Raw genomic sequence first — 72,089 nt, 5'->3', positions numbered from 1 at the left:
CTCGATTCTCTCCTTCTAGAGCCTTATCTACTGAACACCCCACATTGTAGAGTGAATTGGTCCAGGCTCAGTTATTGGTCTCAGTTATTAGGCTACATTATGCATTTTTAAAGGTTCTAAAAGCTACATGGCTACAGCTACAATCTCTGCAAACCCTGACCCCACATTTACAGCTGTATCTGCCCTGTGCTTCACATTAAGCTAGCAGCTACCAAAATCACCCCCAAAAATTCTTGTGTGTGTAAATATCCTGCTTCTGTATATAGCTGGCAACGTAGTTCCCTTTATTCTGCCTGGTAGTAAATTTCTATCAATATGAAAGTTCATAAACTTTTTCCTCACATGCAGTGTGGCAACTAGGGAGAGAGACTTCTTTGTTATGGCACCCCATTGTGGAGCATCCTCCTTACAGAGGTGTAATGGGTGCTGACTCTGCAATGTGTTTAGTGACCAGTCAATTTTTTCTGTTTGCCTGAGCATTTTAAGTCAGTTGGAGCACAATCCAATAGGAGTGACACCCACTTGAAGAACAGCTCTGATCGTGGAGGACTTCATCAATCCTAAATCCTGCCAGCAAGAGCCAGGCAGGGCAAGAGGAGCAGCATGGCTTTTACAGCTTCTCTGTCCTCTGTTTTTGCATATTGAGTTAGATGGGCATCAGAGCCCACCTAGCTCTCTTACTTGGCTGTGGGCAGGGACAGGAACTGAGAGGCTTATGGAGCCAGTGGATCCACAAGCTCTCTCCTCCCTGTTCACAGTCCCGCCTCCAAAATGCCCATTTCTTCCCCTCCCAAGATTGTGACACTGAGCAGGGACCCTCCCCGCCTGTTTACAGACAGCTCTGTCTACAGATGCAGAGGGGTACATCCCCAGTATCCTATTAGCTACTCAGAAAAGGTCTTGGGGTCATAGGATTGCTCTTTTAGTCTACACTACTGTATTTTTATTGCTTTTTATTATTGTATTTTATTGTTTTTATTGTATTTTGTATTTATTGTATCATATTTTGTATTTTATGACCAATTGGAGTTATACTTATTGTCCACTGCTGTAATATTTGATGAAAGTGTGGTTTATGAATATTTTAATTAATTAATAAAGTAAATATAAGCAGCAGAGTATAAACCATCCAATTAAAATCAGTCAACTGGTAGGCCAAAAGCTAGTTGAAAAAGAGAGGGCTTTGCCCCCAGCAGAATGCCATCAAACATACTTCCCAAGGGAGGGAACGCCAAAGTCTGGGTGCAGCTCAGAATGGGCAGATCAATATATTTCCAGTCCATGTCAGTTTCACATAATATGCTCATTCATATGTCTGATTCATCCTGTTTCCACATTAATCTGGAATATTTTTAAGTATTTCAATATGTATTTTTGAAGTATTTTCTCACAAAGTACTAATCTCTAAACACATTTTCTCTCAAAGTACACATTTTTAAATGTATTTTATCCTAAAATATGCATTTTATACACACTTTGGTATGTTTTTTAAGTCAAGAATTGCTTTGGAAAAGTGCAAAATTCAAAGGATAACTGCCTTCCAATCCACACACTCGTTCAGGAAGTGTGCATCAACCCAATGTGCTTTGAAATGCGGACCAAACATCCTCAAGAGTCCTTAGGTGCTACTACAGAAAAGGCCCTCTCACGTTCCCACCAAATGCACTTCTCGCATCGGTAGGGCACAGAGAAGAACCATGCCTACAGATCTTTATTAGAATCTTGAGAATCTCAGGTGAAGTTTTTTTAATGAAATGTTCTAGTCCAGAAAAAAAGACCCTTAGAAACTAGATGATTGTGTGTCCTAGAGATTCAGAACTCAAATACAAAAAAGACACTCACATTTCCACTAAAGGGCTAGTTTTCACTGATCTCAGATTCCCATAAATGTGAGAGTTGGCTCACTCCTTTTGGTCATCCTAATAACACCTTAACAGAGGCCAAGATGTTTTTACATTCAGACCATCCTCTCTGTAATGAAATTTGCAAATGTTCTGAAACCCAAGACTCTACTCAAGTGAGTAACATGTAAGTAGTGAAGGGTGCAACCCTATACATGTTTAGACAGAGAAAAGGCCTACAACTCCTAGTATGCCCCAGCCAGCATGGCTGTCTGGGGCATGCTGGGAGTTGTAGGCCTTTTCTCTGTCTAAACATGCATAGGATTGCGCCCTAAGTTAGGCTGACTGTATTTGGAATTCTGTATGTGATTGTTAGCCTCTCTTGTCTCCACCCTGTTACGCCCCCCCCCCCCGAAAACCCCCTGTTTTGTATTTTGACATTTGGCTACATTTTAAAAGGGAATGTCTCACTAAAGCTCATTCATTCATTCATTCATTTTCTTAATCGCCCATCTGGCTGGTCACCCAGCCACTCTGGGCGATGTACAACAGTACAAATAGTCTAAAACAGCAAAATTAAACATTAAAATATCATATTTCTAAAAATACCCTAACCCACCCCAAATGCCTGCCTGAACAACCACGTTTTTAATGCATGGTGGAAGCTCATTAAAGAGGGAGCATGGTGGAGTTCCCTAGGGCGGGAGTTCCACAGAGTGGGGGCCACCACAGAGAAGGCCCTCTTCCTCGTCCTCACCAGCCTAGTTGTCGTGGCTGATGGGACAGAGAGAAGGCCACCTGAGGCTGATCTTGTTAAGTGGCCCATCTGGTGTTGCTGGAGGCACTCCTTGAGATAAGCTGGACTGGAACTGTATAGGGTTTTAAAGGTCAAAACCAACACCTTGAATTTGGCCTAGAAGACAACTGGTAGCCAGTGCAACTCCTTCAGCACCGGAGTGATGTGATCATGCCAGCAGCTGCCTTTAATCAGGTGAGCCACCGCATTCTGCACCAGCTGCAGCTTCCAAACCATCTTCAAGGGTAACAACATGTAGAGCGCATTACAGTAGTCTTGACGAGAGGAGACCAGGGCATGTACTACTGATGGGAGCAGATGGTCGGGAAGGTAGGGGCACAGCCACCGTATCAGATGGAATTGGTACAGCACTATCCAGCTCACAGCTGACATCTGAGCCTCCATGGACAGCTGGGAGTCTAAAATGACCCCCAGGCTGCGGACCTGGTCTTTCAAGGGTAGCCGTACCCCATTCAACACCAGGTCAACATCTCCCAACTTCCTCTTGTCTCCCACCAAAAGTACCTCGGTCTTGTCAGGGTTCAGCTTCATCTCTTCCCTATCTGAGGAACGGCACTTTTGAAAAGCAACAGCTTCTGTTCTTAGATTTTGTTAAGTTCTGTCTGTCTGAGCTTTGGACAAGAAAATCTAAAGCGCCTTTCTTTTTATTTTTTTCTAGAGCTGAGCAGAGACTCCCCAAGCAGTTGGACAGACTAAGGCAGGCGTGTACAAACTTTTCAATCCCAAGGGCCACATGAGGTGTCTATTGGGGTGGCAGGGGCTGCACATACACACACTCACATACAACTCACACACACCCTTCTCACACTCTGTCTTACACTCATACACTTCTCACACTCACACACACACACACACGCACACACACACAGCTGCAAAAGATCTAGATCAGGAACGTCAGTGTTTGTATTTCCACACTATCACCTTCACTTTTTTTCCAACTTTGTTGCACTGTTTCCCCAAGCGCATTTTCTCTCGTGCGTGTTTCCATGTCCCAAAAGGACCCGGTCTATAATCATTGTACCCTGGCATGCTGCACTGGAGCCTTTTTGGAGTGCATTGGGTCTGCTTACCCCATCTGTTTTCCCGTTTCCTCCTGTTTCCAGTTCCCCCCTCCCTCACCGCCTCTGCCCCGCTGCAGTTTCCGGCTCTGGCCAGTCTCCTCCTTGCCTTCCCAGCCCTTTTGTTTTGCTTTACAGAAGGAGCAAAAAATCAAAGCACTGTGTCTGGAGCATCCCCCCCCCCTTTAAACCTTCCGTGTTGCCCCTGAAATGGGGATTTAACGCAGAATTGTGCATTAATGAAGTGGCGAAAAATCAAAGTGCTGTGTCTGGAGCATCCCACACCCCTTTAAACTTTTTTTCTTGCCCCTAAAACGGGTGCTTATGTGTGCATCTTTTCATCTCTGGCTGACTGCTCCCTCCAGGATCATCTCTCCCTCACGTTCACACAACTTCAGTGTTCCCACCTCCCCGGGCGTGTTTCTAGGACAACAGAAACAGAAGCTAACGGAGGAGTACAGGATTGTTAAAAAGGCTTTTCCTCTCCCCCCCGCTTTTCTCCTTTCCCCTGAAAGTCTAGATGCATCTGCATTTCAGGAGCAAGCCTCATTGAGCACAATGGGAGTTACTTCCGAGTAGACACACATATGCTTGTGCTGGGACAGAGCGGGGAGAGAACATAAAGATGGAAATTACCTACTATTTAACCCAGAGGACCTCACTGACCACACGGGGAGTTACTTCTGACAAGACAGTAATGGGTTTGTTGTGGGAAAGAGAGCGAAACCATCCCCCATTTTAATGCACAGGATCTCTATTTGGAAGCTGTGAAGGAGTTACGTCCTAAGGCAATGGACTGAAGCCTCGAGATCGCGCTTAATCGCATTTAAGGAAATGGGCTTAAAAGTGTGCCATTTCAATTGAGAGGGAAATCTCTGTAAGTTCTGATATAGGCATTCAAAGGCAAGCCTCATTCAGCACAATGGGAGTTACTTCTGAGGAGACACTAATGGGCTAGTTGTGGGGAAAAGACCAAAACCAGCCCCCATGCACAAGATCTCTATTTGGAAGCTGTGAAGGAGTTATGTCCTAAGGCAATGGACTGAAGCCTCGAGATCGCGCTTTATCGCATTTCAAGAACTGAGGGCTTTGATATGTGCTGTGTCAATTGAAGGGCTTCTCTGTCATTTCTGTGGTCATTGAGAGGGCAAACCTCATTCAGCACAATGGGAGAAACCACCCCTTGACTGGGGTCATGGGCTGTGTTGTGCTTATTTTCAATGATGTTTTAAAAGTTAATCCCTTGGCATCCAGTCCAAAATGGCAATGAAACTTCCGGAAAACATGGAGGGAAAGGGTTGGGTCACTGAGGTCAGAGCGACACACCCACAAAGGCCGGGCTACATGCCCCATGGACAGGACTATGATACCGGACCCAGTGCGATTGTGGAAACAGGTCAGTAATGGAGCCGCCATAACTGGGAAAAGTCGGACTATAAGCAGAAGAAGGGGTTTTTCAGTGATAAAATGCAACACTGGAGCTGACTGGCCACGACATCATGGAACCACAGAGACCCCATGGCTCAGGCAGGTTGGAGTAAATTGCTAGTGGAAACACAGGCCTAGAGCATCCCAGAAAGTAGGCAGGAACTTTCAACCACTGCTTCCTGGGAAGCTCTAGGAATGAGGTTCCTGCTGTATGTCAGGAATCATAGAGCCTGTTACTAGAGCATTCCCCCCATTTTTTTGGTATTGACAGATGCTGAGGGCATGGGGACCACCAGACAGGGCTTGGGGGGCTGCCTATGGGCCACATTTTTTTGCATCCTTGGACTAGGGTTCAATCGAGTTTCAACCCTGCTGGTGGCAGCCTATCAATAATTTTTTTTTTAGGAATGCTTGTAAAGAAGGGCTCCACCAGTCATCTCTTCTCCCAGATCCATAACAGGGCGATGACTTACAAACTGGAGGGAAGAAGAGGTAGGGATAAGCAGGGCAAGAATATGCATGATTTCAGTTACACAATGTATGTTTTTGTTAGCTCCCTAGCTTCTGTGGTTCACTGAGGTCTCTTGGGTAGGAGGTAGAGGGAACCCAACCCTTGCAGAGTGGTATAACTCCCCTCAGTTGTGAAAAGGCAAAGGCAGGGAGGAGTTGCTGGCTTAACTGCACCAGTGTAGTGTTCTTGAATGAGTTCTGGGCCTTTGGTGGCCTGTCCTATGAGCTGTTGTGTCCAAGCAACAGGTATTAAGATCGCACCATAAGATATGCACACTTATTAGAACATGCATGTAGAGTAACCCCTCTGTCTGGCAGTCCTTGCATTTGTGAGTGAATGTTTTTGTCGTTAAATTTTAATAAGTGTAAATTAAGCTCTCAACTGAGAACTGCCACTTCTAGTCTCACATCAGAAACTGCATAAATCATAGCATCGCCCAAGAAGTGCAACATTGTCCACCAGCTGTTGTTGCTTGGCATCCGCCATGTTCATGCACTTCCTTCTGCAAATTATATTAATTATGTGTAAATAAAAAAAGATGTCAATTAGCCAGGAAGCACTGAAGCATGACACATTTAGGATGTAGTTCTCAAGCGCTGAGCAAGCTGTCCACCTTTAAATTGTAAGATGAGTGGTCCTCCTCCTTAACGCCAGCTTTTGGTTTAAACCAAAAATAGTCAGGATTTAATGTGGACTTCTTTAGCCTAAGCTAGGCAGAATATCCAACTGGATAGACATAACTCAATTGTATTGTCACTCTTGGATGACATTAAACAAAAAATCTGTGAAACTGTGAACTGTGATTTGCAACTCAGCCATGAAAATTCTCCAGCCCTGAGACATGAGTATGCTATTATTGCTACCCATCAGAGCAGCTACGACTGTGGAACAGTAACTGCATTATCATCCCTTCCTCTGTAGCCATTGTGGAAATTCTGAGGAATTCTGAACTAAATTTTGACATTAGCAGACTAGCTCTCCTTTCAAGTCAGTGCAGCGAATGAGTAGATCTGTTGATATTGCACAGGAGTTTTGCTTCAATCCCTCATTTGTTGTTGTTGTTCAGTCGTTCAGTCGTGTCCGACTCTTTGTGACCCCATGGACCATAGCATGCCAGGCCTTCCTGTCCTGCGCTCTCTCCCAGATTGTGCTCAAGTCCATATTCATTGCATCAGTGATGCTATCTAGCCATCTCATCCTCTGCCGTCCCCTTCTCCTTTTGCCTTCAGTCTTTCCCAGCATCAGGGTGGTATCATCTGCGTATCTGAGGTTGTTGATAATTCTCCCGGCAATCTTAATTCCGACCTGTGATTCATCCAACCTGGCGTTTCTCATGATGTACTCTGCATATGAGGTAAATAAGCAGGGCGACAATATGCAGCCTTGTCTTACTCCTTTCCCAATTTTGAACCAATCGGTTGTTCCATGTCTGGTTCTTACTGTTGCTTCTTGACCCTCGTACAGGTTTCTCAGGAGACAGGTAAGGTGGTCTGGTACCCCCATTTCTTTCAGAATTTGCCACAGTTTGTTGTGATCCACACAATCAAAGGCTTTAGCATAGTCAATGAAGCAGAAATAGATGTTTTTCTGGAATTCTCTTGCTTTCTCCATGATCCAGTGAATGTTGGCGATTTGATCTCTAGTTCCTCTGCCTCTTCGAAACCCAGCTTGTACTTCCGGTAGTTCTCAGTTTGCATACTGCTGAAGCCTAGCTTATAGGATTGTGAGCATAACCTTGCTAGCATGTGAAATGAGTGCAATTGTACGGTAGTTTGAACACTCTTTGGTGTTGCCCTTCTTTGGAATTGGAATGTAAACTGACCTTTTCCAGTCTTGTGGCCACGGTTGAGTGTTCCAAATTTGTTGGCATATTGAGTGCAGCACTTTAACAGCATCATCTTTTAGGATTTTAAATAGCTCAGCTGGAATACTGTCATCTCCGCTAGCTTTGTTGTTACTAATGCTTCCTAAGGCCCACTTGACTTCACTCTCTAGGATGTCCGGCTCAAGTTCAATGACCGCACTATCATGGCTATCAGGGACATTAAGATCTTTCCTGTATAGTTCTTCTGTGTATTCTTGCCACCTCTTCTTAATCTCATCTGCTTCTGTTAGGTCCCTGCCTTCTTTGTCCTTTATCATGCCCATCTTTGCACAAAACGTTCCCTTGAGATCTCCAATTTTCTTGAAGAGATCTCTAGTCTTTCCCATTCTGTTGTTTTCCTCGATTTCTTTGCATTGTTCGTTTAAGAAGGCCTTCTTGTCTCTCCTTGCTATTCTCTGGAACTCTGCATTCAGTTGGATATATCTTCCCCTTTCTCCCTTGCTTTTCACTTCCCTTCTTTCCTCAGCTACTTGTAAAGCCTCATCAGACAGCCACTTTGCTTTCTTGCATTTCTTTTTCTTTGGGATGGATTGAGTTGCTGCCTCCTGAACAATGTTACAGACCTCCGTCCATAGTTCCTCAGGCACTCTGTCTATCAGGTCTAATCCCTTAAATCTATTCGTCACCTCCACTTTATATTCATAAGGGATATGATTTAGGTCATACCTGAATGGTTTAGTGGTTTTCCCAACGTTCTTCAATTTAAGCCAAAATTTTGCAAGAAGCAGCTCATGATATGAGCCACAGTCAGCTCCAGGTCTTGTTTTTACTGACTGTATAGAGCTTCTCCATCTTTGGCTGCAAAGTACATAATCAATCTGATTTCGATATTGACCATCTGGTGATGTCCATGTGTAGACTCGCCTCTTGTGAAAGGCAGTGATCCATGAAGGGGTCAATCCCTCATACTGGGTCTCAAATAATTTGAACCAACCAATTACTACAACCATCATAGAATAGTAGGGTTGGAAGGGGCCTACAAGGCCATCGAGTCCAACCATCATGTTGGAAAAGCAAAAACAATAACAACAAAACTCCAACCAACAATCCCTAAATACAGGAACAGTAAATAATACCTTTATAGGACCATCCATAGAGCAGTGTGCAGGCTTTTGTTACACAGAGCTCTTCCTCAGACTGGAAGCTAATTTGTTTGTTAATAATTCTAACTATTGCTGTACGAAGTGGGATTTCTCCTGAGTACTGACCCCCTGCTTCCCTTGTGACACAATTAGGCTTACTACATTAATGGAAAACTTAACTGTATTTATCCATTATTACAGGTTGCAGCACAACTTCTTTCTGAACAAAAGCCACACCTCGTTGGCTTTTTGTTTTTACCTGGCCTCGCTAAATGCACGTGAAACAAACCATTAAAAATCAACCTTCTTGCTGTCTCAATAATCCAGAAGGAATGAGCATCTAGATGTAGTAATAAGAGTTAATTATTGGAATTATACATAGATTACCCCTTTGCAATTGCCTTCATATTATAACTAGCAATGAGGTTGTAGACCTGCAGTTCAGGGCTAAGCAACAAGCAACTGCCAACACTTTTCACCTGAAATAAAAGGTGGATTATGTAGCATTATTTATTTCCTCCTGCCCTGAGGGGACTGCCTTGAAGTACCACTGAAGTAGGAACTGTAGTCAATGAGTGTTTCATGTTTTCCAGGCAGTGGACACACTACCTCTGCTGCTTGTGTTGACTGATGGTGCCAGTGAAGCAAAGCACCTATGTATCTACTTCAACTTGCCTTTCTTAAGAACATAAGGTCCACCTTGCTGGATTAGGCCAAAGGCCCAACTAGTCAAGAACTTTGTATCCAAGAGTGGCAAGCTGGATGCCCTGGAAATTCACAAGCAGGCCACAATGGAAATAGTCATCATTGTTGTTAATCCCCAGAATCTTGTAATCAAAGCTATTCGGCTTCTGAATGTGGAAATTTCAGAGTAACTTGCCACATGATTTGTGTTTCTTGTAGGAGCTATGCTTAAACAAGTATTTGTCAGTAAGGTTTTTTCCTTCTTCATGGAAGTAACTTTTAGCTGAAACCAGTTTCTACAGAACATAGACAAGTTTTTCTGGTTTTCTGTCATAAATTGAGCAATAGAACAATGGCCTTGAAAGCTCTTCAGATGACACTGGAGAAACATCTGGCTAAACTGGTTAGACTTTAGCTTTAGTTTTTCATGCAGTTAATCCTTAAGGACTGCAGGGGGTAGACCAGGGGTCCCCAACATGATGCCCACGCATGCCATATCAACCATGGGGACCTCCAATGGTGCCCACAAAGCTCTCCACTACCTGCCCCCTTCAAAAAAGGGTTGTTTTAAATAAAAAACTTGGAAAATGTTAGAATAGTCTTTTTTCTCTCCCTTTCTAGCCTTGCTCTTCCTCCCCCCTCTAAACCTTTGCCTTGCTGTTTCTCCCTCCCTCCAGCCTCTAGCGCCACTATTTCTCTCCCCACCTCTTTATCTTGCTGTTCCCCTCCCTCGGCCTCTAGCCTTGCTCTTTCTCTCCCCCCTTCCTTTTTGCCTTGCTGTTTCTCCCTCCCTCCAGCCTCTAGCGCCACTATTTCTCTCCCCACCTCTTTATCTTGCTGTTCCCCTCCCTCAGCCTCTAGCCTTGCTCTTTCTCTCCCCTCTTCCTTTTTGCCTTGCTGTTTCTCCTTCCCTCCAAGCCTCTAGCTTCACTATTTCTCTCTTCTTTACTTTGCTTCTTTCCCCTCCCAGCCTCTAACCTTGCTCTTCCGCCTCTACCCCTTTGCTTTGCTATTTCCCCCTTCCTCCCAGCCTCTAGCCTCACTATTTCCCTCACTCGCACACACCTCTTTAGCTAACTTTGGACTAGCCAGGCCCCCACAATAGCCATTATGTGACTTGCCACATCCTCTATGGGATCCATTTTGTGGTGGTGCCCACGGCAGTTTCTCAAATTGCCAAATGTACCCACAGGTCCAAAAAGGTTGGAGACCTCTAGATAGACAATAGGACCCATTATGTCCCTAACCAGAGCCATGATTTCATGAAATGTTTCATGTCAAACAGATAGGGTTTCCATCCTGTAGCTGTCCCTTTAAGAGCAGCGTGATTTGTTGCAATTAGCAACTGATAATGTTTACCTCCATGCCATGAAAAGCTTCACCTGCCAATTTCTGCAGATCAAACCACAGTTAAAGGCATAGGAACAGACCAGCACAGTTTTTCTTTATTTCTGGCCAGTTGGTAACCCTACGAGACAAAAGATAAGTTAGATTCTGTCTGTAGCATGAACATGCACCTCCACTGCAAAATACTTTGGTAATATCAGGTGATTTTTCTTTTAAACTCTTTTTATGTTTAACCTATGATGTCTGTTTACACATGCAAAATGTTACGACAGGAGGTCCAAAGTAGATGTGATGCAGAAGATCTGTAATCAGGATCTTCTGTGGATTATTATTTTTTTACTTATGAATAACAGCTGCTGGGGATGGGGCAATTTGGATCAGGGTTGAGGCACTGAGGGAGGGTGGTTAACTCTTTCCACCCTGTTGTTTTCCTGATCCAAATTGCTCCTGACCTGGTGTTGCTATTTGCCTCATGGGGCCAAACTTACCAGTATCGTAAGGTATCGTATTGATACCTCTGTCAGCCTTCCCCAACCTTATACCCTCCAGATGTGTTGCACTGCATTCCCAGTAGCCATGCTGGTTGGGAATGATGGGAGTTGCAGTCCAACACATCTGGAAGGCACCAGGTTGGAGAATGCTGCCATAAGTTTTCCTCAGTGGAGCAAACAGCTGCTCTGGGAGTATAATTTAGATCAGGAACACAACACAGGAGGAAAGGTACTGATCCAAATCAGGGCACCACCCCACAGCTGCTGCTCCTGCTGCTGCTCTTCTCCTCCTCCTCCTCCTCCTCCTCCTCCTCCTCCTCCTCTGTGGTAGATCTTGGTGAATCTCAATAAATAATGAGCATGCATAAACTCATCCTTAGTTAAGTAAATACCATTAAATTTCATTGCCTCCTAGGCCTGCTGCATATCCAGAAAGTGTAGCTAAATGTTTGTGAACAGATTCAGATAAATTGCTATGACTTCTGATTAAAAAGTGCTTAAATGCCAGTGAAAGTTAATGGCCCTTCGAGGTTTAAAATGCCTAACAGTTGCTCTCCTCAAAATTACTTTTCCCAGTGTAGTCACAATGAAGCCAATAGGACTTCTCCAGCATAATTGCTTTGTGAGCTGAGTTAAAACATATCGGGAGGTTAATCTCTAAGGAACTGTGGCACAGGCAGCTATTTTAAGCTGCCTAGTTTATTTAGCCCAGTTCCATATCCACAGACCCACACATGTGCCTTTTGAGTTCATCAAAGTAGTACCTGCTCTGGGTCAAGTGGGTTCCCCATGTGGTACAGCTTTGAGGGCAGAGAACAGGGCCTTTTTGGTCGTAGCACCCCCTTCCGAGGAAAGACTGCCAGAACCCAACCATGCAGTTATTCAGAAGGTAGGCAAAAAAAAAAATCTTGTTTAGAGAGGCACTTCTGGCTTAATAATCTCAATTTTGATCTTGTATGGTATTTGCACAGTTTTTGTTATTTCATTTATATGATTGAGTCATTTTTTATGAATTGTTTTGAGAACCAGTTTAGGCTTCTGTTTTGTTTTGCAAAGCAAAAGAGAATACAGATATTTTTTTTTAAAAAAAAGAAAAGAAAATTAGTCATAGTAGACACATTCCCCTTCTTTGGCATGTTATCATACGTGCCTTGTTTTTGCTTTTCACTTCTATAAACAAGTGTTTTAGGCTGCAGTCCTAGGCACTTTTACTTCGAGTAAGCCCCACTGAACTCTCAGTGGGGCTTACTTCTGAGCATACAGACAGACATGGGATCTGGCTGTTAATGTTTTCAGAACATGAATGCTAACTTCTTTGGAGCCGCTTTGGAAAGCCGCAACCAGCAGTTGAGAAGGTCAGACAAGTGCACACAAACACTGTTTCCCCCCTTCACTTGCAGAGTTGGCCCTTCTGGTCTCCCTCTTCCTCAGAGCTTTTGGGTAATCCTTGTCTCTCACACAGAAAGCCGGGGGGGGGGGGGGCTGGCAATCCTGCTTGGCCAGTTCCAACCGGAGAAGACAAGGGATCCCCACTGCCTATGGCCACAAAGGCTTCCTCAGTATCTAAAGACCTGGCCGGCATGTGCACTGCGCCATCCCTGCCGGGTCGCTTCCACCTTTGCCTTGAAACACACTGAGAAGAGAGGTTCATTTTTTCCCTTCTTTCCCCCGAAGCCGGTGATGGATTTATTTCCTTAACAAAAAAGACAGAGAGTTTACAGTTCGGCTTTCACAAATGCATCTGATAGTTGTATAATCCCAGCAGGACAGGAAGATCCCACCCGCCGGGCCATTCTTCCCCCCCCCCCCGCTTCCATCCCCCCACTACCCCCTTTTCTGAGGCCTCAGACAGTCCTCAAACAACAACTGTCTGCAAGGCCCAGCTAATCCCTCACAGGTGACCTCAAGGCAGCCGACGCCTCTCTCTAAACTCTTGCATTCCAGAGCCTGGCTTAACCCCTCATGCGCTGCGGAAGCACCCTTAGCTTTGTGGCTTGAAAGAACCAAAAGGAGGCGAGGGTGAAGGGAGGTAGTTCCCCCAGGTCAGGCCAGGCTGCGAGCCAAGCGACATGGTGTTTTCTGAATCCTCCCTTCCACCTCTTTTGGTCAGAGGTTAAAAGCCTAATGTATTATTATAAAGCAAAAAAAGGAAAAAAAGACTAGCATTCTTCCCTATAAATCATTCTAATGATCTCGGCACATGTGGGAGCCAGACCGTGCTGAAACCTCCTCCACTCCTGCTTCTGTATCCTCCACGCTTTATTTACTCGCTGTAACTAGGGACTTCATGTTCAACTATCTGATAATGAGGCACACATTTTTCCAAGAAGTGACACCTATTTGCTTTCCCCTGAGAGGTTGTTGTTCTGTTCTGGCCAGGGAGAAAGCCCCAGTAATGTGGCAGGAGTGGAGTTCAATGAATGCGCCTTCTGGCAGGAGGCGCACTCAGTTTTTCTGAAGCTTCGGGCTTCTGCTTGGTGAAGTTTCTTTCTAGGTGGCTTTAGGCAAGCCAATCGCTGGGTTCACGCAGCACGGTACGCTAGCCCATGGTGGATGGCAAGCAAGACTGTGTAAGTGGTTATGCAAACAACCTACTGTGCTCCGTCAGACAATCGGGCAAACAAGCTGGACAGAGTAGTTTATTTCACACACAACCCTCACCACTTCTCCTCCTGTAGTCCTCCCACCCAGCCAGGCAGGTATCCCAGTGTCCTTTGCAGTGGAAATAGAGATCGCTAGAGAGGAGCAGAGCAGCGATGGCGTTTTTGGCTGCTCTTGCTGAGCAGCTCTGTAGGCAATCTCTGTAAACCACGCTGACATGACAGAATATGCTAACCCACCATAGGTAAAATAACCCTTACTGCAGACCAGTAGGTTCTCAGTGTGGCTTACTCGGGGGAAATAACCCACCATGAGTGGGGGGGGGTGGCACATCCCACAGACAACATGTTAACCCATCATGGCTTGTTCCGGAACATAAATCAGCATGGGTTAGCGTGTGGTGTGAACCCAGCCATTATCTCTCAGCCTCAGTTGCCCATGTGCAATATGGGGAGAATAATACTGACCTGTCTTGCAGGGCTAGATATCACCAAAGGTGAAAGCTCAGAGAGATCTCATTCCAAGCAAGCAAGCTACTTGATCTAATTTGCTTCCTGCCCTAGGGAAGGGAATTTGCATCATAGTTTGTCACTATCCATGAACTTGCCTATTATTAGGGATGGCAGAGAATTCCACCACGGATTCCAGTTAGGCCGGATTCTGTGGCGGAACGGCCTCCTGCCCACCCGCCCCCCCCTCACGGAATCCCCCCGGGACAGCACTTACCTGGGGCGGATGTGGCGGATGCAGCGGCGGCTGGTCTCCTGGCCGACCGCAGCCAGGCTGCCGCCGCCACCATTGCCATCCTTGCAGCCATGATAGGCTACGTAAGAATTTACGTAGCCTATCACGGCTAACCCCTCCCCCCCACAAAAAAACCCCAGTGTACGCAAATGGCGGCAGCTACGGCGGCCGCCATTTGCGTTCCCTATTTTTTGCCGATTTATCTTACGTAAATATTTATGTAAATATTTATGGGGCCGCAGTGGCTTAGTGGTTAAGACGCTGAACTGCAGACCGGAAGGTCGGCAGGACAGCAGTTCGAGACCCAAGTGCTGCGTGACAGAGTGAGCTCCCGTCTTCAGTCCCAGCTTCTGCCAACCTAGCAGTTCGAAAGCAAGAAATTGCAAGTAGATAAATAGGTACCGCTTCGGCGGGAAAGGTAACAGCGTTCCGTGCACCTCGGTGTTCAGTCATGCCGGCCACATGACCACGGAAGCGTCTTCGGACAGCGCTGGCTCTTCGGCTTACAAATGGAGATGAGCACCACACCCTAGAGTCGGACACGACTGGCTGCGGACATCTTTACCTTTTTACCTTTAAATATTTACGTAAGATAAAACAGTGAAAAATAGGGGAACGCAAATAGCGTAGTGGGCTCCACAATCCCCTCCCCCCCCCAAAACCCAGCATACGCAAATGGTGGTGGCTACGGTGGCTGCCATTTGCATTCCTTTATTTTTCACCGTTCTAGCCTACGTAAATATTTACGTAGGCTAGAACGGCGAAAAATAAAGGAACGTAAATAGCGCCCACTATGCTATTTGCGTTCACCTATTTTTTGCTGTTTTATCTTACGTAAATATTTACATAAATCGGCGAAAAATAGGGAACGCAAATGGTGGCCGCCGTAGCCACCGCCATTTGTGTACGCTGGGGGGTTGTTGTTTTTTGGGGAGGGGTTAGCCCTGATAGGCTATGTAAATTCTTACGTAGCCTATCACGGCTGCCTGGCTGGACGCAAATGGCGGCCGCTACGGCAGCCGCCATTTGCATCCGCAGCAGCCCGTCCACAGCTGGAAATCCGGCTGCGGACGGCCCGGAACCGGCCATCGAGGATTCCAGCGGGGAGGACCGGATCGCCTCCCCCCCCGTCGAGGATTCCGGGGGGAGGGACGGAGCGCCTCCCCCCCACCGCGAAATATTCCGCGAAAAGGTAAGTGAGTTTCGTACATCCCTACCTATTATCAACCAAAAGAATCTTAGGATTGTGGCAGATAACTCAATGAAAATGTTGACCCAGTGTGCAGCTACTGTGAAAATGGCAAAATCCTTATTGGGAATCATTAGGAATGGAATTGAAAATAAAATGGCCAAAATCATAACGCCTTTATACAAATCTATGGTGCAACACAGTTGGAATCTCGTGTCCTGTCCTGGTCACTGCACCTCAAGAGCTGGAAAAGGTGCAGAAAAAGTGTGACCAAAATGATCAAAGGACTAAAGCAACTCCCCTATGAGGAAAAATTTTAACATTTCAATTGAGAAAAAAAGTTGAGTAAGGGGGGACTTGATAGAAGTGAATAAAATTGTTTATGGTCTGGAGAAAATGAATAGAGAGTTTTTCTCCCTCCCTCTTAGAACCCAAGGTCATCCAATGAAGCTGAATGATGGGAGATGCAGGACAGATAAAAAGACATACTTCGTATATCTGTTAAGGAGGGAAAGATGGATTAGCTGCAGAATGCCTTTGGATTGGTCGTGCTAGGAGCCCTCTGTCTGGAAGCACTTTAACAGAACAACGAGTAGGGGAATGACTGACAGGAGAGTGGAATGGAATGGTGGGCAGAGTCAGAGAGTGTGATAGGTGGATAATGTTATTTGGGGAAGACAGGTAAGCCCTCTTCAGGTGTTCCGAAGAATGTCTGAGGGCTAAAAACGGGAGAAGGGGGACGGCCATCTATGCTGGCCCCACCCCCAACATTCCGATGTGCTCCGAGCCCCACCCCCTCATTCCCTGACCTCACCACATGGAGCAGCAGCGTTCGACTTATGTTGAGTTGCAGTCGGGACCTCAATGCAAAGAGGTTGGGAATTGACGGGGTAGAGCCTGGCGCACACAAGTCGTCCCTGTCCTTACGTTTAGGTCTCACATGTTCTTCAGAACGTCTGAAGAGAGCTGTAGTTAGGGAGAAGACTGTAGCCCTCTTCAGGTGTTTTACTTACTGTGTTGAAAGAACATGTGAAGAGTGGAGCACTCCAACCCCTCCCCTCTCCGTCATCGCATCGGGCGCCTTGTACGCGTGCAAAGTGCTGATTTGAAGAGGAGCACCTGCTGTATCCTTGAAGGATTAAGAACCCTGGAAAGTCAGGAAGCGGTGCCCTGAGGTTCGTGCTGGCTTCCTAGGGTGCTCTAGGAATGGAGCTTCTATGGCAGGAACCATAGAGCCTGGTTCTAGAGCATTTGGGGTTTCAATTTGGTTGGTTGTTTTAATTGATTGGTTAAGTAGTTAAATTTTTTATTAGTAGTTTATTTACTATTGACTTTGTTTATATTATTGTATGTTTGGGGGTTAATTGGAATGCACTCTGGTACAATATAAATTATTATTATTATTATTATTATTATTATTATTATTATTATTCCCCCCCTTTTTTTCTGAAACAGGTTCCAGGTAACAAAGGTTGGGATGTCAGGATCCTTCAGCAGGAGAATGGATCAGAGGAGGGAGAAGGGCTAGAAGCCATAATTCCCAGGTGGCTGAATCATGGTTTGAGAACTGAAGATTCTGGGAGGAGTGTTGGTTTTATCTGGTCAAAGCAGGGTTGTTGTCGTTGTTCAGTCATTCAGTCATTCAGTCATGTCCGACTCTTCGTGACCCCATGGACCAGGCCTCTGAAAAGCTCTTGGGATGAGTTGGATTTTAGTGAATGGAAGAGTAGTGTGTTGTGAATAAGGTGTGTGTGTTTGTGTGTTTGAGAGAGAGAGAGAGAGAGAGAGAGAGAATTGTATGTGCATGCGCTTGCATGTGCAAACACATGAGCATGTGTTTACGCATGTCTGTGCTCACCCACATGTGTGCACCACCCCAGCAGACACCCAGTGCAGCCCTTGGGTGCTGATAAGGTTGTGCACACCTGTTGTAAGGGACCACAATGGGGTTATAGCAGGGGATTGTTAGAGCAGAGGTGATAATGGTGAAAGTAGAAGAAGGTCATCAAGCCATCTTGTTATATGTGGGCTTCCTCTTTCCCAGAAGGAACTGCATTTTGGTTACTAGCAAATTCTCCTGTTCTGTACTTTGGGGAAAAGATGCAGCAAAGAGCCATTAGCAATACAACTAGCAGTAGAATGTGGTTTGTTCAACGGGAGAGGGTTAGGTTTTGTAGAGTTCTGCACAGTAGTGTAAAAGGCTTGGTCTTTTTGCCTGTTAGGGTGTCCCACGGTGATCTTCAGCACTGTCGTACATACCTGTCAGTGTCATACTAAAGTAGAGACTACGCCAGAAAGGGGGCATATAATAATAGCTGCTTGCCTGTGAGATCTAGAATTGGCATTATGTAGACATATAGTAGAAAACAAGCGCAACACTGTTTCTGAAGAGTGCGTGAATGGGGGGGGGGGTTACCCAGTACAGTATATCTGCAGCTTGTCAAAGGACTGGATGTGGACGTGAGCTGGGATGTTGTAGCACTGTATTAAAAACTTGGTTCCGAGGAACGTGTCTCTCTCTGTGCATAGGTACATACCATGGGGCTGGTAGCATTTTATTATCCAAAAAGCATAGAGATAAAGTGCACAACATTTTTTAAAGAAGGACTTGGCCACAAAAGTGCAGTGAAGCCTTGTCCAGTGATGTTGCAAGTAATGGCATCATTGCTTGCCTGGAGAGGGTGACAACCTTGTACGGACTTTGCTTTACATTAAAATATGGCTATTCGGAGTGTGGTATTATTGATGCAGCCTGTCGTATTGCATTAACAGTCTGTCACTGGAAGTGCGGTGTTGTTTTATTGGATGGGAGCCTCCTGTTGCAGGTCCCTTGACATTTTTCCATCAGTGTTCCAGCCCTCCCTGCGCTTTTAACTTTAGCAAGACCTCAGGAACTAAATTATTTGTAGTGCAAATAACCCCACTCCAACAGGTATGAGAAGATAAAACTGGACCACCGGCTGACCGATCAATAATGAGTGTTTAATACCTGTGCTGAGATTTTTCTACAGAATGACGACAGCTGTGGAGAACAAAGACCTCTTCTCTCTCTCCCAATCTCTCTCTTTCTTTGTAGGAATGATGCCAAACTTTGGAGAGATCAAAGTACAAGCAGTGTCCAGAGATGATCCCATACAATAAAAAAGAAAAATAACAAAAATAGAAGGATTGTGTTATGCTTGTTAATTTACAGTTAGGCTGCCACATGCTATGTAAGCTGTAATATGCCCCCTAGTGGTAATAGTGATAACCCATCCGGCCTAGGAATGTTTAGAGAAATATAAAAGGTATGGGTGTATAGACATGGGATTCAAGAAGCCTACAAATGTTACGTGGAGAGGATATGACATGCAACCTCAGCCTGGCTGTTGGAGTTTACCAAATGTGCATTTGTGGGAAACAGATGTGTGCATTATTCTCTCTAGTTCCAACGTTCAGGTGTGAGTGCTAATGCTTATTAAGCCAAAATGGCACTATCCACACACAAGAAAGTGGTAGCCTGGGGGAGGCCCAAGGTTTGCAGAAGTACATTTTTAAAGTTAAAAAAAAAAAAACCCTCTAAGTTGGGGGAACCTCCCACAACAGTCCAGTAGCTTTTGAAGGCTCCTTGAATCCCGAATGCTTGATGGCCACAGAATGCTACCTAACCCATCAGGGAGGGGAGACAAAAACATCGGGTGGGAGGGGGAATGGAGAGGCATATCATGGACGAGGGCATGGCTGCCTGGCTGGCTGGAACAGTGAACAGGCGCAGTCCACACTGCAACATTTTGTTGCAGAGATCCCACTTGTCCTTCCTTCATTTGTACATAAGTTAAGATGCAGGTATACACTAGAAGCAGTGGAAAAGGGCAAACATTTTCATGAAGCTTTATTAAGCCCTAAAATACTGTCCTGGGTAGCATGGGAATGATACACAGCTCTACGAATGCTCTGGAACATTGTCTCTGGGAGTGTAGTAAGCCTGTGGGCAGGCACAGTGCAGTGATACGGGCAGGGAGGTGCTGACCCCTTGCATCAACAACCTGCCTCTCCTCTCTCTTTCCCCTGCTCCACTGTGTCAAGCATGGCATGTTCACTGCCATGCTTACCTAAGGTGTTCCGGCTCTGGAAGCTCTGTGGCCTCCTGAGCTCATACTGAACACATATGCCAGGCACACATGCTCAGCACAGTTCCCCATTCAGCAGGCAGTGAGGCAGGGTGCCTGGGAGGAACATTCTGCCTCACTGCTAAAATCCTGGACTGATCCAGTCCACCTGTGCTTGCTCAGGAACCAGATTTTTACTCAGAGACAGGGTGTTCATGCTGGGCACCCATAGCAAATCAGATTGGGTTGAGTAAAAGGAAGTGTACATAGTGTGCTGCCTGGAGAAGAACAAGACTCTCTCTCTTTTTCTTGGGGTCACAAGATGGTGGCTGTACTGGCTGGAGCTTAATGAAAGAAAAAAATGCTGCTGGATGCCTCATAAGGGCACTGGTGGGGAGTTGGGCAGCAGCAGGAGGCTGGAGCTGGCTGGCTGGTGCAATGGTGTGGGCTGGTGTGTGTTTGTCTGCTGTGTGTGTGTGTGTGTGTTACTGGGGTGAGAGTGGGGTGAGTAAATTTTTCCTGAGTGAATGTGTGGGGGTGCAAGAATTTTTTGCCAAGGATGAGTAGATTTCCCCCTCACCATGACTGATGGTGTTAGAACAAAAAAGTGGTTCCAAAGAAGAACGTTTGTTGGGCTTTGTGGATTACTGTGAGAGCTGGACTATAAGGAAGGCTGAGCGCCGAAGAATTGATGCTTTCGAACTGTGGTGCTGGAGAAGACTCTTACGAGTCCCCTGGACTGCAAGGAGGTCAAATCAGTCAATCCTAAAGGAAATCAACCCTGAGTGCTCATTGGAAGGACAGATACTGAAGCTGAAGCTCAAATATTTTAGCCACCTAATGCGAAGAGAAAACTCTCTGGAAAAGACCCTGATGCTAGGGATGTCAGAGAATTTCGCTACGAATCTCGGCGAGGCCGAATGCCAGCGCATTCGGCCCCCCGAAATCGGTGGCGGAACAGTCTGCCACCCCCCCCGCCACCCCCCCGGGATGGGACTTACCTTGGGCGAATTTTCCTGGCGGCAGCGGCTCCGGCAGCGGTTCGGCGGCGGCAGTGGTTCGGCAGCGGCAGCGGCCGGTTTTCTGACCGGCCGCCGCCGCCGCCATTTCCAGTAAAATAAAAACAAAAAAAGTGATAGGCTACGTAAAGATTTACGTAGCCTATCACGGCTAGATTTAAAAAAAAACACCATGATAGGCTACGTAAATGTTTGCGTAGCCTATCACGGCTGATTTAAAAGAAAAAAAAAACCGCGCGTATGCAAATGGCGGCGCCCATGGGCGCCACCATTTGCGTTCCTTATTTTGGCACGTCTTAGTCTACGTAAACATTTACGTAGACTAAGACAGCGAAAATAAGGGGAACGCAAATAGCGTAGACGCTACTCTACATGTGTTCCCCTTATTTTCGCCATCTTAGTCTATGTAAATGTTTACGAAGACTTAAGACGTGCCAAAATAAGGAACACAAATGGCGGCGCCCATGGGCGCCGCCATTTGCGTACGCGCGGGGTTTGTTTTTTTTTTAAATCAGCCGTGATAGGCTACGTAAACATTTACATAGCCTATTACGGCTGACTGCAGGGACGCAAACGGCGGCGGCTACGGCCGCCGCCATTTGCGGAGCCGGCCGGCCAGGATTCGGGGGGGGAGGGACGGAGCGCCTCCCCTCCCAGCCAGAATTTCAGGGGGGAGGGACAGAGCACCTCCCCCCACCACCAGAATTTCGGGGGGACGGACGGAGCGCCTCCCCCCCACCGCGAATGTCACCCTTCAAAAAGGTAAGTGACTTTCGTACATCCCTACCTGATGCTGGGAAAGATTGAAGGCAAAAGGAGAAGGGGACAGCAGAGGATGAAATGGCTAGATAGCATCACTGATGCAATGAATGTGGACTTGAGCACACTCTGGGAGAGAGCGCAAGAAGGACAGGAAGGCCCAGCGTGCTATGGTCCATGGAGTCACAAAGAGTCAGACATGACTGAACAACTGAACAACAACAACTACTACTACTGTTACTACTACTACTACTACATGCAAAGGGGTGGGTTTGGGATGCTCTCAGAACTTGCTGTTGTGTTCCAAATATGACTTTTCTATGTGACTCTGCAGTGATGATGTTGATAATGATGATTTTGTTTGGCTGTGTGATTCCCTGCCCCCTCCCTATTTTGCACTCATGATCTTAAAGTCACTAGATTCCCTGTGCAATGGGATTTGTTGGTAGAACAGGAGAACGTGGTTCCCATGGAGTGCTTTTGTCTGGCTGTGTGAGTGTGTGTGTGTGTGTGTGTGTGTGTGTGTGAGAGAGAGAGAGAGAGAGAGAGAATGGGGTTTAAGTATATGTGAATGGGTGAGGTCAGCTTTGCAGGCCTGCTCTCTCACTGTCCCTTTTTGCAATGGGTTTTTGTTATTATATGCAAAGGGGTGAATTTTGCTGCTCTCAGGATTTGCTGCTCATGCTTGTGAAGTTCAGTCCTTCTTATTTCTGAGTGACATGCATAAACTGGAATTTTTTATTGTGTTGGTTCTAAATTTGTTGCTGTTATTTTGTGTGCCTGTGTCAATCCCCACCCCCACCCCCTACTCTTTTGCACTCGTCATCTTAAAGGCACTTAATTCTCTGTGGAACGTTGTTGCAGGAAGATAGAATCATAGAATCATAGAATAGTAGGGTTGGAAGGGTCCTATAAGACCGTGGAGTCCAACTCCCTGCTCAATGCAGGAATCTAAGTCAAAGCATCCCTGACAGATGGCTGTCCAGCTTCATATTGAATGCCTCCAGTGTGGGAGAGCCCACTACCTCCCTAGGGAATTGGTTCCATTGTCGTATTGCTCTAACAGTCAGGAGGTTTTTCCTGTTGTTCAGCTGGAATCTGGCTTCCTTTAACTTGAGCCCAGTATTCCGTGTCCTGCACTCTGGGATGATTGAGAAGAGATCAGGAGAATGTGGTTCCAAAGGAGTGCTTCTGTGTGGTTGTGTGGCTTCTCCCACCCCTGTTTTGCACTCATGATCTTAAAATTCAGGTGCCTCAGTTTCTCCTTTGTGTTATATGGGTTGTGAGTTGCTGGGGATTTAAAAGATAGCTTCACCTATTGTGATCCCTTAGCTCTGCCCCACCAGCCCCTGTGGGCACCAGCTGTCACTGTCTGTGCTGTTCTGAGAACCACAACATTTCTGAATAATTCCAGCACCCATGCAACTCTGCAAGCACGTCCACACAACTGGTCAAAGCACAAACATCATTATAGCTTTTGTGTGATAGTCCTGCAAGTCCCTTTCAGTCTCCGAACTGCTTTTCTGCACATCACAGATAGGGAGATAAACATCTGTTGCCCTCCAGCTGTTTTAAACTACAACACCCATAATCCCTGACCTTTGGCCATGCTGGCTGGGGGTGATGGGAGTTGCAGTCCAAACCATCTGGCAAGCACCCGGTTGCTTTCCCCTGGTCTAGCTGCAGGGGGATACGCATAGCATTCTTTACCCAGCCACCCTGTACTTTGATTCAGGAGACGAGGAACTCATGGTCTCCAGAAAAATGATTAAAAGCAAAAAGTTTGCTAATCTCAGAGTGTGAGCTACACTGCTTGGCTGCCACTGCTGCATGGTAGCCAACTAGGAGAGAGGCTCATGCATTTACCAAATCAGAACAATGAAGATAGAGTGAACTGGGCTGGACTGGATTGGGCAGAACAATTTCCAACATGGTACGCCCATGCACTAAACTTCAGCAACTGGTGCAGGGTGCCAGGATACCCGGCACTTCTTTCTGCCACCCAGTGGCCCGCACTGGTATATATACATGTGTCCCGTTCTCAGTTGTTGCTCAGTCATGGCACTAAGCCAGGCAGCATGTCCTGCATCCCTGCACACACTGTCTACGTTGTGCTATCCCCAGAACAGAAGTGCAATCGTGAAGGATGGTGGGAGGACTATACTCAACACGTGCACCTTCCTGCATTATTAACGGATTGTCTTGAAAGGCCCTGAATTTCCCTTCCCTAATCTTACTTATAATACTACAGCAACAAAAAGTGTATGCACCAGCCCCACTGCTTCAGGTTGTGTCCCCAAAAGGGATTTCCCCGCCCCCCTCACCCCAGTTTCTACATCCTTAATCCCATGGAAAGATGGAAAGGAGGTATGGAGTACAAGAAAAAGCAAACTCTTTCAGGAAAAGGAGCATGAAGAATTATTATGTTTTTAAACGATGCTCAATTCCATTTTAAATAAAAGGAACATGTTTATTTTTAAGATCATACCCAGAGTTGAAAATCCATTGCTGGATTTTGTCAATTAGTATTGTGTGTTTTTCCTCCCAATCAAAACTTCAACGACAGCAGGAGGCTTTGTGACTAATTTTGGTTGATTGGTAATCAAAAAGCTGGCAAGGACTCCAATTTCTTGCCTTCATGTATACATTTTAAATGTGTCTTGAGATTCTTCAGAAGGCATCATGCTACATAAATACAAGAGAGCGGTAGTAAAACAGAATGCCAGCTACCAGGATCCACCCAAAGCTAGCCTTACCATGAAGGGATGTGAAGGGGTGCCATTTTCTGGCCTCCTAGCTCCATCTCCATATTTTCATATTTTCACTGCAGGCTTAAATCAGAGGCGAGAGGAAAAGTTCTTTTGTCTGCAGACCCGAGTTACTGCTTGTTTTTGAAGCCTCAGCTATATCTCATTCTATTGTTAAAATGCCAACAGCTATGGAGAGACAATGTAGAAAGGAATCCTGGACTTCATTGTTGCACTGCTTTGGCAATTTCCATTGTCATCCCTGCCCCAGCCCCGAACAAGTATAAGCAAAGGGAGATGTTTATGCCCTTTCTAAGTCGGGTCCTCTTGTGTAGGCAAAATGTTAACTTCTTGAGTTTCTTTTTTTAAAAAAAATTGCCCCGAGAATGCTTCCTGTGCTAGATGGGGAGAAATAAACTGTCCAATATTATTATATCCACACCAAAAATAGGTGGTAGCGATGAGTCTGAGAATTATTCTTCTCATATTGTGGGGGGGGGGGGAGGCTTACAAGAACCATGTAATATGGTCCACTATTAATATGTCCATCTTTTGGACTGAGTAGCTGGAGTTGAGTCAGAGACAGGGAGGCTTATGACAATCCTGTAAAGTACTCCACTGTTATCCCCGTACTGCAGATGGGAAGGCTGATGCTGAGAAACAGTGGCGTACAACAACTGAGTAATATAGTCAAGATATATCTCGTAGCCCCCTTTAAAAAAAAAAAAAAACCCTCCAAAACCCAAATCCAATTTTTTGGATACAAACACATGTTCTAGTCATTTGGGCCAGATTTACACTTCGCGTCATATTGATACGATCCCATCATGGTGACGCTATATCTCCCTTGCACATTTATACCTCGTAGCACACACAGCGACATCTATTGCAGCATTTTGGGTAATATGGAATAAAAAGCGGGAAAGAACACTAGAAATCAGGATACGGAATATGTAATGTGCCCCAACAGCTATCAGTGCACTTCAATACCACTAAAAAGCACTAGTGTAGATCTAACCTGTCATACAAACATGCTGTGCTTTTATCATTCTGTGTCCAAAGAAGATCTCAAATGTAACTGGAAACCAGAGGATGTGTTTTACTCTATATATTTCTATATCTATAGCTTAAACAGGCTTGACAGTAATTCCTTCTTCCCAGGGAACGCTGGGAAGTGTAGTCCTTTGAGGAGGCCAGAGCTCTCTAAAAAGGAATTTGCAGCACCACACCAAACTACAGCTCCTAGGGTTCTGTGGGGGAAGCCATGGCAATTAAAGTGGTATAAAACTGACATATTTATAGTGTAGATATGTCCTGTTTCATTTTAGAAGGAGCTCCAATCCTGAGTAGGGGGTGCATCCTCTTTTGACTTTTGTTTCAGGTGCAAAAACATCTCAACAATCTGCTAGCGATTTATAACCATCTTTGAAAAACCTGGGAAGGAAGAGAAATTTTGTACTGAGAACAAAATTTAATACCAACTTAAAATAGGCATGGGGGAGATGGATTTGCATTGTAGTGATGGTGATAATCATTAGGATTGGGTAGGGGGAAGAATTTAATTGGGGATCACCATATCACCATATACCATCACTTGGCTGGCATTAGAAACCTGGAGGAGCGGTTGTAATGGGGCCGGAGAATCCATGCCAGAAGAACCACCCAAACCAAAGTGCTGCGGAACTCATGGCAGCCAGGGCAGAAGCACAGCCTGAGCTTGCAGCAGCTGGGGGGGGTGGGGGTGGCCTTTTTTTTTTCTTTTACCTTTTTGTCAACTGTGGATGACCTTTATTTTCTCTACCGTTGCTTCCAGTGAGAGGGAACAGGGCCGGTGTCAAAGGCAGGCACAGCTAGGCACATGCCGACTGCCCACACTCCAGTAGGGGCCCACTGACAACAGCCCCCTGGAGTTGCTCCTTCTCTTCACCTGCCTCTTGCTCTGGCCTAGACAACCGCAGTGGTGAGAAGGAGGAGCAGTAGATGCTAGTAGGTGTTCACTGGCTATCTGCCTGTCAAGCAAACAAGTGGTAGCAGTGATGAGAAAGAGGATGAGAAGTAGTATCAGCTGGTGACAATGGCAGTGAGAAGGTAGATTCACTGAAGGAAAGGGGACATTAAAGGTGTCTTGCCCAAGGGCTCTCAAAAACCTGGAGCTGGCACTGACTGGGAAATGAATCAAATCATGGTGAAATATCCATGACCTCCAAGAGGTACAGCTAAGTTGCTTTCATTTAAGTTTGCCCCAAGCTATATGGAGTCCTCCAGTCTCAGAAACAACCTCAAGCATTCTGGTTGATCCAAAGCCTCTCTAATCACACCCCCACACACCCCAGACACACTCCTTTTCGGCCCCTACTGCTGTTGGAGCCCTGACACCAGAATAACAATGGGGCAGGAGCTTTTCACTCCCCAAAAGTTTTCACTGGTGGACCTCCCTTTCTGCCTGCAGAGGGGGAGATCCACCATATCCAATGGCCCCTGGAACACCCTCACAGGTTCCAGAGCACAGCTATCCTATAAACCAATGTTGTTGTTGTTCAGTCGTTCAGTCGTGTCCGACTCTTCGTGTAAACCAATAATTCTGTCTAATTTTTTAAACATGAGTTTGTCAGTGCTCCACTGAAGCATTTCACATAAGAAATTGTGCTGGTCCCCCAACATGGTTTCCTGACATCCTTGAGGAGAAAATCACCTTCTCCTTAACATAGAAAGTCTCTTGGTGTTAAGAGAAAATTCACAAGGATGTCAAGGTTGTTGACTAGGCTTGTCGTACATTTGGGTTTCTTTCCAAAGAAAAACCAGAAATAAAAGGATATTATCTCTGTCTTCCACTCTGTATTCGAGTGACTGAAAAGAAGGAAGAAACTCCTTCTTAAATTGTGCAGGTTGGGACCAGAAAATGCAGGGTGGGGGTGGGGTGGGACCTCACAGGGATGCCTGCCAAGTTTTAGTACAGATGTGATTATGTTTTAGAAACATCTTTTTCTCTGATAGGACAACCCCATGCCAAATCTTCCTTTTTTCTTAACTTTAGTTCAACTTATTTCATGTCCTGAGGTTATTACACTGTGTATTTTATCTGTTTTTTAAACTGTAGTATTTTAATATTGTTATGGTTTTATTGTGAATTGCGTCAAGCACTCATTGAGTCGAGGGGCAATTAAAAATACATTAAATAAATAAACATTTCCCCATTTCTGCTCCACATTATTGGCTGTCATTGGTATGGGTGGGGAAACAGTATAATGAGGATGTGAGGTAAGTTGAGCCACATATTACAGAGCAGAAAGAAAGAACGTTACATGAGGCTGCATTTTCAGTGGCAGCCCCCCCCCCACTTTTTATTTAAACTATCATTCCACATCTAGAAGTTACATTTGTTTTCATAATTTCTGTTTTTATCTGTAATTTAAATTGTACATTTTACTTGGAAGCAGTTAAGCCACGTCAGAGGTCTGTAGTATGATACAGAGCTGGGGGATTCTGGGAGTTGGAGTCCAACACATCTGGAGGGCATCAGGTTGGGGAAGGCTGGGATAGACTATCTGTGGGCTAGATCCACAGTAGATACAGTATCTGATTCTACAGTGTAGGAAATGGAGCCAGAGTTGACTGTCAGCTGATAGAACTGACATTCATCTCTGGCATGTGCATTTCCTGACACAACTGAGGAGCTAGGGACACGTGTAATCGAGTGGAGTACTTCCAGTTGCCTGATGCTCCTGTCTATCACACTTTGCTTCTGTTTCCCTGTTTTAAATGCCCAGGATGGTGTGAATTTCTCTCTCTCTCTCTCTTTTACCTGGGCGTGCTGAGCATATTTCTGCAAGAAGAAAGGCTGCCAGAGAAACCAAAACAGCAGGATTTGTCTGTGAACAAACTGTGAAATGCAGGAGACCATCTTTCAGCCCCAAATCCATCTAAGCACTGGTCACCCGCAAAGGATTGATAGCACTGATAAAAAAAGAAAGAAAGTGAACATTTGTTTCAAGAGCTCACAAAATATTCCCAAGGCACCAGTTATTTGGTAGCTTATTCTGTAAACATCCAGAGGCAATCCACTCAACTTTCATGAGGCATTTCCTAACTGATCAGTGCTCCATTTCTTTTCTGTTTTTAGAAGTCTCCTTCTTACCATTGAGACCCATTAGCATTTTCTTCCCTGTGCCAGCCAGGCACACTTGAGCCAAAGGATTCAGATGGGTCAAAAATTCAGAGGCTTAGTTTGGGTGGCTGGAGGGGTATCCAAGGTTTGGTTCAAAAGGTTCCAGTGTTTTATTTTCATTCCTTGAGTTGGATGGGAGGTTTAGTTCCAGTGGCCTCTTTCTGACTGGTATTTGGACGCGTATTCCCAAGGCTGATTAAGAAGTCACCATACCCATGTACAGGCTACTGAGGAGCTGTTACCTGTGGCGGTGTTCCATGCAGTCACAGTTGTACTTAAATGCTCTTTACTGCATGTGTCACCCAATTATGTACAATGTGTGTATGCTGGCACTGGCACATCCCTGCATATGACTGGGCAATGCAGGCAATAGGGAGCATTCAATTAACAAACAAACAAAATTTAGGCTTAACATGTTTTGTTAAGAGCTTTTCATGTTCACTCAAGCTCCAGAACGCTGGGAAATTATTATTATTATTTATTAATATTATTTATTATTATTGCATTTATATCCTGCCTTTTTTCCTCTTGCAAGGAACCCAAGGAGGCTTACATGGTCCTCCTCCGCTCCATTTTATCCTCACAACAACCCTATGAGGAAGGTTAGGCTGAGTGTCAGTGACTGGCCCAAAGTCACCCAGTGAGATTCATGGCCTGAGTGGTGACTAGAACTCAGATCTCCCGAGTCCCAGTCCAGTGCTCTAACCACTACACCACACTGGCCATGCCTTAACAGATGCATTATTTAGGCAATATGGATATGATATAGTATCTTCCGCTGTGGCTAGTTTCTGCCTCACCACTACCTTGGAGTTGGATAGCTGTCAGTGGCAGGGTGATGGCCCAAATCCCAGATTTATCTGTTTACTAGAATAGACCCATGGATGCAGCTGAAGCTATCATGCAACTGAAGCTACCTTTCCACATTGCAAGTACCCAACTGGCAACCAATACCAGCATGTCCTAGACCTTCCCCCTGACCTGACACAACAAATGATTTCACAAAAGATGCTGTGTAAACAGAGAAATCCACTGATAAAGTTTAACCCCAGCAAAGTCTATGAGAAAGAAAGAAAACAGGCAATACCTGTCAAACTGCTGGAGGCCACTCATCAAACTTTAAACTCCTATAAATAAGCCATTTCTTACCCATTCTACCTCAACAATCTGAATGAGTACTGACCATATTTGGGCCAACTCTGTCTCCTGTACTGCCAAATTTCAGGTCAATCCTCTGAAGTGTTTTCTGAGTATTTGCCATAGAACTTATCGCCCCCATAAGTTCTGGTTATAATGGTGGAATGCAGTTCATCCAATTTGCCCTTAACGTAAGACCACAACTATGGCCCTATAATTGAACATTACCCCATCCATGTGGAGTACCACTTTGGACAAGGGCTTTTGTTTAAAGTGGCCCTCATTATCTTTATACAAGCTGCTCCCCAGGTATGGATACTGGAGAACTCTGTAACAGAATCAAATGAGTTTGGATTTCTGTGAATCTGACCTGTGGATTCCACAGTGGACCAGCTTTTCCTGGGTCTTATGGATTCTGCTGACTTTTGGCTGGTTTTTCTCCTTTCCGGAATTTTACACAAATTTAGTTATAGAAAAATACATACAATAAAAAACTCCAGCCAAAAATGTGCATTTCCCCCATAGGCAAAAGAATGAAAATAAGCATTTGGGCGGGGGGTGCATTTTGGGGAGGATTTGCACATTTGGGGGGAGATTTGTGAATTTTTGGAAGTGTGAATTTGTGTAAATTCAGGAAGTTGGAAAAATCCGATTCCATCAACGAGCGGATGATGGAACGAAAGGCACCCGCGAAATGCAGACAGAACAAATTTTACCAAATCTGTACAAATCCTATCCCCACCATACTTATCTTTTAAGTAGCTTCTTTCGCACTATATAAAAGGCAAACCTACATGTGGAAACATACCTTGGGAACACAGGAATCTGCCTTATAGCAAGTCACACCATTAGTCTGTCTAGCTCAGTATTGCTTTCACCAGCTCTCCAGGATTCAGATGTCTTTTTTCCCCAGCCCTACTTGGAACTTCCAGGGATTGAATATCTTGTATGCAAAGCATGTGCTCTACCACTGCGCTTCAGCCCTTCTAACCGAAGTAACAGTGACTTGTTTATGGTCAAATAGGAAATCTGTGGCAGAGCAGCAAATTGACTGCAAGATTCCCAAGCCACCCAAGATGTGGCCCACCAGCAGTTCCAAGGTGCATGATGCTATGTGTGCCTGGCCCTTGCTCTCTATTCTCACATGTTTTCCATGCTGGCTCCAGTTGTCAAAGAGCCATTGGACCGACTGTGGCCCTCTATCCTTAGTGGTGGTGTGCACTGACAGGCAATGCGCTGCTGGCTTGCATTTCCTCACAGTCACTGAAGTCTGATTCCAACCATGTCTGAAGAATCAGGTACACCATCTTTTTGATATGGAAAGATAACTGAATCTGCTGCTCCATCTGACAGGCTGGTAGACATTAATAATTATGTACTATTTAAGGCTTATTGGAAATGAAGAGGTGGAGGTGTTGGACAGATGTGGCACTACTAGATGGATTGTGATTCGATTAGCACAGTTCCCTTTGACAATATGTGAGCAGCACTTTAATAATTCATTGCGAAAGCCCAGCTCCCCTCTCACACGCTTGGACTGCACACAAGCGCAAGTTGCTTCATCGCACCACACCGTACCAAAGCAGATTTAGGTTTCCACATGCAAGTGCAAATGGTATATTTTATAGCATCTGCTTCAAACCCATCCATTCCTAGCTAGCTAGAGATGGGCAAAACCTGTCAGAGCAAGCTTGCAACAGCCACTTGCCTGATCACCTGTAGCTGATAAGAATAATCTCTGAGTGATCATTTTGTAAAAGGGAAGAGAGACTTGGTCATTTTCTTTCATGCGGTCTGTGTCACAAATGACCATCACAGGTGTGTGTAGGCTAGACATGTTTGGAGACTTATTTACAAGGTTTTATTTTTTTAAAAATCCACTCTGAGGTATGAGCACCAAAAGGCAACCCCCCCACCCCCCGGAACACTTCACAAGGAGTGCTGATTTTGGTAAATCCTTCTGCATTGCTTTTGGTAATCTACCCCTTCCCCACCATCCACCTGGTACTCCCACATTTTCTCTGAATTCATAACATTTTTTAATTTATTCCATAATTTATTTCTAAGATTTATAAATTGCATCCTTGATTGCATCCTTGGCAATGTACAATAAAAGTAACAGCTCAATAACGTAAAACAAAAGTACATGAAAAACAACCAGTTAAAAAAAAACAGAGCAGCAAATGAAAATATTTAAAAGCCTTTGTAAATAAAAAGCTGTTCTCCTGGTGCCTAAACTTGTACAGCACTGGCAACCAGGTTGGGGGACCAATCTTTTGGGGGCATTGATCCACAGCTGTGGTGTCACAGTCGAAAGCTTTCCTCCAGGCAGCACAGGATTCACATCTCAGAAAAAGAAGGCAGGTGAAGCAAGGCCTCTCCAGAAAAGATGAAAACCCAGTAGGATTGTTCAAGTCAGTTGTAACCTGTAGAATTGTACTGTACCTTTAAGTTCACTGTGAAGGCGGGAGGCAAAGCAGGAACAGCTTCCTTCTGTCTGCCCCTCTCCCTCACCACTGTAGTGAGCAGCACACCGGTGTGCCACCAGGCCTGGCCCAAGCTATGTTGCTGCCTCGGGCGAGGCGCCACTGCTGCCGCCGCGGCCTGTGCTCACTCAGTGGGCGTGCGCGCTCACTCCCTCACTTGCTCCCTTCCTCCCCCATTGTAGCCACAGCTGCCGCACACCTTGGTGGTTGGCGCAAGAAGCACCGGCAAGCCACTCTCTCGTGTACTGGGTGGGAGTGGGGCTGACCTGGAGCAAGGGCTGCCCTTTCACAGAACTTCTGCTGCGCCTTCATTTCTCGGGGGGGGGGAGCAACCTCTCACAGAAGTGCTGCGGCTGGGCCACAGTATAAGAGCAGCCGGACATGCAGGTGGGCAGGTGGTGGTTGCGGCTGAAGCGGCAGCTCCAGATCCTCCTGGCCGGGGCGGGGTAGGGAGAAGAGCAGCACAATTCTCCGCTCTTTCCGCTCTGCCGCCTGATGCAGGTGCATGACCCCACATAATGGTAGGGCCATCCCTGCGTGCCACTCTACAGATGGGTGAGGGGGTGGCAGGGCAGGCCCAAGACATTTTGCTACCTGAGGCAAAGGATAAGATGATGCCCCTTCCCCATTCCATCTACAAAAACCAGCTGGACTGGCAGCTGAATCTTTCTGCAGCACTGGTGAAAGGATCGTGTCCTCCACGGCACATGAGGGCAGCAGGCTAGCTTAGAGGGCCACGCACAGGCTGGGTGGCACACACAGCTCTGTCCTCTAAGACAGAGGAACAGCCAGGGGCTCCAGAGGAATAGCTGTGGAGGGTATTGCCACTGCCACCCAGCATCTGCTGCCTGAGGCAGTCGCTTCACTCTGCCTAATGGTAGGGCTGGCCCTGGGAGGCAGATGAAGGACCAAGGAAGGCCCAGGTGAGAGTTGCTGCAGCTGCTTCATCCCACGGTGCATTGCGGGATTAAAAGGGACAGCCTGATTTTCCAGTTTGCAACCTGGCAGTCCTAAAAGCTAGGGAGATTCATGGGGAGAGAAGGCGCTCCCACAAACAAATATTTTACCATTGTATGAAAAAGCAAACAATGATTCTCTGATCATTTTTCTGAAATGGTCCATGATCCTATACATCTTTGTAATATCCCTTTTGGCAGTATCTGTGTTGAGCTCAAATAGTCTTTTTATCCTTTCTTTAAATGAAAGATATTATATTGGCTCAGTCACTTTGTTGCACTCCTTGGTATTTATTTAATTACATTCTTTTCTGCTATCTCCTATCATTTTCCTAATTGCTTTTTATATTGTACAAACAGAAACCTTGTAAATGATGTTCTAGGGGGCTGAAGTGTGGAACAAGCAAACTTAACACTGCGCAACTCTTCCTGTAACTGCTCAAAATAGCCGCTGCCTTTAGTTTCAGTTCTCTAGCGGCGTTCCCCAGAAGTGATTAATTCTGCGCAATAATTCATGGAACACTTGGGTCCCTACTAACATTACAGAAACCGGTGAAATTGCACATGCTTTTCTTTAAACTACTCTTTCTGTACATAGGATGGCCACACGTGTCCTTTTTACCGAGGACCACCCTCTATTTGAAGGGCTGTCCAGCCCAAGTTTGATTTAAAGATAAGGAACCCTAAGAAGGGAGAACAGGGGCCTTCAAGTTACCCATCCACAGTTAGCACCTGGACAGCAGACTAAGCAGGCACACAGGTCACTTGCTCAAAGTCTTCCCAGCTATGGTGAGACATATTGTATTTCAATTTAAATTATATTAATAATTCTACATTTGCATCTATACATTAGCACATGCACAGTGTATGCAAATGTTTCTCCTCCTTTGTTCTCTTTTTGAGTAATGCATTTCCTCTGTTTTGGCTGTGTGTAAGTGGCCACCCTAATTCCTCCTTACCACAAACTATTGTTGTCCTGACACACACATACACCTCACTCAACTGACCTAGCCCATTCATCTCTCTCTCTCTCTCTTTCTCTCTCTCTCTCTCTCACACACACACACACACACAGCAATCCTGTACCCATTTATCTGGAAGTAATTTTAAAGTCTGAAATTCACTTCTTTTTGGAAAAACTACATGGAGCGTACTTTACTTTGAACCATCTGTATAGGACAACATAAGCATCCATACAGGACTTCCAGGTTCTGGGTTATATATTGATTTGCCTTTGGATGACAGAAGAACATTGTACTGACATTTTCACAGAGCAAAGCACAGCGACACCAGGAGATCTTTTGTGAGTGGCTATTATTTTTCAACGTGCATCACTTTTCAACCCTGATTTTTAACAGCCATTTCACTTCCCAGACTGTCAGTAATTGGGAGGTCTTCCTTTTAGCCTTTACATCTGTTTTAGATTTAATTACCTTGATTATTGTGTATCAACTGCAAATGTTGTCACTTCAATGTTTATAACCTTTCACAGGTAATTAAATAATAAGCTAAGCACAGGTCCTGCCACAGATTCTTGGGGTATCCTGTTGTTTATCTCTTTCATTCTGAAAACTGACCAAGCCTTTGGGTGCTTCCAGGAAATCGCCCTGCCTTGTTAACTGAATTTTACCAGTGTGTGTGTGCGCGCGCGCGCGCGCACGCGCACGTTTGTGCACTCTTCCATTTGTAACCCTCCCATGTTTTCCCACTGTTTCTTCCATGTTGCTTCTTTCCACACAAAAAATCTGTTAAGGAGGAAACGACGGATTAGCTGCACAGTGCCTTTTGGTTGTTAGCGCTAGGAGCCCTCTGTCTGGAAGCACCCTGTGTCTTCTTGCCTGTGACTCCATTGCAAGGTGAGTCCATGGATAGAATCCAACTAAAGTCCTATAGAGTAGGCTGATGGAAATAAATGGGACATATGTTAGTCATGACTAACTTAATCCCATTCATTTGAATGGGTCTAACTCTAAAGTAGGACTTTAGTTGGATTCTACCCCATGGAAGGACATTTTGCATTTATTTGTGACTCTTTAGCAGTAGACCTAGTCAAAAATCTTTTGAAAATACATTGTGTCAGGTCAATCCTTTCCACGTGTTTAGTGAAACTAAGGTGAATTAGTGTAGTTTAGTGAAACTAAGGTGAAGGTGCACCCCCCCGGTTCCTCCCTGGGGCTTTTTGCAGAGTTAAATTACTTGCTCTGTATCTTTTTGCTTATTTTAAAAATTTTAGAGCACCTCTCCACAATTCAGTGCACACAGTGGTTTACAAAACCCAAAAACAAAATGTACAGACAAATATAGAATCACTGCAAACAATAAAACATGAAAGAATCAACACAGGGTTATTTTTGCGACTACTTGGGCTTTTCTTTATATCCATTGTCCCTCCCCCACCCACCTCTTTGTGTTAAGTCATTCTGAATCTTGATTGAACTGCCAGGCATGAGGTGCTGGCAGAAATCCATCTCACACAGTGGTAAAGGTTCCAATTTTCCAGATATGGCATTTTGCGCTGTTGCAGGGCAATGTTAAAAGCGGATGAGCACCAGCCCAGAAGTAGCTGCTGTTTGGTGGTAAGCAATGCGATCTCTGCACATATGTGAAGCTTGTAAATCACATTGAGATGAAAGGCAGCCTGAACGCAAGCTATGATTGTACGGTCTAATATATTTTAAATACGTGTGTGCCGTACATTTTATGCAATATGTCACAATCAAAACCATATTACTTTGCCATATGTGGAGCTTTCCCTGGACTTGTTTCTGATACAGACGTGACTTCTGAGCAAGATTCCCCACTCTTTTCTTCAGATTAAGGGGATAAAATAACATGTCTGCTAATGTGTGTAAAACCAAAAGCCACATAAGAATTGCCACACCAGTAGCAGAGACCATATGGTAGAGGCTCAAGAGCACACATATACACACACCCCAATGACCAAAACTATATGCCCTCTTTGGAGGTTGTGGGTTGCTCCAAAGCAGGCCCAACATCAGCACATGGCATTCTTGGGCAACTGCTGGAGTCCCAGTGGGGCCGACCTCTGATGCCTGCCCTGTGCCCCATTTGACAAAATGCCTGGCAGCCCCTATTATAATTATCCACAATGCCTTAAAGTGATGCTACTTCGGGGCATTCTGGGGAATTTAAATAATGTCTCCTGGACCCAGCCTTCTGGTGCTACTGCCAGTAAACTGGTGGCAGCCCATCACTGTCAGAGCAGGCCCACGAGAGGACAACTTTGCCCAGGGCTTGCTCAAACCTGGAGCCAGCCCTGAGCCCAAGAGCAGTGAACAAGCCAGTGACCTGAACCATTAATATTTAAAACCATACAATGTGTATGCCATGTATTTTTTCAAACTGCAGCAGTCTATTCCCACATTAACTTCAGCAGTAAAATACTTCTCTTCTGTATTGTTCCCCAAATAACTTCAGTGGGGATAAAACTATTGCTTTGCTACAGTGGAGGCTGGTGGCTTCTATTTCGCTGAGGCTGTGAAACAATTTCAGATTTCAGTCAGAACCAGCCAGAACTCTAAAGGAGTTTTCCAAGGTACTGAACCCTATTCCACCCACCCACCCAAAAGAGCACCTTAGATAGCTCTTTAGAGTTCTGGCTGGTTCTGACTGAAACCCAGAATGGATTTTTTCAACCCCCCCAAAATCAGAGCCACCAGCCTTCACTGCTATTCCACTATGTTTTGCCCCAGTTCTACCACCATTTGCTATCCCGCATTCCACCACATTGAGAATATGAGCTGAAACAGCCATTCTAACCAACTATATCTACCCAGGACAACGGACCTGCATGACTCGTTCTCCTTTTACTGCTGATTTACCCAGCAGGCTTGGAAGTACCTTATCTAGGATTATCATATTTAACAAGATGGGCTCCTGTTGCTTTAACAATTATACAAATATCCAGTTACATACAAGAACTTTGTTGTTGTTGTTCAGTGTTAAGTCATGTCCGACTCTTTGTGACCCCATGGACCATTGCATGCCAGGCCTTCCTGTCTTCCATTCCCTCCCGGAGTGTGCTCAAGTACAGGGATTTTAGCCAATGAACCTTTCTTACTTCTGCAGCCCTACATGACAAGCAACACCTGCCAAAATTCTCTTTCCTATACAACAGTTAGGCTTACTGGAGCCCTCTAATGAGTCGGTGTGGTGTTGTGGTTAGAGTGTTGGACTAGGACTGGAAAGACCCAAGTGAAAATCCCCACTCTACCATGAAGCTCTTACTGGGTGGCCTTGAGCCGGCCACTGTCTTTCAGCCTGACCTACCTCGCAGGGTTGTTGTGATAATAAAATAGGAAGCAGGAAAAACTATGAACACCACCCTGAGCTCCTTGGAAGAAGGTTGTCATAATAATGTAATAAGTAAATAATGCACCTGGCCACTTTAGCCTTTACACTAAACGTGTGGTACAAATCCTACAGAGGTTGAGTACATTCAGCAGTAATTCAAGAGGGAAGGAACTGCTATACTATTGTATACAAATCCTTATTAATTTTTGATCCTGAAGGTGTGTACAGATGTTAACCTGGGATTGGATCCAGACCTAGTCATGCTTAGAGTAGACCCATTGAAATCAATGGGACAAGTTAGTCATGACTAACTTAAGTCTCATTGATTTCATTCTAAATATGACTATGTCTGGATCCGACTATTAAAACAGGAGTCATGGCAATTTTTTTCTCCCTTGGGGTGCAACCAACTCCGTATTGCCTTCACAGTGTAAATGACAGATGTACATACTAGGAAATCAAACACTATGTCAGTCAACAGAATTACCCCTCCCACTATGTTTCAGAGAGGCTCAGACTTTTTTTAAAAAAATTAAAACAAAAACATTGCTTGTACATTTATTAATTTAATTGTTAATTGGTCTTATATACTTTGGTGGGAGCACAAGGTGGGAGAAAGACTATCAATTTTATAAGAGCTGCAAAATTGTTCAGGGATGGGAGGGAAGGGATTAATGACATTACAGGTTCGAGCCAATTGGTGTTGTGTATAGCCAGCTTCTAGTGCCAAATCTCAGAACTGATCTTTCCTAAACTCAGTCCTGGAAGGAAAAGAATAGACAGTTTGAACAGAACACCATGAGTGTGCTTCCAGGGTGACTCCACTGCTTAAACAATGTTTGATTTACACACACCCTAACTGATGCAACATCAGTACCTATTATGCACTGTTGGATTCTTCCTTCAAAGGGCCGATCTACATTGTGCCCGCCATCGCAATGAATTCGGTGTCCCATCGGGTTAAACGCTCTCGCACTAAAATGTGATTATTCACACTCACCCATTTTCCCCGTTGCAGTGCTTCATCGAATGCGCAAGCTCGGTTCACACTCGAGCGCTGTGCTGTTTTCCTGCTGTTTTCCTGCACACGCTTGTTTGATCTCGGATGCTAAGCGGGGTTGGCCCGGGTCAGTAGTTGGATGGGCGACCACCTGGGAATCAGGCTTCCTGCACTGAGCAGGAGTTGTTGTATCCCTTCAAATGAGACTAAGTTTTATCCCCTCCTATCCCCCGCTCTGGATGTTTTTTTAAAAAATTAAGGCGTTATTCTTGCAGAATTGGGGCTTCTCCACAATGTTTTTTTTCTAATTGAGGCATGATCTTCGAAGCTTCGAAGTTGTGAAGCTTCACAACTTTGAAGCTTTGAAGATCATGCCTCAATTAGAAAAAAAAACATCGCAGAGAAGCCCCGATTCTGCGAGGATAATGCCTTTATTAAAACACACACATCCAGAGCGGGGGATAGGAGGGGGTAAAACTTAATCTCATTTGAACCGATACAACAACCCCCTGCTCAGTGCAGGAAGCCTGATTCCCAGGCAGTCTCCCATCCAAGCACTGACCAAGCTGTACCCCGCTTGGCTTCCAAGATCAGACAAGCACACGCACATCCAGCCCTTTGCTTGTTGCTGAGGAAATGGGGGCTGCTGAGGAAGCTATGCGATCAGTAGCTGGAAGAAGACATGGGGCCGTTGAGAGCTGTGATTGGACAGGAGGGAAATACAAACACCGCCGCTTATGGACAGGCGGGGGAGGGGACTATGACTGGATATGATAGCGAAGGCAGAAAATCAGAGCACATTAAGGGGAAATACCGGGATATTAGGGTATTGAAAGCGGGAGCACGGAAGTGGGAAATTCCGGTTCCAATTCGAGGTGGCTACTGCGTAGCATGAAAGGCGGGCGGTGAAACCTCATTGGAAGCGAAAAAGGCGGTAAGTGTAGATCCAACCAATGCTGCTAATCTTCTCTCCAAGGGTGCTTCCAGATGACATTTGTATCCTGCAATCACCCTTCATCAAACATGGAATTTCACAAGGGGTCTTGATGATGTCATCTTCCACTTGTAATCCTCCCTTGTTTCCCCACTGCAACTTCTTTTTTCTTAACAGAAAAAAAGTCTGTTAAGGAGGAAAAGGCAGACTAGGTGCATAATACCTCTTGATTTGTAGGGCTAGGAGCCATCCATCTGGAAGTACCCTGACTTAAATTTATGTAGATGGATACAATGAGTTCCACATATGAATTTCACTGAAAAAGAATATGGTAGTGTAGTATGAACAGCAAGGCAACAGACACTTCAATCTTTTGCTGCTAAAGTTTAGAATGAGCTGGAAACTAATTTTTCAACCCTTATTCTATTAAGTTCCTCCTGCAGTTCATCTGAGTTCTCTTTTGAACTATGCTAAAAACTCAGTGTACCAAATTATAAGCCAATAGCATAAAACCATGGAATAATCCATGTATCTTGTGTTTTGTTTTTGTTTTTATGTTTTATTTCAGTAAGAAGCAGTAGAGAAATAGCTCTGAAATTGGGCAATTTGTGATATTTCCCAAACTCCACAGTGTTTATTGTGAAATCAGCCATATGTGTTCCCTTATAACAGTGTGCTCGATTGGAGCTAGGATCCAACCAGAGATCAACCCAGGAACATATTTTGATTACAGGACTCAGTCTTGAAAGAGATGAATACTAAAAGCACCTCTGAGCATGTGCAAAATGTGTTGCTCCTGCCACGGCACAACCAGAGCCATTTTCATACATCTGGGATCAGGGAACAAGGTTTCCAGCTTTTAAGAGTGGCTTTCAGGCAAATTAGAACACCATCATCACAATTCTTAGAAAGCAATCATCTCCCAAATTAAGTAATTTAAGACACAATCCTATGGATGTTTTGACAGAAAAAAGGCCCACAAATCCCAGTATGCTTGAAGGCGCAATCCTATGCATGTTTGTTGTTGTTGTTCAGTCGTTCAGTCATGTCCGACTCTTCGTGACCCCATGGACCATAGCACACTAGGCCTTCCTGTCCTCCGCTCTCTCCCGGAGTGTGCTCAAGTCCATATTCATTGCATCGGTGATGCTATCTAGCCATCTCATCCTCTGCCGTCCCCTTCTCCTTTTGCCTTCAATCATGTTTAGATAGAAATAAGTCCTACAGTTCCCAGCATGGCTGGCTGGGGGATGCTGGGAGTTGTAGGACTTATTTCTGTCTAAACGCGTATAGGATTGCACCATAACCTCCCCCCCCCCGCCCCCAACCAAGCCAAATAACTGGTTTGCTTTTTGTCTTTTCATGTCATGCAGCATGATCCTATGCTTGTTTATTCAGCACTAAGTCCCGGACTTACTCCGTTATAAGTATGCATAAGATTGCAGCCTAAGGCTCAAACTACACATAATGCTAGGAAATCTGTGATATCCCTCTCGCGCGCACCTCCCCCACCCCCCTCTCTGTGTGAACTGTAGGTTTGGGTGTGCTGCATTTGCAGCAGCAGAGTAGCAGCAGCACAGGGTGAGTAACCCTTTTCTCATGGATTGCTTCTGAGTTCAAATTCCCTTTAAACACACCAAATCTGCTTTCCTATTTGCAGGACGGGGCGGGGGCAGGGAATACAGGGATTCACAATCACTGTATTTTCCCCCTGCTGGTGGGAAAGCAACTTGAGACTGAGATTTTGTTTGCAAGAATGGCCTGCAGGGAATACCTTTAGTTATTAGCTTTTTATCCTACTCTTCCACCAAAGAGCTCAGTGCAGCATACACGTCCCCCCTCTTTTATCCCCATATTCACAACTACCCTGTGAGGTAGGTGAGGCTGAGAGAAAGTGACTGTCCCAAGGTCACCCAGTGAGCTTTGAGACTGAGTGGGGATTTGAACTGCCCCCCCCCCCGTCCTAGTCCAAGAGTGCTAACAACTACACAATAGATTGATCATGGTTCCCCCAGCATCACATTGTGACTTGAACCAAAGGTCTTGAGGAGATGCTGCAGTCTATATTCAACCTTTTATCTGTAGTCCTGAGGTCTAGAAACTTTGCCATATAGCAGTTTGTTCTCTTTTTAGCCCTCACAGAAGTATTATCCTTTGAAAAATCAAGCAGTGTGATGCTTTGCCACCTGTAGAGAAGCAGGTCAGGTAACAGATCCTGGCTCCTCCTCCACCCTCCTCCTCCTCTTCTCCATTACACCTCCAGCAACATCAGCCCCTGCTGTGCCCATTATAGCCACCCATAAGTAATGGGATGAGTTTTCTGCCATGCACTGGACACAGGCCCAGCAGAGGGTCTTCCAGCTGTGGGAAGAAGCAGGCCTTGCCGTGTATGCCTGTTTACAGAAATGGGAATTTGCATGATGAAAATAACCTGGGACGGATTTTGATTTTACTGCTGTTGGCAGAGGGCTCGGAAAAAAACGGCGCATAGTCAATTACTGGAATTTTTAAACACAAATAATATTTTATGTGATCAGCAGGTTGGCTCAGGGCCTGGGCATCGTGCTCCAACGGCACTTATGAAAGGAACAAGCCATCGATTGTGCTGCACACAGGAGCCTGTGGGCAGGTGCAGCTTTTGTTGACCTTAGAACACAGTTCCCTGGGCTCGTGGCTTAACCCGTAAGGTCTGAGCTGGAGCTGAACCTCCTACGTGGCTTTCTGTGCACTCTTGCCACTTGGGTCCCAACCCCGTTCCCCCCAACACAGCTACATCTCACGGAAGCGTTACCCTCTCCTACTGAGTGAGATATTCATATTTCACCTTCTGCAACAGTCATTGTTAAACAACCCTGGCAAGGAACGGGTTAGCAGCGTGGAGGAATGACCTATTAACAAGTCTCCACTGTCCGCTATCATGTGACTGCATTCCCAGAAATGCTGAATCTGGAAAGCAGGTTTCCTGGAAGGCCATTCTAGAGGTGAAGAACCATAAACTCAGTGCAGCCGGCCTGCCTAGAGGTGTGGAGCCGGGTACAAGAGTGTTTTAATCCCGGCTCCCAGGCACTGAGCAGAGCTCCCGCGGTGCTGGGTGTGGTGCAGGAGCCAAGAAAGCAGCCTGGTGACCTCACTCCTTTCCCTCAAGGACCACACCAGGAAAAAAATACCACCAGCCACCAGCCCCGCTCAGCTTTCTTGTTAAAGAAAGCATCCAATGGGCAACGGAGACAGCATTCCACTCTTACTCTTTAGAGGTCACTTGGGGAGGTCTGCTGACTACAGGTCTGGCCAACTTTACAGCTAAGAGTAGCCATGAACCCACATAATGGGAGACAGACAAACAGGCAGGGAAACACAGGCATTGATTATGGTGCAAAAATTTCCCAGTGTGCATAAATTTATTTTATTGTTATGTTTTGTCCCATTTTTTTTTCCCTCCAAGGAGCTGATACCCTCCAGGAACCGGTACAGCTGTCAACTTCCATCATAAAAAAATGCTGGCACCTTGTGGCAAGTCCAGAAAAGCTTAACTTGGAATAACACTGGGTGCCTTCAAGAAAAAAAAGCTGCTTTTTGTCTGGCAGTCTTTAAATTAGAATGTTCGCATTGTTCTGATGCTCTTATCTATATTGCTGGATTAACCATTTCAACTACCCGGTTTTATACAGCCCTGCGGCAAATCATGGGTTAATCGCACGGCAGACATTGGCCCCAGATGTTGTTATGTACAGACACTTTGTAAAGTGACCACCTCTGACTTCAAATGGATTGTTAAAAGGCCCCATAATAATAAGGGTTTTTAAAAATAAAAAATTGAAAAAAAATCCACCAGCTTGCTAGGGAAAGTGGTTAAAATAAAAGCACTATTGTTGCTCTGGGACCCAAGGGAAATAACATTCCTCCCCTATTTAAGAAACTTTTAACACCTGGATAGAATTTTGCTTACTTGAGTTGCATGTATCAAAGTTATTTCCCTCCTTTTCTTGAAATGCAGAGCCTGCAAAAGCCTTTTGGAACCTAGTGGAACAGTTTCAGTTAGGCATTGCACCTTGTTTGATACCTCAAAGATCTGACTCATTCTCTTTGTCAATACAGATGTGTGAATGTGGTTACTGAGTGTGAAGGGTTCACCTTAAGTACTTCTTGCATAAGATGCACTGCTTACTGCCTAGTGAACCATAGGGTGATTCTGCACTAGGAGTATAATGTCGAATTGCCATGTTTCATTCACTCACATTTCACAGGGCATCCATATGACACCATCATTGATACATTGTCATCCTGTATTTTCCCTATGGATCATCTGTCTTTCCTCAGACTGTAGAAAGTCTGACTTTTTTCAGAAGAATAGAAGAGCCATGCAATCTCCACAGGTGTAGATGTGTTTAGTTCTACTCTTCCCTATTTCTTAGCAGTTGGGGTTTTAATGTGGGCAGCAACGTATTGGAAAAGAGAACCTATCACAGCTCAGCGGCATTCATTACAACCTTTGTGGTAGGTGCTATTTTCTGATCTCATGTTTTAAAATCAATGTTTTAATTAGCACTAAAATGCTATTATGGTTATTTTTTTAATGAAAGAGAGGTATAGTGCTATAACACCAAAATGATATCATGTTAATTTTTTAAATGATTTAAAAAACCTTTTCAGTCACCACCATCAACCATGTTGCTTAAATGGTGGTAACTGGAAAGGTTTTTTTGAGTCATTTTTTAAAAATCAGCATTATTGTATAATAGAGTTACATAACACCATGGTACGCTATAGTATTTTGATGTTATAGCGCTATACCTGTCTTTCATTTTTTTAAAAAAATGTTGCCAGGAAAACATTTCAGTGCTAATTAAAAGGTTGCTTTAAAAAAAAAACCCAACAGCGTCATAAAATGGTGCCCACTGCAGGAATCCACCTTGTGCCCATGTTATTTAATATCTATAGGAAGCCACTGGGTGTGGTCATCAGGGGGTTTGGGGTGAGGTGCCATCAGTATGCTGATGACAACCAGCTCTGTCTTTTTCACTGGAATCAGTTGAAGCTATGCAAGTACTTGACTGGTGCTTGGAGGCAGTAACGGGGTGGATGAGGGCCAATCAACCAAAGTTTAATCCTAAAACGGAGGTTCTGTGGACTGATGGTTCTCAGGTCTGGGAATAAGAGCAGCATCTTACCTAAGAACATAAGAACAGCCATGCTGGATCAGACCAAGGGTCCTTCTAGTCCAGCATTCTGTTCATATAGTGGGCGAACCAGCTGCCCATGGGAAACCCACAAGCAGGACATGAGTGCAACAGCACACTCCCGCCCATGTTCCCCAGCAACTGGCATACATAGTCCTACTGCCTCTAATACTGGAGGTAGCATTTTACTCTGGATGGGATTACACTCCCTTTGAAGGAGCTAAAATCCTTGTTTATTTAAGCACGATTGTGTGATAAGTTTAATAATTTTTTTAAAAATGTGTTTAAGGGCAAATTAGAAGAACTGACCAAAAAATCTAGTCAATGCAACGTAGATGTTTTCTTAAATCATTATCAAATGCTTGTTCCTTTAAGCACTATTGCATAAATATTTCAATACTTTAAAAATATATAGGAAAAAAAGCTTTTTCTTGCACAAATTTAAAGATTTAATGACAAAAAATGCTGCTTAAAATGGAGCCACTGCTGGAAAGAGAATAGCGAAGATGCATTGACATAGATGCCGTGGGGATAGGCTCACCCACTGCACGTGACAAAGCCACAACATCACTTTAAAAAGATGGAAGAATAGTTCTAAGACTATACCTGCAGAAACTGCAGTACTGTCTTGCTCTTTCCTCCCCCCTCCAAAGTTGGATTTTCTGTGGTCTGAAAAGGACAACAATTTGATGATCATCAGGATGATCATGTAGATACCTTGTTAAAAGAGTATGAACAAAGTCTTCCAGAGTAAACAACTAGATGGAGGGCTCGTAGTGCCAACACCCAAGAGACATTGTGCAGCTATTCTGTCTTTTCTTCCCTAAAGGATTTTTTCTAGGGATGTTGGAGAAATCTATCTGGGGGGTGGAGGTCGGCGAGTTTTCGCCAGCTTGGCCTCCCCAGACTCCAGCTCAATCTGTGAGTTCACCTGACTTGGCATGTGATGAGTCAGGCCAACTTGTGGATTTTTCAGGGGGTTGCACAAATGGCTATTTGCACAAAAATGTGGCCGTAAATAGGGCAAATTTAGCAAAATCATGACCATGAATGGTCAAATTTGCACAAATTAATAATTTATGGCTGCATTTTTGTGCAAATTGATCACACTTTTGAGCAAAAAAACTTGGTAAAGTCCCCGGGGTTTGCAAACTATCGTGCGGCTCGGCTCACAAATGCAAGCTGAGCCAGGTCCATTGTGAAGCTCCATCCCAAAGCGCCAGATTTCCCCACGATGGACAATCCTAATTTTTTCTGGTAAAAAATAAGACAGAAGACATATTTGGAAAACACGGGAGGGCTACAAATTGAAAACAACATCATCTAGGCCCCTCATAAAATTCCATGAATGAGGCAGTGCAATCGCATAATAAAAATCTTGTCTGGAAATACCTTAGATTTCTAGTGCATATCAGTGGAGGTTGGTGACTCCAATTTCAGTGGGTGTATGAATCCATTCTAGGTTTCGGTCAGAACTCTAAAGGAGCTATCTAAGGTGCTAAATTCAATCCTCAAAATAGGTTCCATGCCTTGGATAGCACTTTTAGAGTTCTAGTTGGTTCTGATTGAAACCCAGAATGGATTTACAGCCCCTCTGAAATCAGAGCCACCAGCCTCCACTGGTGTATATAAACTCTTTTTTAACTGTATGCCTCCTGATGTTTAGCCAGAATCTATCCTCCAGTAGTTTAAAAACCATTGCTTCTCCATGGATAAAAGAAGCAATTTCCCCCCACTCTTCTTTCGAAGGTCTTTTAAAATATCAGCATATCCCTTCCCTGCTTCTTAATTTTCTTTTATCATACCTAATATGCCGGCATGTTTAGCCTTTCTTCAAGTCAGGGCTGGATCAAGACATTTTGCTTCAGGACCAGCAAATGGCGGCCCTCACCCACCCAAATCAAGGTGCATCATTCCCAAAGCCAGGCAAGTTATTTTGGCACGTGAGACAGTAAATCCCATCTGTACCTCTCCTCACCTTTGACAGTAAAAATACAATAATAACAAATTAAATAATTAGCCATTTTCTGCTCTTTCATGACACCCCAAATCTGCCTCCTGAATCAGCTCCCTCACTCCGCCTAGTGGTAGGGCCGGTCCTGTTCACAATATCTGTCTTCCAGACTCTGCCATCCTTTCCTAATGCTTTTGTCAATGTCATTCCTATCCTTTCGTGCCATGAGCAATAGTAAAGCTTGCCAAATCTTAGAATCATGGAATCATAGAATAGTAGGGTTGGAAGGGGCCTATAAGACTGTTGAGTCCAACCCCCTTCTCAATGCAGGAATCTAAGTCAAAGCATCCCTGACAGATGGCTGTCCAGCTTCATCTTGAATGCCTCCAGAGTGGGAGAGCCCACTACCTCCCTAGGGAATTGGTTCCATTGTCGTATTGCTCTAATGGTCAGGAAGTTTTTCCTGATTTTCAGCCAGAATCTGGCTTCCTTTAACTGGAGCCCATTATTCCATGTCCTGCACTCTGGGATGATCGAGAAGAGATCCTGGCCTTCCTCTCTGTGACAGCCTTTCAAGTACTTGAAGAGTGCTATCATATCTACCCTCAGTCTTCTCCTCTCAAGGCTAAACATGCCCAGTTCTTTCAGTCTCTCTTCATAGGGCTTTGTTTCCAGTCCCCTGATCATCTTTGTTGCCCCCCTCTGAACCCTCTCCAGCTTGTCTGCATCCTTCTTAAAGTCTGGTGCCCAGAACTGGACACAGTACTCCAGATGAGGCCTAACCAGTGCTGAGTAGAGGGGAACTAGTACTTCCTGGGATTTGGAAGCTATGCTTCTATTAATGCAGTCCAAAATAGCACTGGCCTTTTTTGCAGCCAAATCACATTGTTAGCTCATATTCAGCTTGTGATCTACAACAATTCCAAGATCCTTCTCGGTTGTAGTATTGTTGAGCCACATATCCCCCATCTTGTAACTGTGCATTTGGTTTCTTTTTCCTAGGTGCAGAACTTGGCATTTATCCCCATTACATGTCATTCTGTTGTTTTCTGCCCAGCACTCCAGCCTATCAAGATCACTTTGAATTTTGTTTCTGTCTTCCGAAGTATTAGCTATCCCGCCCAATTTTGTGTCATCTGCAAATTTGATCAGCATTCCCTGCACCTCCTCCTCCAAGTCATTAATAAAAATGTTGAAGAGCACTGGGCCCAGAACTGAGCCCTGCGGTACCTCACTCATTACCTCTCCCCAGTTTGAGAAGATCCCATTGATAAGCACTCTTTGAGTCCGATTCTGTAGCCAACTGTGGATCCACCTGATAGTTGTTTCATCTAGCCCACTTTGAGCTAGTTTGCTCATCAGGATATCATGGGGCACTTTGATGAAAGCTTTGCTGAAGTCGAGGTATATTATGTCCACAGCATTCCCACAGTCCACAGGGGAGGTGACCTGATCAAAAAATGAGATCAGATTAGTCTGGCAGGATTTGTTCTTGTCAAATCCATGTTGACTATGAGTAATCACTGCATTGTTTTCAAGGTGCTTACAGACTGATTGCTTTATAATCTGCTACAGAATTTTCCCAGGGATTGATGTCAGATTGACTGGTCTGTAGTTCCCAGATTCCTCCTTTTTGCCCTTTTTGAAGATAGGGACAACATTAGCCCTCCTCCAGTCATCTGGCACTTCCCCTGTCCTCCATGATTTCTCAAAGAGAATAAACAGTGGTTCTGAGAGTTCTTCTGCTAGTTCCTTTATTACTCTAGGATGCAGTTCATCTGGCCCTGGAGATCTGAACTCATTCACAGTAATTAGGTGTTCCTTGACCATATGCCTATCAATCTCAAGCTGCAATCCTGCCCCTTCAGCCTGTAGTTTGACTTTGCCAGGGGGCTCATAGACCCTCTTTTGGGAGAAGACTGAGCCAAAGTAGGAATTGAGCACTTCTGCTTTTTCTTTGTCATCTTGAAATAGAAAGCAAGAAATTGCAAGTAGATAAATAGGTACCGCTTCGGTGGGAAAGGTAGCAGCATTCCGTGCACCTCGGTATTCAGTCATGCTGGCCACATGACCACGGAAGCGTCTTCGGACAGCGCTGGCTCTTCAGCTTAGAAATGGAGATGAGCACCACACCCTAGAGTCGGACATGACTGGTTGGGGACACCTTTACCTATATCTTTTTAAAATGATATTAGCCTTTCATACTACATCACATGTTCTTCCTTCATATTCAGTTTGCTATACAAGATATCCCTGGTTTTTGTTTCTAGAAATTCTCCTGCTTAGCCAGGGATCCACCACCTTTGTATTTGTGTGTTTTGTTCTTTATTATATTTATTACATCTGTACTCAACCCTTCCTCCAAAGAGCTTGGGATGGCACACCGTATCCCCTCTTTTTTCCACAACAATTCTGTAAGGTAGATTAGGCTGAGAGAGATAGCAGCTGCCTCAAGATCACCCAATGAGCTTCATGGCTAGGTAGGGATTTGAAACTAGATCTCCCCAATCCAAGCCCAACGTGCTATTGACTATGCCACAATGGCTCTGAGTTCACACTTACAGTGTGTAATGCCTCACATTTGTCTTTGTTGTATCTCATTCTGGTAATATATTTCATTTGATTTCATTTATTTCATTTCTGTATGGTCCAATCACCAAAGCTCTCTGGGTAGTTCACAAAAATTAAAACCCAAAATACAAAATAATAAAAAAAAAATATAAAACTTTTAACATACAAAAAAAGTTAAACATCTAAAAACAGTTAACAATATAATACCAGGATAAAACAATACAATAAAATCACTGATATCAAAAGCCTCATCATATGCAATCAAATGCCTAGGAGTAGAGGAAAGTCTTAACTTAGAGCCAAAAAGATGACAATGTTGGTGCCAAGCAGGCCTTAGTTGGGAGAGTGTTCCACAGTTAGGGGTCCACCACCAAGAAGGCCCTCTCCCTTGTTGTCATCCTCTGAGGGCCTCAGATGTTAATTGTAGTGTCTGGGTAGGTTCATACCAGGAGAGACTCTCCATCAAGTAATGTGGTCCCCAGCCAAGTAAGGCTTTATAGATTAAAACCAGCACCTTGAATTGGGCTCAGAAATGTACAGATAGCAAGCAGGCCTGAACTGGTGTTATATGCTCAGACCTTCTGGTCCTCGCTATCAATATACTGTGAATAACACAGTTATGAAATATATACCAAAATTAGGGGTGCTTCCAGATGAGGCTTTTATGGTGCCATTGCCCTGCCTCATTCATGGAATTTTATGGGGGAGGGGGCGTCCAGACAACGTCTTCCTCTCATAGCCCTCCCATATTTTTCTACCAATTCTTCTGCCTTTATTCTTAGCACAGAAAATCTGTTAAATTAAAAAAAAAGATGGAATAGCTGCACAATGCCTTCTGGCTGTTAAAGCTAGGACCCCTCCATCTGGAAGCATCCTGAAAATGAACCAGAATCCATCAGACAGCACGATCTTCTGGTCTGCATCGTCTTTTTGCCTTTGGGCAGCTGTTGAACCAAGTCCTGATCCATTTCTGGTAGGCTGACCCTTTGTGCTCCCCAGTTATTCAAAGTCTCTGTTTACAGCTGGCTGTTTGTTCTGGGCTCTTGAGGGGGAAAAAAGGATTTTTCTAGCACATCAGACAGGGTGGAGAATGTTCTGATGGCCTCCATCCAATAAATCTCAATTGTTTGGTTTTGGCTGTTGCAGGTGAAAGCTGTCTGAAGTCAACTTCTTGCTGCTAGGGGAAGTATTTCTGTGATTATGCAGGGGATACTTTCTGCTGTGACTCAGTGCTGAGTCCATTGTTCTTGAGAACTATCTGGCTGGTTTAGTAAGAGGAGGGTCTTCCCCACTCCAACAAAATCAGGTTGGATTTGGGGGGAGGGGGAGTACTGGCCCAGACTCCCAGAAGGTGCCCACCCAGGTGTATATAATACAGGTGCCCTTTTGTCCATGTATGGGTTAATCCTGATTTCTGATGTGTGTGTTCCTATGTGCAAATGCACGAGAGCCCATGTGTATGTATTCTGCTGGCGTGCGTGAATGCAATACACCTCTGTAAGCATGGGGATGTGCACACATGTGAAAGAGTAACAAATATATGCCTGCATATGTAAACATAGCCTCGGTAAGAGCACTTGCAGCTCCAGTACTTGGCATTCTCAGTGCAGTTCAGTTGCAAGGTTAAATAAATATCTGACTGCAGCTCAAGGAAATGAGTGAATGCGCTAAGAAAGAAGAAACCCAGATCTCTGGAAAGATGAACTCCAAGCGCAGCCTAATTGCGTGTTCTTGGGCTGCAGCCTCCCCCACAGGCCTGCCTGCCGATCCCCTTCAACCTGCTGTTTTTCTCAACAGCTCTGTCCTGACTTCTCCGGGAGCCAAGTGGACAGGCCAGTAATTCCTCTCATTCTTCCCTTGGGTTTACTGCATTCCCTCCAGCTTACTGGCAGCTTCTAAAGATCCATCTTTAGATCATGTCTTCCATCCTCTCTGCAAGAATTCATTATAGCAGAGGGAGCTCCTTACCTGGGAAATCCTAGCGCTGGGAGAAAAGGAAGCAAGTGATGACAAATATCTCGCATTCTCTAACAATCCAGTAGGAAGTAGGCAAGCACCAAGTTGAATGGCATCCTGAGAATGATGAGGGAGAGCATCAGCTTGAGAGCTCCAAAGGGAGGGAGAGTCAAAACACAGCAAACACCGTAAGTGCCAGAGGGGAGGGGGAATCGGATCTCCTGTGTGGGATCTCTGCCTAAGCCAGCTGAAACCCAGCCATTTGCTTTGTTAGTAATATAGCACACCAGCTGGCTTCTATCATCTGTCCAGCTCTGCTTGAAGAAAGAGTGAAGCATGATGAGGCTTTGCCACCTTTAAATAGGTAGAAGGTCGTTCGGTGGCTTCGCGAGGAAGGGTTAATGTGAAGCTTTAACTACGCTTTGAACTAGAGGCCTGCTGCGGCCAGAGATCAGGCTGCTACATTCCCATCAGTGTTTGACAACCCCTCCCAAACCGGCCCCTTGGCCTCACAGCTCAATTGCTTTCCCAACCCAGAGTTCGCCAGCCTCCAAAGCAGACTTGCTTGTCCATTTTCTTCATGCCAACAGGACGCACATATCCCTTACTGAGGTTTTTCCACAGCGCTCCTTTTCATTGACTTCTGCCTTCCCCAGCTGTTTACTTCCTTTACCTCTCTTTCAATTAAGCCTCTGCCTCATCCGCTCATCCTCTCTGCTTTTCAGATGACTGCCAACTAACTCGTCCCCCCTTTCTTCAGCCCTTCTGTCTCTTAGCTCCCTCAATCCCTGGCCCTTATCCCAACTCAGCTTCCTACCCTGATTGTCTCTGGCTGCCCATCTTCCCTATTTCTGTTTCCTTCCTCCTTCCAACAATCATACAATCCCTCCTATTCCTGCGCACAATGTAAAGAATTCCCCCACCCCCAGCCAAATTGGAAATGTTGCCACCAAATTCCAAAAAGAAAGTTCTACAGCAAATTTGGTTTCTAGCTGGGATCAATCAATGGTGTGCCAGCCGCTGTTGGTGTTGTTTTAATCCAAGGGTGCAGAACATCAGACACTGGGGCCCTGATCTGGCCCCCCAGTATTCCCCAGATGGCCACGCACTCTTCCACTGGCTCCACCCCTCTCCCCCAACCACCAACTGTTTGGTGGTTTCCCGGCTTTTGTGCAGTTTCCCCCCGCCCCCATTCTAAAAGGTGGGAATGCCTCTCCTAGGGCTCAGTTACTGGCAGAAAGTGCTTTAAGCTACAACATGCTGGTGTGTTTGGTGTTCTGGCCCCACCCACCACTGGCATGCAGACCCCAAAAGCTCCTCTGAAATGAAATTCGGCCCTCAGGCTGAAAGAGATTCTGGCTGCACCCCTGTTTTAATCTAATGTTTTATTTTATAGGTGCTTCTGCTCTTTTACCCATTCGTGTTTTATTTGTAAGCAAACAAATAAAGCCTTGAAGCAAACTTGAAAGGTGGGATATAAATACATAACATAAAGAAGTAATCTTTGAGTTCATAATTAAGAGCTCGTTAACCCTTTCTACATGAGGCTTTCATTGTGTGCCCGTAATTCCTCACTCATGGGAATTTGCAGGTCCTTTACATGACGTTGTCGTCCTCCAGGGCCTTTCCTGTGCTTTGCAATCTTTAGCGTGTTGTTGTTTTTCTAATGAGGAAAGTCTATATTTTTTTTCTGAATGGTGTTATAGAAACCTAGTGTGTAACTGTGCAATTTTGCCATACCATAGCACCACCTAGTGGTTGTGTAATGGAACATACAGAAAGGCAGAGAGAGAGAAAAAATCCAGAAAAAAACACATGTAAACAAGCTGAATTCCACAAAGAGACTGGAAGCAGAAGCCTTGGTAAAGGTGCAGGTTAAAAGCCTCATGTAAAAAGCCCATTGAGTTCTGCAGCAGCTTCTCCCTGCCTGTCAGGAGCGCCCTAGCGGCCTCTTTCTGTAGACTCCAATAGCCAACTCAAGACACGGACAAACGGATTCTTTTCAAGGCTTTAATCCTTTTACAACTTAATGACTCTTTCAGATGCTAATCACCAGTGACTAAGCAAGGAAACAGCAGAGTGGCCTTTGCTCCAAGTAGGCAGTTGATCCCCGTTTGGAGAGTCACTTGAAAACCCTGAACTTATGGGCTAGGGAGAGATCCTCCCTCTATCCCTTGGGTCCACGGGAGGTGGCCGTTGCTTGCATGCCAATGGGGTGCTACGCCTCCTTTCCGCGCCCTCCATCTCTCGTCGCTCCCTGCATCTGCGTCAAGCATCTAGCAAGCCTCCTTCCCGCAATTTCTCACTGCTAGGATCACTATCTATCTCAGGAATGCCGGCAGGAGGAATCTTTGCCAGCTGCTGTGCCTGTGAGGGATGAGCTAGCTCCTCTCCCACAGATTGCTGATCCTCCTCAGAATCAGAACTGCTCTGGGGTTCTATCGGCTCAGTTTCCACTCTGACATCATCCCCGCTCCCATGAGGCCCCCCCTCGTGCTCTTCCGCTGGGGCCCCGGGTTTGTGGGGGTACAGCTGGTAGAAACGCCTCAGCAGCAACGGAGCATGCACATTTTCCGTGGGTTCCCAGGTTCGCTCATCTGACCTGTACCCCTTCCAGTCCACTAGATATTGCAGGCGGCCGTGAGAAAGGCGGGAGTCCAGAATCTCCGTGACCTCAAACTCCTCCTCCCCCTCCACCAGCACTGGCGGCGAGGGGGAGCCGGCTGAGCGATGAGGGTCACCAGAAACCAGGGGGGACAGCAAGGACCGATGAAAAACAGGATGGATCTTCATGGAGGGAGGGAGAGCCGGGCGAAAAGCAACAGGGTTAATCTGAGCCGTAATCTGGAAAGGCCCCGTGCGGTGAGGCGCAAGCTTCCTTGCAGGCGAGTGAGAGGGGAGGTATTGGGTGGACAACCAAACCCAGTCCCCCAGTTGCAGAGACGGACCCAGCTGGCGCCACCGGTCCGCAGAGGCCTTGTAGGCTGTCTTGGCTTGCTCGAGGGAGTCCCATAAGAGGTGGTGTACCGCTCGCAACTCCTCTAAAAAGTCATGGGACACTGGCACCGAAGAGGGAGCTAAGGTGGGTGGGAAAGCCTTGGGGTGGTAACAAAAATTGGCAAAAAAATGGAGTTTGGCGGATGGAAGCATGGCAGGCATTGTTATAAGCAAATTCTGCAAGAGGCAGCAAGGAAAACCAGTAATCTTGCTGGTAATTAACATAACAGCGCAAATATTGCTCCAGAGTCGCATTGGTGCGCTCGGTCTGACCATCCGTCTGTGGATGGTGGGCAGAGGAAAGACGGAGCATCACATGGAGAAGCCCAAGTAGCTCCCTCCAGAAATGGGCAGTGAATTGGGCCCCCCTATCTGAAATGAGACCCTCGGCCATCCGTGGTGCCAGAAAATATGCACCAAACAGGCGCTGCGCCTCCTTTCCACGCCCTCCATCGCTCGTTGCTCCCTGCATCTGCGTCGAGCATCTAGCAAGCCTCCTTCCCGCACTTTCTCACTGCTAGGATCACTATCTATCTCAGGAATGCCGGCAGGAGGAATCTCTGCCAGCTGCTGTGCCTGTGAGGGATGAGCTAGCTCCTCTCCCACGGATTGCTGATCCTCCTCAGAATCAGAACTGCTCTGGAGTTCTATTGGCTCAGTTTCCACCCTGACATCGCCTATAGAATAGGTCCCCCTGTTGTGCTATGCTACTCTACGCTGCTGTGGATTCCAGATGCCTCCCTCCTCCCTTAAAAACATGGGTGCTCTCCGGGGGATTTTCAGCCCTTTTCTCACTTGGGGTTTTTACTATTTATGCACATGAAAGTAAAGGTGCTTCTCTCATAAAAATCCCAAACATGTTTTTAAATGTAAATGTAACAAACAAACCTTCAGTTCAGTAACAGCTATGCAGCATAACTCTGCTCAGAAATAAGTCCCACTTCTCCTAGGTGAGTATGTTTAGGATTACAGCCTTCATAAATATGTACAGTGGGAAAGTAAAGAAGTGAATGATGAATAGAGAGCCATGCCACACAATTTAATTACCTAAAACAAACCTAAGGAGTGGTATATTACTGTATGCCTACAGCATGTACATGATGTATTTGAAATGGGAGATATTGTCCCGTTTATGCACACAGGGCTGGTTCGCACGATCACTGCAACCCACGGTGGCTTATTTAAGCCACCGTGGGTTGCAGCACATGCAGGAGGCCATTTTGAATATTCAACCCAATATTCAATGGGGGGTTGCCATGATTTGTCATGTCATCCAATCGCAGGCAGCAGGGGTTGTTTCAGGATTAAACAACCCCCAAATAACCCTACAACAGACCATGGGGTATTTCAGGGTTGTTTAATCCTCAAATAACCCTGCCATCCAGGTTCAAATGACACAACAAACCATGGCAACCCCCTCCTGGGGGCTGAATATTCAAAATGGCCACCCGCACCTACAGCAACCCACTGCCTGTGGTGATCATGCAAACCAGGTCACAGTGTTGTAATGTAAATATGCTTCAAATGGAGAAAAATATGTTTAGGATTTTCTCTGAAGCCCAAAAGCTAAATTACTAGTGATATTTAAGCTTATTCCTATAGCACTTTTCATTGTACAAAGTTCTTGAACCTAGGTCTTGCTAGTCCAAATCACACCTTGATTTGGTGACGGTACTGAGGGAAAACAAGGCCCTCCATTTCGATGCACCATGTTTTGAACTTGCTTTAAGGAACCTTTTTATAACCCTCTTTGTACCTCAATTTCCACACCTTTTCAAGTATAATAGATACAGTGCCTTCCATAAGTACTCACCCCCTTTGACTTTTCCACATTTTGTGGTGTTACAACCTGGAATTAAAATGGATTTAATTAGGATTCCTTCTCACTGATCTATACAAAATAGTCCATAATGTCAAAGTGGGGAAAAATCTACATATTTTACAAGATGATTTGCAAATAAAAAACTGAAAAGTCTGGATTGCTGAAGTATTCACCCCCTTTTCTGTGATACCCCTAAATAAGCTCTGGTGCAACCAAATGCCTTCAGAAGTCACATAATTAGTTGAATGGAGTCCAGCTGTGTGCAATTCAAGTGTCACATGATCTCAAATACACCTGTTTCTGGAAGGCCCCTGAGTTTCTTAGAGAGCATATCTAAACAAACAGCATCATGAAGACCAAGGAGCTATCAAAACAAGTCCGGGATAAAGTTCTGGAGAAGCACCAAGCAGGGCTGGGTTATTAAAAAAATATTCCCAACTATGAATATCCTCCGAAGCACCCTTAAATCCATTATTACAAAATGGAAAAAATATGGCACAACCACGACTCTGCCTAAAGAAGGCTGTCCACCAAAACTAGGTGACCAGGTAAGAAGGACATTTGTCAGAGAAGCAACCAAGAGGCCAATGGTAACTCTGAAGGAGCTCGAGAAATCCACAGCTGAGATGGGAAAAAACGTCCATGGGACAAATATCACCCAGACGCTCCACAAAGCTGGGCTTTATGGAAGATTGGCGAGAAGAAAGCCATTGCTGAAAAATATATCAAATCCCATTTGGATTTTGCCAAAAGACATGTGGAAGACACAGCAAACATGTGGAAAAAGTTTCTCTGGGCCCCATCTACATGGCACTACTTTCACCCTCCACTCCGTCGCAACTGCACAGCATTGCAGCTTCAAAGTAGCTTTTGGTGGTATACACTCGCAATTTACCGCGATTTACCTTCCCTAACAGACTCCGCCATGCCCTTTTTTTGGCCATTATACTTAAATGCACAGCTGTGCAGTCCCATGAGTGTGGGGGTGCAACACTTCAGTGTCTGTTTTGTATTTTAGGGGCTCTGCTGTGCTTTTCCATCCCTTGTTAGGTAAAAAGTGAGTGTTTTGTGCTCCTTCATTTCCACACCATCTGTTTGTTAGTTCTCCAGCCCGAGACTCTTGTGATAGTTCACACTCACAAGCGTGAGCAGTATGCGCCTACCCATTACTCCAAGATGGTGGCCGGAGTGATGTTGGTCCTCCCCCAAGAACCCAACCCCCCCGGCCCTTGGGCTCTGAGTCCAAAAGCAACCGTTGTGAAGATACAAAGCTGCAAAAATGTGTGAAAGTGTGATTAAATAGATGAAAACGCCTCCCTGGGCCTCTGTAACTGCGCAGCTGTGAAGGGATGGAGGGAATACAAACGCCTACAACACGCCCACCACAAAATGCAAAGTCGGTTTGGGGAAGGGACTGCTGGCTTGTAACTGCAGGAAACCCACAGGAAATCAAAAACATTGCAGCAAAATGCTGCCTTGGAAATACGCATTTTCCAGGAGAAAACCACGGATGGCTGCAAAGTGGCGACTGCGTCATCTAATCAAAAGGATCTCAACTCACACCTGCCCCGGAGTAAAAGGCTGATGTAGATGGCCAGCTGGTCTGATGAGACCAAAACTGAACCTTTTGGCCTTACTACAGAACACTGTGTGTGGCACAAATCCAGCAGTGATCATTGCCAAATGCAGGGCAGTTCTAGAGGAAAACCTGTTTCAGTAGGCAAGGGACCTGTGACTGGAGAGGAGGTTTCCTTCCAGCCGGACAATGACCCTCAACACACATCCAAAGGTACACTGGAGTGGTTTAAAAACAAGAACCTGAATGTCTTGGAATGGCCCAGGGCCAATCTACACTTACGTGTTTTTTTCACTTCCAATAAGGTTTCACCATTCATCTTTCACACTACACAGGACCTGCCTCAAACTGGTACCGGATTTTCCCACTTCTGTGCTCCTGTTTTCAGTACCCTGATATCCTGGTATTTCCCATTCATGTGCTCTGCTCTCCCGTGTTCATTACCTTATAGGGTCGTAGTCCCCTCCCACACCTGTCCATATATGGTGGTGTTTGTATTTCCCTCCTGTCCAATCACAGCTCTAGATGCCCCCATCTGGTCTTCCAGCTACTGATAGCATAGCTTCCTTAGCACTGGAGGTTTTATCACCAACCAGCACAGGGCTAGAGCTGCCAGCTCTTGTCTGATTTGGGAAGCTCTGCTGGGTCAGCCCTGGTCAGAATTTTGGATGGGCAACCGCCAGGGAATCAGGCTTCAGGGGGTTGTTCAAATGACACTAACTTTTACCTCCTTCTATCCCCTGCTTTGGCTTAAAAAAAAAAAAGGACCACAACTGAGTTCCTTTAGACATGCTGCCTTCCCCCACTCTTCCCCCCCATTCTAGCTTAACTGGTGCTGTAATGTTTTCTCATGGCCCCAATCCTGGGCACTCACTTACTCAGGAGTATGCCACATTGAACTCAATGGAACTTACTACTGAATAGACATAAGATCACCCTGTGAGTGATTTTTTTTTAATTGAGACATTATCTTCAAATTTTCAAATCTTCAAAGAATAGGGCTTCTCCATCCTGATGTCCCCACGCACAAGCATAAATTTCTTCACTGGGCAGTCTTCGAAGACGCAAGCAGCCCCCACCCCCCGACCTGAGTGTCTCCTGCCTCTGTATTTCTCAATCAGAGGGAGCAGAGGGTAAAATGCCTCCCTGCAATGAAGGGAGACACCTCTGATCCCCCACCCCACCAACCTCAGAAGCAATGTCCTCTTTTGTTCCAGAGCACCCTATGGGGCTCAATGGGGCTTACTCAAGGCTTGCGGACTTACAGGGTGATCTTATGTCTACTCAGTAATAAGTTCCATTGAGTTAAATGTAGCTTACTCCTGAGTAAGTGAGTGCCCAGGACTGGAGCCATGAGAAAACATTACAGCATCAGTTAAGCTACCGGGAGAATGGGGGGTGGGGGAGGCAGCATGTGTAAAGGCACTTAGTTGTGACCCTTAGTTTAAAAAAAAAAAAAAAGCGAAAGCAAGGGATAGAAGGAGGTAAAAGTTAGTGTTATTTGAAGGGAGAGAACAACCCCCTGCTCAGTGCAGGAAGCCTGATTCCCAGGTGGTCGCCCATCCAAAATTCTGACCAGAGCCAACCCTGCTGAGCTTCCAAGATCAGACAAGAGCATACACCTCCAGCTGTTTCCTTGCTGGTGATAAAGCTTTGAGTGCTGAGGAACCTATGCAATATCATCTCACAGTCTTCGAAGCTGCACAGCTTTGAAGCTTCGAAGATGCTAGAAGCCCCCCCCCCCCCAAGCTGAGCGCTGGGTGCCATCGCCGCTGCCCCTCTTCCTTGCACTGGCTGCAAAGGGCTGGCGCAGGGAAAAGAGCATCGGCAGACATGCCCCCAGCCTCTCGCCCTGGCCTCTGGGGGGGGGGAGGATAGGTGCCTCCTTCTTCCCTCCACCCCCACTTGCTACAGTGGCAGCAGCAAGGGACAAGCTCTCACTGGGCTTCGAGCCCCAACAGGATGCTCACACCATCCCTACACACACACACACAGAGGGATAGATGGTGGGTGGGGAATCAGCAGGAACAGGGAGAGTTTCTGCTCCTCCAGTGAGAGCTGCCATCTTGAAGAGCAGGAAAACAGCGCAGCTCTCGAGTGTAAACCGAGCTCGCACATTCGATCAAGAACTGCAACAGGGAAAATGAATAAGTGTGGATAATCATGTTTTAATGCAAGTGCGTTTAACCTGACAGGACCCCGACTTCGTTGTGATTGCGGGCGCGATGTAGATCGGCCCCCAGTTAAAGCCCAGACCTCAATCCAATTGAGAATCTGTGGCAAGGCTTGAACATTGCTGTTCACCAGCGGGCCCCATCCAACCTGACAGAGCTTGAACAATTTTGCCAAGAAGAATGGGCAAAAATGGCAGGATCCAGATGTGCAAAGCTGCCGGTAGAGACTTACCCCAAAAGACTCACAGATGTAATTGCTGCCAAAGGTGTTTCTACCAAGTATTGACTCGGGGGGGGAGGGAAATACTTATGCAATCAACAAATGCCAATTTGTTTTTGTTTAATTAACTTTTGTGCCATACTAAAAAAAAATATTTTGCACCTTCAAAGTGTTAAGTATGTTGGGTAAATCAAATGCTAAAAATACCAATTAAATCTATTTTAATTCCAGGTTGTAACTCAACAAAATGTGGAAAAGTCAAAGGGCGGTGAATACTTATGCAAGGCACTGTAACCACAATTACCTTCCCATATTTCAAGATGACATACTCAGGAACGAGCATGAAGCACAGCCATCAAAATGAATGTTTCATTCTTTTCTGCAAATCATAGGACACCTCACTCTAACATTATGACCCCATGCAGTTGGGAAGGTGGGGGGAAGCCTTTTGCTATGTTCTGGTTAGTAAAAGGTTAAACTCACTTGTCTTTTAGGCTGGTTTTTCTCCATGTCTTCACAGAGGCTCTCTTTCTGCCTAGCTTGCTTTGCAAAAGGCTATTTCAGAAGGGTTAATTCTCTGGGAAGATGTGATCTCACTGTGTAAATAGTTCCCCTCCACACACACCCCCATCGCTCCATGATGCACTGATTAGAGAGACAGAGAAAGAGAAAGAATTTCCCTCTGAGCTGGCAAACAACAAACTGAGATCATAGGCAACATTTCTCTCTCTCTCTCTCTGAAAACAAAGAAATGGAAGATTTGTTTGGACTGCTCGCTTATTTATGGAAAGATAAAACTTTCTATGTCTATGTCTCCCTCACTGAATGGTTCTCCCAAAATAGTACATTTCAGCATTTTACCTGTTGTCCCTTTTTATTTTTTTTTATTTTTTTTAAGGTGGTGGCTTTGTGTAGTGATTTTTACAGTTTCATCACAAGTGCTGCAAAGCTTTTAGGTGTGAATTGACCAGACACCATTGTCTGTGTTCAGACATAACACTAAACTATGCATGTTCTTTGAACAAGTCTTGGACCTGAGCTCCTCCTCAGGCATGATTAGAAGGAAATAGGAAGTTTTTGTTTTTGTTTTCAGCTAACCACGGTTTGTCATCATGTCTGAACTCAGACAAACTGTGAAAAGTCTTAACCATAGTTTAGGGAAACAAGCCAACTCAAACTGTGGTTTCTGATCTTAGCTTGTATCCCTAAACAAGGGGTAAGGAACCTGGTGTCCTCCAGATGTATTGTACCATAACTCCCATTGTCCCTGAACATTGGTCATGCTGGCTGAGGCTTGCAGTTGTAACAGAAGGCACCAGGTTGCCGATCACTGCCCTAAGGCATGGTTAAGGCTGGTGGTGTAGCGGAGCCAGGTCTCACAAAGATGCAGTGCTGGCACTTTTTTAATTTGTAGGGACACTGATGTCATCTGCCACCCCTACCCCCAAGTATTCCCTGTTCCCTCTGAGCTTAGCTGCAATCCTCACAGTAGCTGGGGGGAAATGTATTTTCTACAGCAGTAATATATTGTTCCCTGTTATAATACAAAGTATTTTAGGGTGGCTTGGTCTTGAATGGGCAATTACGATCCATTAGTTTTACAAAAGACCTGCTCCCTCCTGGTGGAGATTAAAATTGCTAGAACTGGTTTGTTGATATGGATCACTACAGCTGCCAAAATGTTTGGCCTCTCCTTGGGGGCTTGGCTATGGAGATTCTCATGAGAAGCACCTGCACTTCAAAATTTACCACTACACCACTTGTTAAGGCTAAGTATAGTCCTGGGTCTCATGCTCACAAAGCTGAACCATAGTTTAGCATGATGTCTGAACCCAGCCTATTGCATAACTTGAGGTAGAGGAGTGGTTGGTGACATAGTTGATGATGGTGGATAACCGCACTTTTCTGCATGACATGTCTGCCTGCCCCTCCTGCGCTGTGCAATTCCCAGAGAAAAACCTTGTCAATTTCTCCTCTCTATATTTCTGCATACTTACTGCAGAGATAGGGCTGAAGTATTGTCAGTTTTTGAGGCCGCGGTGGCTTAGTGGTTAAGATGCTGAACTGCAGACCGGACAGCAGTTCGAGACCCGAGTGCTGCGTGACGGAGTGAGCTCCCGTCTTCAGTCCCAGCTTCTGCCAACCTAGCAGCTCGAAAGCAAGAAATTGCAAGTAGATAAATAGGCACCGCTTCGGCGGGAAAGGTAACAGCGTTCCGTGCACCTCGGTGTTCAGTCATGTCGGCCACATGGCCACGGAAGCATCTTCGGACAGCGCTGGCTCTTTGGCTTAGAAACGGAGATGAGCACCACACCCTAGAGTCGGACACGACTGGTTGGGGACACCTTCACCTTTACCTTTTTATTGTCAGTTTCACCATTCCCAAGTCAGTTTCCTTTCCAGAATTGAAATACTCCTGTGCACCAGCAAAAGTGCACCAGGAGCAAGAGCGGTGCTTGCAGAGAAGCAAAGGAATGGGGAGGAGGCATAGGTGAGTGCTGCACACTATGGGAGATGGAGGGGCTTCCAGGATTAGGTACATATATATATTTCTGCATGACCCCCATTTGAGTACTGGTGTGGGCGGGGGGGCGAGCCATTTGGAAGAAAAAAAAACCAATAACATCTCCCTTCTTGAAGCAGCAGCAATGATGGCAGCAGGCAACAGGGTTTTGGCAGAGACTGGAGAGTGCTATCATGATGACATCTGCATGTTCAGAAGCTTGATTTATATTCTGAGTTGGAGAAGTCCTTCTCAGGAAAATAGTGCTTATTCCGTAATGTAGCTGAGCATTACGATCTGGAAAAAATTATATTCCAAGCCAGCGAAACACAAACTATGGTAACATCTCTATTTTTTATATCTTTAGCAATTTGCACCTCAAGGTCTGTCTTGACTAGTCTTATTGGGCTGATTTGCATGATCAAAATATTGTGACGCATGCTGGGCACGTGCAGGGCACAATTTCCATACTCACCACCCCTGTGCAGCTTGTCATGTCATCCAAACCTGGGTGGCATGGCTTGCTGGAGGGGGAAACAACCCTCCTGTAACCCAATGGCTGTTGTAGGATTATTGGAGGGTTGTTTCCCCCTCCAGCAAGCCATGGCCCCTGGGCTTGGACAACATGACAAGCTGTGCTGGGGCAGTGATTATGGAAATTGCACCCCGCGTGCACCCTGCACATGCCATGATTTAACTAAGCCACCTGGCTTAAATAAACCACAATGGTTTATTTTGATCATGCAAGCCAGGTCACTGTAGATTTACATTGGCCAGAGTTTATGCTCTCTTATTTATCTTCTTCATTTAGAATAGATTTCTCCTTTTTACAAGAAGACTTCTTGGTTTTCATAGTCTCTTTCCTTGCTATTTAACCATGTTGGCATCCTTCTGTACTTGTACCTTTCCTAATGTGTGGCACACATTTTAGTTGAGCCTATATTATACTTTAAAAACTTACAACTTTTCCCAGGGGAGTTTACGCTCCTAACTGCATCTTTCAGGTTCCTTTTAAGAAATCCCACCCATACCCTTTTAATGTTAAATATTGCTGTGGTGGACTTACTGGGCAATTTTCCACTCACATATATGTTGGATTTGATAGTGTTGAAGTTACTGTTTCCAAGCAACATGATACTTAGAATTAAATCAAGACAAGAGTTTGCCTTTTGTGTTTATACGACTAACTGTTTCAATGCACAATTTATTGTATCAGAGATTTTGTTTCCTTGTCATGATTCAGTTTACATTGATCCAGTCAATTTGAGGTCATTCACTTTTATTGTTTATTGCACTGCCTCCTTTCTTTTTTGCAACTAAAAGTTACCATCATTGTTTTGTTCATGGTATGGGTGTTAATATGTCCTTACTTCTGCATTGCTTTTTTTAGTCTGGAATTTCTATCCGCACTGGTCCTGCGGACTTTTCCTTAAGACTTCTTATTAGAATCTATGCTTACTTGATATATCAAGTAACATCACTTCCAGTGCAAGCTACTCTGTTCTTTATACATATTTTAAATATAGTGGGCTGGATCCAGATTGGCCATACTGTGAACAGAAGGATTCCTTTCTTTCACAGAAGGCACCAGGGCCAGATCTACACCTCGTGTCATATCAATATGATCTCATCATGGTGACATTATATCCCTCTTGCACATTTATACCTTGTAGCACACACAATGACATCTGTCATGGCATTTTGAATAATATGGAATAAAAAGCAGGAAATAATGCTAGAAAAGCAGTATATGGAATGTGTAATGTGCCCCAAGGGTTATCAGTACACTTCAATACCGATAAAAAGCACTAGTGTAGATCTGGCCCTGGATTTAGTAGACATTTTCACTGAAGGAATGGGCAAGGAGGAGATCTTTGCTGATCCTTCCTTTCCCCCTACAGCCCCCTGTGTCACCTTTCATGCTGTCCTGGAGGGCTCCCCATCCCTCTAGGGCAGAAGGCACAAGAGGCTGTAGGGGAAAAGGAGCAGTTCTGAAGATCACCTGCCCACCCCCTCCCTCCAGCATGAGCAGAACTTTGCTAAGCGCTAGATCCAACCCAGTTGTAATTCTAGCATATTATATAAGAATACAGTAGTGGAAGGCTTACTAGAGATCTAGCAGACTGATTTTACTCTTTTAAAAAACAAAACAAAACACTAAAGCTTGAGCACTGTAGATGTGTAGAAAATGTTCAAACTTTGAAAAAGTCCAAAGCTCAAGCTTTAGGCAGCTCAGGAAAGGCGAAGGGAGAGGGATAAGACAAAGGGGAGGTTAATGCATATGCCCCACACTGTGCATGTAATGTAACATGTGATGTGTATGCATGGGTAATGCTTACTCCTGTGAGCTCTTAGAGTGCTGAGCCAATGAAAGGACAGGCACAGAATGTTGGCAAAGGGTCTTAAGAAAAGTCAGTTGGCGATAGTTAGAAGAGGAGGAAAAGAGCCTGAGGAGAAAGAGATGAAAGGGCCAAAGAAAAGTCAGGTGGTGATAGTTAGAGTAGGATGATGAGAAGCTGAGGAGAAAGAGGTGAAAGGACACCAGAGGGAGAAGAGAGAGAAAAATCTTACATCACGTGTTTCTGACCTCAGACTTCAAGAAATGGTAAATGATCTTTTTAAAAAGAACATCCTTGTTTTCACCTTTGCTGGTTTATTTATAGTACATTTATTTTAAAAGTGTAAAGTTGTTGCAGTCGTGGCAACACAGGATTTACACTAGTTGATCAAGATTATGATATGTGCACTACCTATCAGTATATTTAGTAATATGCACTCTCATTTCTTCATCTAGGCAATCACACTTTTGGCATTTGCGTGTCATCACCCATATTATCACCTGCATTAGGCCTTTTAAAAAGTTTTATAAATTGACTCAGTCTCTCTATGGTGTTTGCCCATTTCTCCTCTTTTTTCACTTTGAGAACAGCATCCCTAAGGAACAAGTGCTCCTGGATCAGATGCTCTTCAGCATCTGTTGGCTTTCCTAGGAAGTGAGCTAAAAAGCTGTTCTACAACATTTGTGGTCTTCCATTATAGTTCAAGTGGAGTTGGAGCAAATCAGCATTACAGTGATCAAGTTTAGAAACTATGAATTAAGTAATGACCACAAAACTTAAATCAAATGAAACTCATATTTTGCCATAGTAGTCTAACTCTCTAGTTAAGTTGTCAGCATACCATGTTGTAGAATAAATCTATCTTATGTTTACAAGGGATTGAGGAATAGATTCTGTAAAGAGCAAGAATTTGAAATTCACAGGGTTTTATCAGTTGTTCAAAGTAGAACCACTTACTTTTGTCAACTGGCCCTTTTCTTCACTTGCCATGATCCACATCCAGTTCTTATCTCAGAAGGCTCTCAAAAAACCCGCAGATGGTCACTTAGACATAGGGGCCAGCGAGCAGGGTGTACTGCACGTTTTGCAAACATCCCACCTGCTGCTCCTCAAAGTACCAGCATGGCTGGCTGGGGGATGCTGGGAGTTGTAGTCCAATATATCAGGAGAGTGCCCAGTTGGAGATGGCTGCTTTCTATCCATCCAGCAATGAGGCACTGCAAATTGCAATCCCAAACCTTGCCTGTGATTCAGAGTGGCCTACAGGTCTGCCATCATTCAATAATCCAATGTCCAGCCACCACAACACATCTACACCACATTGCTCTGCCTGTCTTCTCTCCATCCCAGGGGGCAAAACATAAGGTCTAATTATCTAGCCAAAGTTAAACACTTTTAAGTCCCACTTATGGCAATGGGAGAGTTAACTACTACATGCTTGAATTCTTTCCCACTGAAATCAGAGAGGCTGAACTTTGTTTGGTCAAGCCCACACTTAGGAACAGAAGTTGTTTATTCACTCCCATGCTTTACAGTGTTCAGATTATTTATTATTAATTTATTTATATCTCACCTTTCTACAAGATATTCAACTGCAGTACATTAAAGCTTGGGGCACCATGTGACTATCCCGGTGTGGTACAAAAGAGATGGTACACTGTGAGTATATATCTGGGGCATAATTATGAATATGACCAAAAATGCAGGAATTTATGAAGTTGTCAGTGAATTAGTTGTGACATTCCATACAATACTGGGCGGGGGGGACGGACTCTTGAACTTTCATTGCTTCTTTGGTTGTATTAATATGTACTGGCAATTATTTGATTTGATGCATTGAGCTTTAACAGAGCTATCCTTTTGATAAAAGTGGAATGAGTGCATGAAGGGGAATTGCTGGGGTAGTGATGAGCTGCAAGAAGTTAATGGAGTGAACTCATAGTTAGAGACAGGTAATAGGGTTATTATTACCTGTCAGGGAAGGTTGATAGGGGCTTAATTTCTCCATACTTTGAGTTAAATCACTGGCCAGCCTCTGTTTCAATGGAGAGATATGTTGCAGAATACCACAAAGGTTTACCAAACTTGGCCTAGAGCAGCATTTCTCAACCTGATGCCCTCCAGATGTGATGGACTACAACTCCCAGCATTCCCAGCCAGGATAGCCAATGGCAGTCCAACACAGCTGGAGAACACCAGGATAGGGAGGGTTGGCCTAGAGTATCTAAGGCAGCTTCATCAAGAAGACCATGACAGAGGAAAGTATGTAATGATGTTTCCAGTATTCATCAAAGAGAATTTGCTTGCAATAAATGATCCAGCAAGCAGTAATTCTGTCACCTTGGGCGGCGGGGGGGGAGGGGAGTCTTATAGGTGTTAGCTTAAGAGATTGTAAAAAGAACTCAACAGTGACCTATAGCAGGGGTAGAGATGGTGTGGCCCTCCAGATCTTGGTTGACTGCAACTCCCATCAGCCCTAGCCAGCACAGCCAATGGTGAGGGATGATGGGAGCTGCAGTCCAACACCATCTGAAAGGTGACATGTTCCCCATCCCTGTCCTATACAATAACCATTAGCCATAAACCATACGTGAAGAAAACTACCAGAGACCCAAAGACCTGTAGTAATATACGTAACCACAAAATATCCCTGACTGATGATATTGTGGGATCCAAGGGAACTCTATTTTCCTTGGATCCTTGTTGTCTGCAATTTCTGCTGTGATAGCTCTAATATGGGATGAAATTAACAAAGACTCTCAAGATTCATTGGTCTTCTGGAACTGTGCAGCAAAGCTCTGCTTGATGCCATCACTACTCTAGCTCCCATGCCCAGAAGTAGATCTGGTGATTTTCATGGACTGTGGAGATCCTATGACTCAGTTGCATATCAATGCATGGCACATTCCCCAGGAGGGTGGCTTCAGTAACCAACACATGGATTTACACTCATATGGACATAACCTTGGCTGGAGCATAATGGGATTGGGATGAGGGGTTTTGAATTGTGTCTTTTAATAATTTATCTAGGGAGGAAATTGGGCTTCTTTGAAAGAAGGAGAGAAGGTAAGGAATGGGAGTCAATGGCTGCCTATTGGGCTTCTCCCTGACACAACATACATCCAGCAGGATGGATGGTCTAAGTATTCCATGCTGTTAGGTTATTTCCTTCAAGAAATGGCGCAAGACATTTCGGTGCCTGTGGCAGAAAATGCAGATGACTGCTCCGTGGCATCTTTATCATCATCGTTGTCATCAGCACATAGTTGGCAATTTGCTGCCCTTCAATGGTACCCCAAAATTCACCACCCTAGGTAGGTCACTTCAACCTGTCTAGCAGTAGATCTGGCCCTACTGTCTTCAGTTAATGATATTTCCTTAAGGTCAGATCCTATCATCCTTCTTTTTACTGCCCTTCCATTGTAGCTGTGCAGTTCTAAACGTATCAACCTTGACATTTTGGAACTGGAATCTACATAAATAAAAATTAACATTAAAATAAGAACCTTAAGCACAACTTTAAAATACTACTACAGTGGAAGTTCAGGGTGTATAATCTGGTTTATAATGCCATTATTATTGTTCCTGTCTGATGCAGGAATAGAGGCCTGTCCCATAAACAGCACTCAGAACAATGTTTCCTGGCTAATTTTGCTTGTATTTCCATTTCAGCCCCAGCAGTTCAGCAGCGAAGGAGTTAAGGGCATCAGCCAGAAGCTCTTTTCTTCCCCCCTCCTAACTCTTTGTTTTACAAAAAACACATCATCAGAAAACCTGCTCAGAATCCTCTCATCCAGTGACACAGAAAATTCACATCCGAAGGAGCTGCCAGGGCAACAACAAATAGCAACAGTAAATACAGCTGCCTAAATTTCACTGGATGGTGGCTGGCCTGCAGTCTGGGGATCAGAGAGGGCGTCATGCTTCAACAAGACTTGCACAGCATCTAGATTTCAAGAGGACGCTCTGTTTTTTTCTTCACCTCCCCTTTTCCTGCTCAGACATTCATACACACCTCCTATCCCTGCGTCTGTTTTCTCCTTTAAACAATAGTGAGGGCTTTATCCTTTTTTTCAATCTACTGTTTTGCCTCTCTTTGAACTAGTTCTCATAGCTCATATCACATCACCACCCACCACTTTACTTATTTTCCCTTTCTCCCCTTCCCATTCTCTTCCTTTCCCATCCTTCTTTCTTCTTCCCCTCCATTTTTCCCTCCATTTTTCTCTTACAGCAATAAAGCATGAGCTCTCTCACAGGAATCGGGATTCAGCAGTACTCCATTTAACTCTGATCTTTATGTGTGGCTCACGGAGTGTATGAGAGCCTAACTTTTTTTCTTTAACCAATAGCTGGCGTGGGGAGGGGGTGAGCCAGATCTGGACCATGGCATGGGGGGAGGGGTTTTTAACCCTTTGACCACAGTTCCAACTGGAACTGCCTCTCCCCTGCCTGCTATTCACAATGGGAGGAAAGCAACCATTGGCATCACTGGCAGTGTTTCTCCCATTGCAGATAGCAGGTGTGTGTGGGGGGGGGAGATTTCAGTCAGGATCAAAGCCCCCTCCCCCATGCCACTATCCTGATCTGGCTCAGGTCCCCCACTACATCAGCAACTGATTAAAGAAAAATCAGCTTTGCACGTGCAGACTATGTGACGAGCATGACGTATAGTGTAGTCCTCATTCTGTAGAGAATGAAGTGGTTATGTAGCACACAGGATACCCACAAATCATGTATCAGAGCTTTCAGTCCTGCACTCATTGCTGAACTGGCAGCAACCAATATCAGGGGGAAAAAACAACTATCAACAAACAAACAAATCCAGCAACAGTATCTCCAACCCTGCTGGATAATAGGCACATCTTTTATGATATACTTCTTGTGGCAATGAGATATAGAAATGTAAGTTTACTATAATAAGGTGTGTGCCCTTAAATGCTAAACAGTTAATTCTGACAACCAACATCTTGCAAAGCTGTAGAATGCCATCCTATGCATGTTTAGCAGAAACATGGTCACTTGTGGTGGTAAATTTTAAACTTTTAATTCAGACAACCATCAGTTCACAAAGCTTATCTTAAATACAGGAACACAATTTTGTGCACATTTAACCGAAAGTAAAACCAGAAAAGGAACCATTCAAGTATTATCAAAGCAGCAGACATGCAGGCTTGCTTTGGTCTCTTGTAAATGCTAAAGATTTAATTAAAACATTTTAAACTATCAAGCTATTGCAATGACTAATCCTATGCATGTTTATTCATAAATGCAAGACTTATACTCTCCTTTCTCTTGCTGACTTGCATTTTGCCCCAGAAAGATGCTGACCTGTCCCAATGCCTGTTTATTCTTGGGTCCATCTCTACATCTTCCATATATCTTGTCTCCCCCATATACAGCATCTTGCTGTTAAGGTGTCCCATTCTCTCCCAAATTAAAGCATATATGGAAAAAGGTAGGTTAGTGTGCAGCTAAATGGCTACTGTTTCTACAGTGTACTGAACTTCAGTATTGTTCCCAACCTGTAAACGAAGAGGATTGGGGCTGAAAGACTAGTGGAAAATGTGGATGCATCAAGGCTATGTTATAAGTAGGGATGTACGAACTGTGTAAAATCCGCTCCGTCTGTGTTTTGCAGATTGTCAGATGCTTTTTGTTCCACCCACAGACGGATGCAAATATTTTTTTTGGCATTCGGAAAAATACGCAAATAATAATGTAAGTATTGATGTATATACATAGTTTACCTTAGTATGTAACATTTAGCATATTGTCTCCCATTCCAGTCAATGTTTCCTCAGCAGAAACCTACGTATTTTCCTATGGATTTATATGTGTACATTTAGGGAAAGTAAAAAAAAAAAACATCGGAAAGGCCACAGACTCCGCCTGGCCTGAGGGGGTCGCTCCACAGCAGATTCTACAGGTCAGATTCTTAGAAATCTGAGCTCATTTTAGTCCAAACGAATTTCTCCAGCATCTCTAGTTATAAGTAAGCACAATACATGAGCTTGTAGAATATGTTTACAGCTTCTACAGCATAGATTTATAGTAGCCTTCCATTTTTCCAGACTACGCTTTAGCCGAAACATGACATTGGGGAGCAACTTCTGAATTATTTTCTGTTTCTGTGTGGTGGTCCTGCTGCTAGTGCAACACCTTAGGTCAGGCTGTGATCCAGTAGTACACCCCAACCCACTAGCTGAAAACCAATGCTGTAGAAATTAAGGCAGGCACCTTAGCTTCCAATTTCCATTCCTTCTCTTTATGTGTGTTTCATTTTTTTAATCCTACAATATTTTAAAAGGGGGATTACCCCAGGGTGTTTTTATCCTAGGATATACATTTATTGCAACCCCTACATATGCACACACACAAATCCCTTACTTAAGACATAATCACAACCAACATGAGTTCACACAGTAACACTCAGAATGGGGTAGCGGACAGAACGTTAGACTTAGACTGTGAGTCCTGCATTTGAATCCCTGCACAATCATCATACTCAGTGGGCAACAGGCCATTCAGTGGTTCTCATGGCCAAATTAGACGTGATGATAGTCATGCAACTGGCAGCTGTGTGATTGTTTTTTGCAGCCGTAGAGGAGGCAATTTAGGAGGCTGCTATTTGCATTGGGAGGGGGGGAAGCCATTGGTGTCAATGGAAGTTTTGCCTCCTTGACGCACAGAGCAGCCATGAGAGGAGGATCTGGATTCCCCTATCCCACACTCCCCCACCCCCTACTTCACTGAGCAAAAAAAACAATCAGGCGACCGTCAGTTGCATGATTATCATCCTCTCTAGTTTAGCTCTCAGACTAACCTATCTTATGAGGCTTGTGGTGGATAAAATAGGATAGCCCCATTTATGCTGTGCTGAGCTCTTTGGAGGAAGGTTGAGATACAAATGTAATAAGTAAGGAAAGAATTAATCATAATAATTGTTGTTATTAAAGTCGTAACAGTAAAAACATAGATTACAAAAGAAGAAAAGCTTACATTGTTTTCTAACTTACCACTAAATAAAGGTAACATGAGGTTAATTCCAAATGCCAAGATCTGTAGTTTTCTTTCCTCCTGTGTTGACCTAGAACAGGGGAGTTGAACCTCTCTCAGCCTGAGGGCCAAATTCCATTTCAGAGAAGCTCTCAGATGGGAGGGGTGGCGGTCAGCGGGGGGGAGACAGACATTCCAGCAGTGGATGGGGCGGAAGGCAAACAGGACAGGGAGAAAAATACCAACTTTTTTAGCTTAAAGTTCTTACTGCCAGTAACTGAGCCTTAGGAGAAGCATTTCAACCTTTTAGAATCGAGAAAAAAATGCAGAAAAGCCAGGAAACCACAAAATGATAAGTGGTTGGAGGAAAGTGGCTGGGATCAGAGGAAGGGGGCATGGCCTTTTTTGGGGAACCCTGGCGGGCTGGATTGGGACCTCAGAAGAACCATATTTGGACCCCACACCTGAGGTTCTACACTTCTGATAGAGCTGATGAATCCCCAGCCATTGACAAAACT

The 72,089-nt window shown here is 44.9% G+C and overlaps 1 protein-coding gene across 5 annotated transcripts; it reads right to left on the bottom strand.

Moving 5' to 3' along the window:
• Nucleotides 1–18,640: 18,640 nt before the first annotated feature.
• Nucleotides 18,641–60,297, bottom strand: LOC146348433 (uncharacterized). 5 transcript variants are annotated; one of them, XM_084848321.1, is made up of 7 exons: nt 60,214–60,297; nt 55,752–55,787; nt 50,954–51,058; nt 47,657–47,863; nt 45,067–45,129; nt 43,230–43,300; nt 18,641–18,767 (listed from the first exon to the last, which is right to left on the bottom strand). In XM_084848321.1, exons 1-6 carry the CDS (start codon nt 60,238–60,240, stop codon nt 43,250–43,252), a joined length of 489 nt encoding a protein of 162 aa, XP_084704447.1. In that variant the 5' UTR covers nt 60,241–60,297; the 3' UTR covers nt 18,641–18,767; nt 43,230–43,249. The 5 variants fall into 5 exon arrangements, with proteins under 5 accessions (XP_084704447.1, XP_084704445.1, XP_084704446.1 ...); XM_084848319.1 differs by lacking the exon at nt 43,230–43,300; XM_084848323.1 differs by lacking the exon at nt 55,752–55,787 and having other exon boundaries at nt 18,642–18,767.
• Nucleotides 60,298–72,089: the final 11,792 nt, after the last annotated feature.

The sequence above is a fragment of the Heloderma suspectum genome, chromosome 4 (assembly GCF_057233095.1).
Source record: "Heloderma suspectum isolate Gila_16-S chromosome 4, 16-S_ref, whole genome shotgun sequence".
Taxonomy (NCBI): Eukaryota; Metazoa; Chordata; class Lepidosauria; order Squamata; family Helodermatidae; genus Heloderma; species Heloderma suspectum.
Note: the sequence above shows the minus strand (reverse complement) of the source record. Positions and strands in the feature narration are given on the sequence as shown.

Bases quoted from the DNA above. Each gene is read 5' to 3' on its own strand.
- LOC146348433 (XM_084848319.1), bottom strand. From the start codon at position 60,240: ATGGAGAAAAACCAGCCTAAAAGACAA. The intron at 55,788-60,213 runs GTGAGTTTAACC...TTTTAATTCCAG, and splicing joins AAAACCAGCCTAAAAGACAA to GTTGTAACACCACAAAATGT. The intron at 45,130-47,656 runs GTAATGAGTGAG...TGTCCTTTTCAG, and splicing joins TCTTCTCAAACTGGGGAGAG to ACCACAGAAAATCCAACTTT.